Genomic DNA, 72,089 nt, shown 5'->3' on the forward strand with positions numbered 1-72,089 from the left:
TAACAGAATTTTGTCCTCCTGATCAAAGCCCACTGAAATCAAAGGGAGTCTTTCCATTTACTTCAATGAGATTTGGATCAGGAGGAGAAAATTCTCAGTTATTTTGAATTTGATCCTTTAAGGCCTCTGATCTACTAACTCCCACTAATTTCCATGGGAGTTGCACACATGGTCAGTTTTCAGGAACAGCCACTTTGTTTTGAAAATGTACCTGTTGGTAATATGCCATGTGTAAGTCTACTTATTTAGGGCCAGGTGCTGACAGCCCTGTTCACGTTGAGTGGTACTTTCTTCCATGAGCACACCCTCTGACTTCAATGGGACTATTTGCAGAGTAAGATACTATTCAATGGAAGGGAGTTAGAATTGGTTGCTGCATGGTTGGTGAATTAAAGAGCTTGTATGTTTATTAGTAATAGTTATTAAAATTTTATTAATGAAGTATTAATGTGTCATTTCTCTGACATAGATGTTGTCTATCTATCTCTTCCAAAGAGACGTTAACAACCAGATACTTGCTGAAATGCCAATCAGGTTGTTATACTGCATATAAAACACATTCGATAAAATCTATCCCTGGAACTCCAGTCAGTAGTTATTCTGGAATAAATGCTAATGCAAATGAGAACTGCAACTAGCGCCCCTGAGTTATACCTAAGATGAATTTGGTCTGTCATTCTATGGCATTTTTATACATTTTTCAAGTGTCTTGTTATAATGCTCGATACGCATGCAAATATGAATTTGTAGTCAGACCTGTTTAATACCTCTGATGTAGTGTTCTATTTCAGTAATAAGCAATCCACTGTTCTAATGCATTTTATTATATTATAATGCAGTCTAATCTGAGTTAAAAGTAATACATTTTGGAAAATGACATTTTTTAAAGTAGAAGTAGTAGTGGCTTAACATTTCACGCTTATGTAGGGCTTTACATGTTCAAAGCACTGTATAAACAATAAAAAGAATGTACAAACTCCTCGCCTGATTGACAAAATGCTGGACGTTGCCTAAGAGTGTCCCTCAACTCCTGTTCACTTAAGAAAAAGTTGAGATAACTCATCACCTTGCAGGATCAGACTAAACAATCCTGTAAAGCAGGTATTATCCATGTTTTATAGATGGGAAAACTGATATAAAGCAAGGATTAGAAGTCAACTTCCACTCAGGTCATGCACCAACCCCATCTACAATTCTTCAGATCACACATGCATTAGCACATTGCTGATTTCTTACACACACCTCGTCTTCCAACCGCCTAAAAATAGATCTCAGTTGGGTAGGCGCAGCTACCTTTTTAAAAAAAATCCTCGGGCTCAGTTTCTGCCAGTACACTTTGTGCAGTCACTTATACCAACACAATATATGATTTGATAGCATTGTATGGCCACTTTGCACTCATCATGTACTTGCATAAATGACTGCACAAGGTGCAGGTCTGCAGAGAATCTTCCTTCACTACAGACCACCAGCAGAGACACCCTGCTATCATAGATAAGCACTCTTCCTTCCAGCCTCCTGCACATCTGATGGAGAAGGTTGAAATATATCTGAAGAAAACCCTAGTAAATGTTTCTGGAAAGTCAATCTCTGTAGTTATTTCTTAGCATCCTTAACCTATTACCTGCCTTGGGCCAGCTCCTCGGCTTTGGTTCAAGCTTCACTCAGACCAGAGCAGGGGGAAAGAAAGTAGCATTAAGCCATCTTTACACATCCCCTCCCCAATTCTTGTGCATCTGGTCCATGATATAAAGTAAGGCAGCCTCAGGACTGTTCTACAGTATATGGCTACCCAAAGCCCCCAAAGATCTTTCCAACAGGTATTGACCACTGGAGTGCAGAGTTGGCTTGGAGATGCCTTCTTTTCTTCAGGCATGCTCCTTACACCAATGGTCAAGAGGGCGGGGGGTGTAAGAGAAGCTATGGCAGCCCTATGCTACCAGAGACTGGATTTAGTAGGGTTGCAGCAGCTTCACGTCACCGTATCAGCAGCATGGCTAATAATCTGCTTAATAATGATTTTACTTTCAAGATTTAGAGTACTAAGATCTAAGTGGCTTTTGTTTTCCATAAATCACAGCAAGTGCAAATACAAAAGGACAGAAAAAAAATGCCTTACAAATGGCAGATACTGATTTCTTGCACATGGGCCAGCCCCAAAACTGGCAAGCCACAAAGGGGCCACAAAATCCCAACATCTTCTTAGGGCCTGGGCCAAAGGCAGATTAGCCAAACCAGAGAATCAGGGCTACGGTCTTCCTTCTTGTCTGTGAAGGGTCTAAAACTCTGTGAGCTATACAGATACCTAATAAAGTAAAACAGCAATAGTAATAATGAACAATATACACACTCCCCAAAGTCTGGTACTGGATATCAGCAGGAATGAATTGGGGAGAAAATGAAGCCTGCCTAGGAACTCATGGGACTGATCCAAAGTCCCGCAAAGTCAATAGAGCATTTCTATTGACTTCAATGGGATTTAAATCAGGCCCCAGTGGAGTATTGCTCGGTGTATTTACTAGTGCTCTGAGCGCCAGTGGCAACCCGGTCAGCTCCTGTGGAGTTGGGCGAGCAGCATAGAGCTGATGAGGGTGGTGTAGCTTTCTGTACCCTATTCCTCTCCCTCATGCACTCACCCACGACAAAACTGAATGTAACATTTGATATCTGATGCCGCTTCTATGTGGGAATTTTGTCCTGCCTTACTAGGTGGACAAACAATTTAATGGGTGTTTCCAATCTCTATCTACTGTGATCCCAAGAGACAACTGGAGATATGCTCATTTTTACATAGCGTACACGTAACATGGATTCAGTGTTGACCAAGAAGCTCTCTCTTTTATCAGGACCTTGCATGTTTGACTCTCTAAATGTGTGCACAGACTTTAGACAGCCCACATTTTCCTAAGCAGGTCACTTGTTCCCTGAGTTCTCTCTCTAAATCAGGAGTACAATGTTTATGCTTTCAGCACCACAGTGATCACACAGATTGCATAAGACTTTCCTCTGTGTATGAGGCTTTTAATAGTAAGATTCTCCCAGGGCTTTGCCTCTGCCTCCTAAAGCCTCCCTGTCAATTGGAAATGAATGAGATGTACATATTTTAAAATTTCACAGCAATATTGCTTGGTGCCTTTTAGGGCATTCTTTAAAATGAATAACAGAACTAGGTCAGTGTTATATGAAGCATGAATTAAAAAAAACCAACACTGTGCACTAGAGTGAAAAAGGCAGCTGTTCCCTTTGCCATCCCTGTAGTCTTGGTAAATTGAAAAAAAAAGGCTTTAGGATAGGCACTAAGGAGCAAATCCAGCCACTGTGACCACACAGGCTCTCTTTGTAGCTGTGCAGACCTGGTCTTCCCTGTCCACACAAAGGGCATGTGGAGCCTGTCAGACCAGTCCAGCCTGCACCACAAGCTAGAGGAAGAATTCCTACCCTCCACCCTGACGACCAGCTTGTGTGCTGCTGACCAGAATTTAGGTCTGTGACATTTGCTGTAGGACATTTATACTAATGAAGTATTTTTAATTATTATGTGGTAATGTGTGCCTGAGATTCGGAATATTCTTTACAAACGCTGAGCAAGTTCTGCCCTCCTACACACCTCAGCAACCACCCCACTTCCCCCAAACTCAGTGGGACTGCATGAGTATTATTGAGAGCAGAATTTGGCCCATTGTGACTCCTTACTCCCCTACAAGGAACCAATAGATAAATGTTATCACATAGTACACAGGTGTGCACTCACTGCAGGTGTGCCTTCTTGTGCCTGGGTCTGCAAATTAGATTTCACCTCCTACGGTGCCCCCCAGCCATTGGTTCCTCGTGTTGTGGCCCTTCTCTCTGTCCATGAATTGGGACACTCCCTCTTCATGACTTGACCCTCTGGCCAAGTCAATATAGAGTCCCACCCTTCCATGATAATAAAGTCCCATTGGACAAACTGTCCGGGTGCTTCCTCATATGGTCTTCCATTGCATGTCTCCAGGTCCTGTGCCACTTTTGCTGTTGCTGGTAGGACAACCCAGGCCCTCCTGCTATTCCAGGTTCCAGCCCTGGGACCCTATGACTAGCAAGCTAGGTACGCTCAGTCTCCGATCCTGTTGCTGTTGCCTGAGCTCCTTCCTACCCCACCTCTCTCTCTCTCTTTTTGCCTATCACTGGGTTTACCCCCAGAGCTTCTTCTATTCCCCTGGCTACTTCACTGCTCTAGCTCTCCTGTAAGACTCCCTAATCCAAGGCAGGGCCCCAGGGCTTACTCTCCTCCTGAATCTCCTCCTTGACCTAGCCAACTCCGCTTCCCACTACCGCAGAACTGCAGATGTCCTCCTGCAGCCTCTTCTTTTTCCTTTCCTATCATATGATGGCACAGCAGCCACAGCATGCGATGCTATGACCACCACCTGCTGCAGTTTTTGCCTATGTAAAAATCTACATCCTCTCATGCAGTCCTGGATCCTTAAAAAAGCGCCGCAATGCTTTTTAAAGGCTACCCCACTTTCCCAGTACTCTCATCAATACTTTCAGGCTGTACTCTTTCACTGTAAGCACTCTAAATATAGTTACTTCACTTCCTTTCTCACATCTATTAAGTATAGCATTATCCTCCAGTTTAGGACATAATTCATAAAACCTTGGTCCAAAGTTCTTGGCATTTCTTCTTACGTTCTACTTACTCAGAAGAAGGATCTCTATATCAGCACCCCCAATTTTTAAGGTATTGTTTGCATCTGCCATTTCATGGCCCAGTATCCTGACGTGCCGGAATCTACACTGTTACAATATGTACACCTAATTGTACTATCTCCGCAGTTAAGAACAGTATTTCATTGATTAAGTCATTCTGGCTTTCTGAGGGTCCCTTTCTGATTACCACTATACCTAATAAAGAGTCAGATAGGATAGCAGTCACAGCAGTTCGTACCTTATCCGCGTCAGTACCAACAGTATGCCCATCAATTCAGCCATCATAATGACCACAAAATTAGATCTCTTAATTCCAAATTCAGGGATACTTATGTCATCACCTCTAGAGCCGTCACTGTAGTCTTAACAATGCTGACCCCATTTGCCATGTATAAGCTCATAAATCTAAATCATATTTGACAGTCCTGGTCTTCCCTTTGTTTAATCACATAATTTGAAATCCACAACGAGAGAGACAACTGTCTAGCTGTAGTTTGATTTCCCCTTACTGAAGATTTTAATTTCTTCCAGACCTTCATTTTCACCCAAGTATTTTACCCACCTGTTGACTGTGTTAGCATGTGGGAGTTCGTGGCACCCAGTTACTTCTTGTTTATTTAATTCCCACCAGTCCTTGTATATTCATTAGTGCTCTTATCTTCACTATGTCTATTAATCATAGATCAAAAGGTTATATCTAACACTTTCATCCTTCAATTTATAGCCATTTCTCCAGTTGCTACCTGCAGCACACAAAATGGTGTCATAATACTCATTCCATATGTGATTTGCAGAGCTTGGGCTTGGATTGGCTCTGATTTTTTAAGTGTTGATTTAGAAGCTGAATTAAAGGCTTGGCATCCATAATTTATAGCTGGTTTTATTAATGTCTGACACAGCATCAGCAACATGTTCTTATGTGCACTCCAATTCTTTCTGCAATACGTTTAAGCAGATTCGTCCTATCTTTACACTTAGTCTTGATATTATCTATATGACCCTTCCATGGTAGTTTGTTATCAAACAATTCCTAAGAATGTAAAATTTTGAACTACCTGCCTTTTTTCTGTATAAAGATATAGGTTGTTTTCTTTCCCAATCTTCCTTTTTGTGAAGATAATTCCCTTTGTTTTAGCCAGTGAGAATTTCAATCCCTGAGTATTTTCCTATTCTGAATTCCTCCTGAGTGGCTCATTGGCCTGCATACCAAACGTCTGCAAATAGGGTAATACCCGTTCCTGCCCATGTGTTCCCCGGGGCACAATTAATCATGTTAAACAGGATTGGGCTGCTAACACTCCCCCATGGAATGCCACTGGTAAGTTTATAAATATTCGACAAACTTGCCCCCACCCTGTCTTCTATGGTTCTATCACTTCAGAAGTCTCTTACACACCAGAACATTCTTCCTCTTATACAAGTTGCAGCTAGTTTGTACAGCAAGCTTTCCCTCCATACCATGACATATATGCTTTTTCAACATCCAAACAGATAGCTATCATAAACTCTCTGTTCCTCGTGGCTTTTTGTATTTCTGTTCCTACTCTTACAATATGATCAACTGTGCATTTTCCTTTCCTGAAACCATTTTGTACAGTTTATAATTTCATTTTTTCCTACTGTGCTACTTATCTCTCATTTATCACTCTTTCCATAAATTTGCCCACATATTGTGTGAAGGTAATAGGTCTATACACATCCTGTCTTGCACATTCTGTGGGTAGTATGCTTTTCCCTATACATAATTATATAATTTTATTAAAATGCTGGTAGGTGCTTAAACATTGCATTACCTATGCTCTCTTTACCTGGGGCTGTATTTTTACTTTTGTCTATAGCTTTTCTGAGTTCTTGCATGCTGAAATTTTCATTGAGTACATCATCTTATATTCTACCCAGCCTTGTAAGAGCTCACAGGTTTCTTCAGCAAACATACTTTTTTTGTTCACAAAACTTTTTACTTTGATTTGTGTCACTACTATCTTTCTGGAACTTTTGCTAAAATGTCTGCTTTTCCTAAGTTAAGAGTTTTCAACTTTATCATTTACTATAAGACCAGGTATAAATTTGTTTTTACTCCATGTATCATTTCATTCTTTTCACTTCTTTATATATATCTGAAGTGTTGAAAACTTTATTCATTTTCCCACAGTACTTCCTCCAGCTCTCCTTCTTTGCCTTTTTAATAGTTCTTTGTGCCACTTCTTTACCTCTTTTATAGCTCATTAAGTCCTTGCTATTCATTGTACTTTTTGATTGTTTGTATGCCTTATTTCTTTCTTTACTTGCTGCTTTACAATATTCATTCCATGCAGAAACTGGATTTCTGAGTTTGTGGCGATTTGACATCTTGCTTATCGTTAGGTTGACTGCTGCTACAACTCCCTTTATTATATTATCATGAAATTCTTCTAAATTATCACTTATACAATTGGTACTTAGATACTCAGCACACTTACTCTTAAGAGTCCCCAGTTGGCTTTTCTAAGGCCCAAGGTATGAATTCCTTCAGCGTTTTCAACATTACCGTGGTCGTGATATGTAAGTGGCATAGAGAAGTGATCACTTCCCATTCCATTTTCTTTATAGATTTCCCAGCTGTATTTGCTTGCTATATTGCTTGTTGCAATTCTCAGATCTAAACATGAAAAGGTTCCATCCATCCACCTAATTAAAGCTAGTAGGTGCTCCACTATTGAGCATTACCAGCTTATGCATGTCAATGAACTGTTTGCCATTATAATCAGTTTTCCGATTTTCTTACAATTCATTATGGTTATTAAGGTCTCCACAAATAATAGATGGGCCTTTGACATCCTTAACTAACTCCTCCAATTCTGGATTGTCTAGTTTTTCCACATGGGTTGTAAACAATATAGATGGGTATAAAGGTACTGTTATTCTGCAGAAGAATCTCAACAGTGTTGTACTCAACATTTAAATTCTCTACATCTATTTCAACGTAACTAAGACCTTCTCTTTATAAATATACAGCGCCCTCCTCCACTTGTTATTTCTCTATCACATCTGATTACATCATATTCTGGGAGTTTAAACTATATTTTCTTACTAACCATGTTTCTTGTACACATCATGTCAGGTTTGTCTTCCATTTCAAAAACAGTTTTCTTTAGTTCCTGACCATGTCTTATTAAACTATGTGCATTCTAGCAAAAAAATTGTTAGAACTATGATGTTTAAATGACACTATTACTTTCATTTAAAATTGTGATGAATGCGGTCTATTGAGAGATTGCCTATATGCAAATACTTTTCTGCTGCTTTCATTATAATTTTTATTTTTTCAATCTTCTTCCCTGTCTGTAAAGTGCAATTAATCAATTCTTTCATAAATGCTGTAAATTTATTTTTGCCTATAAGCACTACATTTTCATCTATTCCCCTTATATTATCTTTCCTGCCGTAAGCTACATATTGTTTTACCAGTAGCTCTTTCTGCTGTCACTTCCTGGCTTTTATATTCCCTATCCCACTCCTCCCACAGCTGGGTTTCATGTGCAATTAGTGCTTATCAATCCCTGGCTTCCCTCCAAGTACATCATATAAAATTAATTGGCCCCTTCTGGTCGACATTAATACACTCAGGGTTTATGTGGGATGGACACCTTGTCACACATGGTATCCCTTTCAATACAAAGATTAATGGCCCACGTATATACAGGCAAATCTCCTGGTAATTTCAATAGGGATATAGCCTGAGTAAGGATTCCAGGACAAGAACTCATGCATGTCAGTATAGGGACTTATCAATCATCTCCAAAGGAAAAATTAATTTTTTGGGTAGGGGAGAATCACACACATTGACCAAAGGAATATTTTGGACAGGAAATAAATTGAAAAGAATGGGAATCTCAAAAGGACTTTTTCTTAAAAGCAGATGACTCTGATTAAAAAAAAATTCCACTGAAATATAGTTCAACAGTTAAATCTCCAAGCCATGAATGAAGTTTGAATGTGCAAAAAACTCACAGAAAGACATGGCTCATGAAGGGCTTGCTCCTGCTCTTTCTCCCTTTGAAGTGAATGGCCAAATTCTCATTGATTTCAATGACAGCAGGGTCACAATTCAGATATGTAAACTGGAAAATTATTTATTACAGGCTGTGCCTGCATGCCAATACAGAAATAGCCAAGCTGAATCTGGAGAAGTACTTGTACTCTTCTCTGTCTGATTCAAGCATATGGGGCCAAATTCCACTCTCACACTATGGGGGGATTGCACCAGTGGATCTGAGAATCCAAGTTGACTTGCTGTATTACAAAGCTCCTAGAGTATGACACTTAGCTATGGAAGGGTGCTTATTGCTGAGCTGGTTACAATTCTGTAATACCACTGGGGCTCAGAGTCACTATCTCTTGTTGGGAAGCAGGTGGGGTAAGGAGGTAGGAAGTTATCTGTACCAACCCTAGGTGCAGATTGCTTCCTCTAGGCACATTAAAATAGTCATAATCTGGTTAAATTTCTACTGTGACACATACATCTACTGGAAAAACCGTTCATATATGTGTTCAGCTGGTACCCATTAAAATTAATAATGGAGTCATGCTGAAAATAAGCAAAACAAAACCTCATGAAATAAGTGTGTCATTGAATTCCAAACATCAGACCAGCCAGTGCAGCCATGGTGAGTTTACCACTTGCCCCCTTCAGCAGCCATGCAAGGCCTGAAAACTGACCACCTGCAGACCCATTGTGAGGGGCAGACATAGCATAGAAAGGCTGCTCTAGGGTACTTAGCACCACCTGCACCCTGCAGAACCAGTGCTCCATAGCAGCACATTCAGAGGCATCATTCATTGGAGGGATGAGCACAAGGCCAGTTCTTTCAAGACTTCACACGCCTACATATCACAAGCTCTGAATGAAGGGTTGAGGGTAGAAGATACTGGTGCTCCAAGCCCTGCCGCTGAGTTATGGAGTGGTTACTCTCCCCCACCCCCCCAACTGCACAGACAGCCTGTTTTTTTGGTCGCTTTTGCAATGGGTCCTGGGATTTGGCCCTGAACAAAAAACTCTTCTGAATGTTAAAATGGGCATTAGTGTAGAAGAGAAAGGGAGTGACAGCCTTTAGATCAGATTTTCACAACTAATCATGAATATTTACCAGTGCAGGTATAAAATCTATTCATTCATTTTAATATGGTGACTATTCATAAAGAAAAATGAAACTATTTTACTTGTCCCTCCAAAATACCAAAAGCAAACAAGCAAAAAACCTCAGTTGCTTCAGGTGAGTGGAATTTTGTAAGGCTGAGTTAGACCATTAGACCAAAAAATGATTCTTATTTCATTTACAATAAATTATTTTATTTCATTTTTCCAATAAATCTTTGCCAGAAGGGGCCAGTTCCTCACCTGATGTAGATTAGCACAGCTCAAGTGACCTGAGTGGTGCTACACTAATTTACACCAGCTGAGGACAAGTCCAAGCATATCTTGGTGAGCTTTATAAAGCTAAAAGGAAAGTGCTTGCTCCATATTTAGCTACTTAGAGAAAGGGAGATGTGTGTACATAGATGAATACATACAGCAGTCCTAAAATTACAAAATACTAAATGTTTGGAGGACCTAAAATAATTAAATGTAAGACTAATTGTACAAATAACATGGCAGTTGATAAAGTGACCAGAAAATTCCAGCCCTTAAAAACATATATATGTTCCACAGTTACTCAGTAGGTGGCACTTAAAAGCTTAGATGAGCTTTGCAGTCGCCATTTAAGTACCAGCAGCAGCTGAAGCTGAAGTCAGTCCATCTCTGAGAGCAGAGAGTGTGTGTGTCTGGAGGGAGAGTGCAACCAAGCCAACAAAAGCATTAACCACGGCCCAGGCACCCAGAGAGAGAGAGACAGAGACAGACACACACACACTAGAGTAGGACCAGAACAGCAAGAGCACAGGTAACAGAACAAGGATCAGACAGCAGCAACCAACAAGACACAAGAGAGAAGCAGCCGGCTGAGTTACAGCTCCTTTATTTAAAAACAGATAGCTGAGGTTTCTCTCGGAGAAAACCCACAACAGAAAGGCTCTACTGCTGGTACTATGACAGGCAGGAACTGAAGAGCATTTGGCAGAGTTGTGTTCCTTCTCAGGTAATCTTCTTAAATCATTTTTCTACTCAGCATTGTATAAGAAACATTAGCTATGTATTAACAGTAGGTGAATTTTTTTTTCTTAGCCAGATCCAGCAGTCTTTCCTCAGGCAAAAGTCCCACTGAAGTCAATGGGAATTTTGCATGAGTGAAGATTGCAAGATTTGGTCCTAACTGCATATCTCATGCAGATGAAATGTTATGTTTATAAGTAATGGTTGGAAAGAAAGGCTGGAGCTGGTGACAAGAGTACTGGCTATATGTGGAAAAATGTTTCTTAGTTTACTGGGATATCAGTAATAGCTTTGTAACAACATTTGAAAAATATTTTCATTCAAATACGATGGGCTAAATTCTGCCCTCATTTACACCAATGCAACCCATTGGTTAAAAAGATGTTGTTCTAGTTTAAATGAAGATATTTAACCGTATATGATGGAAAATGGGAGGGGGAAATGTTGAGTATGAATCAAATTAAAAAGATTTTCTCCTTTTCTAAAGCAATAGAACTAAATTTTAGACAACTCTTGAGTATTCCTCTTGCAGGCTGACTATTTTTATTTTTACTCAACGTCTCACCTTACTCTTTTTGCTGTTTTCTCTGTAAAATGTGGGCTGTTATATATGCTGAAGTACACAGTCACAATGGTGTGAAAGTTGAGGATAGAGCAACAAGATTTAAGTAATATCCTTAAAAGTATTTTTTTAAAATACACACACAATTATATGCACTAAATATTTATTTGCCTGTATGTACAAACTATATATATATATATATATAGTGCATGTATGCACAATATATATATATATATATATATATATATATATATATATATATATATATATATATACACACACACAAACACACCTCTCAATATAAATGGAACTTTTACGGTTGGTCTTTATCGCTACCTTTGCCAGGCTTTACAGATTCAACTGAATCAAAAGTATTTACAGATCCTACAGTTTTTAGATTTGGGTCAACTGGCCATTTCGGTGTTTCTTCACTGACTGATGGCTTTTTCTGGGGTGTAGGGAACTGCCACCCAGGGTTCCAGTTCCATTTACTGTGCATTTTATTAGTCAGTCCTTGGGGACTGTTAGGTGTCTCATTGCTAAGGTTTGTAAAATGAGTGATACCACAAGATTCCGTCCTATCTCCAATTGTATGTAGTCATTTCTAACCACAGGAGAATTTCAGCTGTTCAGCTGTAAATCTATTGCCCTATAGAATCCTAAAGTCTGGGAAAACATTTGAATGATATGTCCAGCTATTTCGTTCTCAACCCTGGGAAGACAGAAGTCTTACTGTTCAGTAGATGTTTTCAATAGCAGGAGGTCTCTTCTTTGTGTCCCTATTTGTGTAGGCATGTGGCCACAAAGATTAGGAACCTTGGTATCACTTTTGACCATGCCCTCTGCATTGAAAGCCAAGAACCGAAGTGATTTTCCCCCAGTTATGCCACACTTTTGTTTATTCCAAGATAGTCTAATAGCAGAAATGCATGCCTTTATGACCCTGAGGCTCACTGTAATAACCTCTTCTAAGACCTCTCAGCTAAGATGCACCAACATTTGGCACTTGTTCAGTAACATGACTGCTCACCAGTTTGAGTCATAATGATTATATTACATCTGACCAGTATTCTCTTCGTTTCTATTCTTTAAAGTGGTGGATTCAAATATGAATTGGTACTGCTTGTTTTTAAAGCTTTTGTTGGTGTTGGCTGTGGCCATACATTCAAGACCTGTCTGCTCACTGAGCTTTCTGCTGAGAAATATTTGTACTCAGACACATCTGACCATTTGAAGGTCCAACCATTGTGTCCAAAGCTAGCAGATGACCACAATTTTGTTGTGGTATGATGTGAAATGCATCCCCCCACTGAAATCTCTCTCATTTTCCTCCCAGCACCCTTTTAAAAAGCACCTCACTATTTTCTTGTTCAAATGTGATTTTTACAATGACTATTGGAGGGTCTCTATTTATTTGCTCCCCAACAGTCTCTTTCCCTTTTTTAATAAGACTCTTCAGTGTGTGTGTGTTATCATTCAAAAGGGGCATCATTTTATTATACTGTATTTGTTTGTGTTTTGCTGTGCATCTCCATGAATGTTTTTGCAGTAGTGGCGAAACTTCTAAAATCAATGTACACATTTGTGCACTTCACCCCCAATTTGCATATGAGCATCCGAGCATTTCCACACCTTAGCTGGAACTGCACTCACATCAAAAGCTTTGATCCAATAGTTTACTGCCTTTACCGTATATTGACATGCTATTCAGTTCTCCAGATTTTTTTTCTTTTAATACTTTTCATCTTTAATCAAGCAAGCATCAATGTTACAGACTAGATCCACAAGGAAAAACAACCACTGTGCATTTGTGAAGGCTGTTACATGATGTTACAAATATGGATCCCCCCCTCCTTTTTAAACACACATTCTAGTAAAAGGCACCTCGTCCACAGCAAAATGTCACCTTTAAAAAAAAATCAGTCTATTTGGTTATCTTCAGTTTCAGCATAGCAAGAAAAAACATTATATGGGATCATCTGAGCATTGGCCTGCTAAACCCAGGGTTGTGAGTTCAATCCTTGAGGGGGCCATTTAGGGATCTGGGGCAAAAAAAATTTGGGGATTGGTCCTGCTTTGAGCAGGGGGCTGGACTAGATGATCTCCTGAGGTCCCTTCCAACTCTGATATTCTATCTGTTTTCTGGGGTTATATCGAAGTTTCACATGGAACTAGGGACCAATTAAATTATCTTACTCTAATTGCTGGAAAGACAGCAAATAAGAACTTCCAGGTGAGAACATGTCTTTAAATCTAAATTGAACCTCAACCTATTTTCTGTTTGAGATTATTTAAAAAAAAAATTCAAACAATAAGTCCTTTCCCAGATCTTGTACCGCACTTGAATAGGATGTAAAGAAAAAGAGAAGAGCAAAATTTGTCAGCACCTTAAAATGAGGAAGAAGAGACTTATACAAGTGACATGAAGACTCTAATTTTCCTCTCTCACAATGAAAGTCAGCAGTAGCTTCTCTGGAGCAAATGAATTTAATGCCAGAGGAAAACTGATGTAACAGAGATCAATCTCCCAGATTTCCTAAAGGGTGGGAGTGCTGCCAAACCCTGTAGCAGTGAAATGCAGCCTACCTAATAGTTATTGCAGCTAATGGGATAGTTTCTGGTTGAGACTGGATTGGTGGCACTGAAGTGCTTGCATCCTTTCGTATTCCTGCTTTAAGATGGATGTGCAGTGCAGCAAGGCAACAGCATACAAAAGGCAAATCCATTTCTGGGTTGTACAAGGTGCTTCAATTTAATGTCCAGTAACTCTGACTTAAAATCAATGTCATGCACAGTTGAGATAAAAATAAAATAATGTAATTGTATGTTTTTCTTCTCCAAACAAGTCTAACTAGGTTTTTATCTTATTTGAAAAAGTCGGTAATTTCAACAGTCAAATATCAGCTACAGCTGATAACTGAAATATTGAGTATTAAAAATAAGCCCCAATGGAGAAAGATGGTCTCCTTAAAATCTGCCAAATTCCTTCAACCAAACATTGCAAACTTCAATAGAGAATAACTGGGAAAAGATTTTTTTATATATAAGTATGTTTCATTGTATTTAATTTACTTATTTATATTTACTTATCATTTAGTCTTAATGATACTATTTTGTTCTTAATTCATGTGTCTTCTTTCTTGGTAACATTGGCTCAAACGAGAAATGAGGGAATATAATGAAACATAGGTATATTTACCTCAAACACAGAGAAACTACTCAAAGTCTAAACTAACAAACAAGTTTGTATTATTCTTTTCTTTTTAGTAAACAGTCTTCAGTCTTCTGAAATTCAGGAGATTCCAAAAGGAAGAGATGTGGGTTTTGAAAATAAACGTTGAAATTGTTTACTTTAAAGTAAATCAAAATATAAACTTATAAAACAAATTCAACTTTGCCTGTTCACTCCTGCAGTTTGGCAGCGAATAGATTCGTATGAACAATTAGAAACCCCTTCAGAAACCCATTATTGCTATACAACAGTATACAAATTATATCCAGATCTTATCTTAAATCTTTGTTTTACAAACAGCTTCAAAATATTAGTTTAAATCACTGCATTGATTGTTTGGTATTTTGCCTAGGGGTTTTATCTTGTGAAATTGAGATATTAAGACAACGGGCCAGGTTCCAATACCTTTACTCAGGCTGAGTAATGCTTTATGCCACAGATAATATAATTGACTTTAATGGGACTATTCTGAAGTAAGGTTCTATTCAACATGAGTAAAGGTATCAGAATCTGGCCCAGTGTTCATGATAGTCATCACGATCTTCCTAGCAATAGAAAATAAAATTTGTTATGGTTTTTCATAAGAAAGGACTACAGGATTTGGCTCAATCTCTAACTGTTCTGCTTCCATTGAAGATCTGGACCAATAGCTTTTTGTCATAACAGTAAAATTAAGCTTTTCAGGACTAAAGGACTGTGTGGTTAGAATAAACAAAACATTTGTAGTTTTTCTGTTATTCCCTCTAGCGAAAAGAAAGTAGTCTGAAGTATGTATATATCTTTATATACGTAGTGTATTAGTACATAGTTGCCAATTCTTGTGCTTTTTATCATGAGTTTCACAATATTTGGTGTTTATCCCACTCTAATCAATTTGTCTAAATGCATAAAGTTACACATATTCATAAGTGTTTGCAGGATCGAGGCCTAAAATCTGATCCTGCAGTCCTTACGCTGACAAAATTTCCACTGAATAAGGATTCTAGGATTTGACAGACTAGCATAGAATAAATAAATTTAACAGCATTGTATTTTATTTTGTGAGGGCCAAATCCTGCTCACTTACCTCAACTTCAGTGTAATTGGAACTACTCCTGAGAGAAAGGCAAGCAGGATTTGGCCCTAAGTATTTAATGGACTAAAGTGCTGATTCAGTATGGTACTTAAATATGTGTGTAACTTTAAGAATAGGAGTAGTTCCATTAAATCAATAGGACTTCTCATGTGCTTAAAGTTAAGCCTGATTTTAACTACCTTGCTAAATTAGAGCCAAAACTATTAAAGATTTTTTTTAATTTACGAGCATCAGAAACTAAAAATTAACATGGGGTTTGTTAAACAGATATTGGACTGGTACTCATTATACTGGATAATAGTTTGCCTTTTGGTTTTGTCATTTTATGAAATCCGTTCATATTTACATATGCATTTCTCTAGTGCTCAATCCTCCAATGCATGATGCACTCTGGTCACAATCTAACAAAGCACTTAAACATGTCCTTATCTTTAAGTCTCATGCTCATAATATGGGTATCATCTTTGACTTGGACGTTTCTCTTGGTCCTTACATCCAGACTATGTCTAAATCTTAACAATTCTTTCAGCATAAGATCTGTAAGATATGGCCTTTCGTATCCATCCACTCAGCTTAAACTCTTGTCCAGGCTATAATCATGTCTCAGTTACTGATACATGTTTCTCTCTGGCCTTGACAAACATAATCTTGCCCCACTCACAGTCATCCAGAATGTTGGAGCAAAAATCATTTCCCTACCCTGTTGCTTTGACCATGTCACACCTCTCTTTGAATCCCTCCATTAGCTCTCCTTTTTCCATCACATAAACCAAAAGCTGCTTGTCTTCACTTTCAAGACCCTGCATGGCCTCACCCCATCCTACCTATCATCTCCGATTCACCATCAAGATGTTGACTCCCACCTGTGGTCAGCCCACAAGACCAGCCTCTATTGCCCACCTTCAAACAATCACCTTCAGACTTTCTCTCATGCTACCCCTCATGCTTAAGAGGCGCTCCCCATAAACATCCATAAAGCTACCTCATTATCCTCCCTCAAAACTCTCCTCTGCCTTAATGCCTGTAAAAAATTGACAACAAATAGGGTGCTGGTATGCTGAGACCACAGCCTATCATGCTGACCATCGTCATCTTTGTTTCTTGTATTTCCATCTCTCTCCATCTGTTGTCTCTTGTCTTACACTTAGATTGTAAGCTCTTTGGGGAAGGGACTTTCTTTTCATTCTGCGGTTTTACAGCTCCTAGCGCAGTGAGGTCCTGGTCCATGACTACGGCTCCTAGGTGCTATGGTAATACAAATAACATTGTCCTGGGTTAAAAACTAGTCAAGATTTTATTATTAATATGATATCAATATAGAATACTTTTTTCACTTTACTGAGGGAAACGTCTTCCTAGAAAATGTCTTCTGTACAATATTTCATAGTGTCCTTTAAAACTGTTTGAACACCTCATTTGGAATATTATTTGAACCTCTTTTAACCATACAGGTGCAAACTTTGTTTCTACACAATTAAACTAACCTCAGGAGAAATGGCATGCATTATTGTTCTATGGATATTTTATCTTTGAAAAAACATAGAAATTAATGACTGCTCATTGAAAATATGCCAGTTACTTTGCAAAATCAGAGCATAGCTTCTGTAATCAATGAATGATATAGCTGCTGGGTTCTGCCTCCTTTAAATGCTCATTTGTCTTTGAGACAGAAGTGTAGGGCTTTTGTTCTTAAAAAAAATACTTTCAATATTAAAGTCACTGTTTTATTTGCATATTTTGGGACAGATTCTCCATTGCAGTATAACCACTGTATTTTGCATTGTGGATAAAATCTGCTATGAAGCCAGTGTATCCAGCCTGAAAAGAGCATCCCAGTTCAAGAGAGATGCTCTGGTGGCTTGGACAGGCTTTATGCTCTCCCCTTCGTTGCTGGTATCAGAGAAAGGAAGATGGGTGGTAGCTGAACAAGAGTGTGTGTGGCCACTCCAATTCATAGGTTTTATTTAAAGCGATTATGCTCATCTAGTCCAATCTCCTGCAAAATACACACATTCCTACCTGTGGTTTTGACCCCATAGTGCTGTTATCAACCCTTTGGCTGCTCTAACTTAATACAGGGGGACCAATCCCGCATAAATCAGTGAAGTTCACAAGTGAGCTTTAAGCAACTTTTGTACCCCCTTCCAGTCAATTTGCATTGTGTACAGTTCGGAACATAGGTAACCCTTCTGAGTAGTTTGAGTTTGTGCATCTTACAAAATACGTGGAGTAGAAGACATCCTTATTCTCAAAAAACAAGCAAAAATTATTGAAGAGAGCATCCCAGACAGAAGATGGAGTGTGAGGGCCCAGAGCCTTATTTTGATTTCCCTGTACAGAAACTAATGCTGTCCACTGTGAAACCACATTATTCTACTACCTCCTGACTGGATTCACTCGCCAGCCAATTAGTCAGTATTGCCTCTCCCATTTACCGCAATTTGATTGTGACTATCTTTCATCATGAACCCTGACCAACGCTGTCAAGGTTCCTCCCCCACTCTGAACTCTAGGGTACAGATGTGGGGACCTGCATGAAAAACCTCCTAAGCTTATCTTTACCAGCTTAGGTCAAAACTTCCCCAAGGTACAAAATATTCCACCCTTTTGTCCTTGGATTGGCCGCTACCACCACCAAACAAATACTGGTTACTGGGGAAGAGCTGTTTGGACACGTCTTTCCCCCCAAAATACTTCCCAAAAACCTTGCACCCTACTTCCTGGACAAGGTTTGGTAAAAAGCCTCACCAATTTGCCTAGGTGACTACAGACCCAGACCCTTGGATCTTAAGAACAATGAACAATCCTCCCAACACTTGCACCCTCCCTTTCCTGGGAAATGTTGGATAAAAAGCCTCACCAATTTGCATAGGTGACCACAGACCCAAACCCCTGGATCTGAGAACAATGAAAAAGCATTCAGTTTTCTTACAAGAAGACTTCTAATAAAAATAGAATTAGAAATAAGAAATCCCCCCTGTAAAATCAGGATGGTAAATACCTTACAGGGTAATTAGATTCAAAACATAGAGAACCCCTCTAGGCAAAAACCTTAAGTTACAAAAAAGATACACAGACAGAAATAGTTATTCTATTCAGCACAATTCTTTTCTCAGCCATTTAAAGAAATCATAATCTAACACATACCTAGCTAGATTACTTACTAAAAGTTCTAAGGCTTCATTCCTGGTCTATCCCCGGCAAAGACAAAATGTAGACAGACCCACATACCCTTTGTTTCTCTCCCTCCTCCCAGCTTTTGAAAGTATCTTGTCTCCTCATTGGTCATTTTGGTCAGGTGTCAGCGAGGTTACCTTTAGCTTCTTAACCCTTTACAGGTGAGAGGAGATTTCCTCTGGCCAGGAGGGATTTTAAAGGGGTTTACCCTTCACTTTATATTTATGACAAACGCTAATCCCGCTTTTGCTCATGGTCCCTGAACAAAACTCTTGAAGTTTACAAGCCTCCACTGAATCACTGATCCAGTTAGTAACTCCCTTCCTCATCCCACACACAGTAACTTTTCCAGTGACTACTTCAAAGCAATTCTAAACCCAAATAAATAATCATCTTTCCAGTGTCCAATAATAGAACGTCATTCGGTCAACATGACCCAGCATATTCAGAAATAATCACATAATTTCTAATCGCTGCACCCAATGACCTAGACAAAAATCACTGATTTCCTTTTTAATTATATTTTTTTCACTGTCAAGAGCTTTTTTGCTACATGCATGCCTTATACCCAGTATTCACAATGTTCAATCGGACTAAGTTATAGCTCTGATTTCACAAAGTACTTGTAAACACATACTCACCTCCATCTCTGTGCAGCAAAGCACTTTTGCAACTGCTTAAATGCTTTGCTGAACGGGGACCTAAATCACTTGAACAGACTCCCTTTATTTCTATAACCCAATACTTTGTGGGCACCAACCATCTGACCATTATCCCCTCTCCGTTATACACCAACAAGCATATCAAAGGCTATTAAATTCTGGGACACACAAAGAAGATTTAGTATTAATTGATCATACAACATGCGCATTATTCTTATAGAGAATTCTACATTATTATCTGGCTTTAATTTAGCTGAACGCTAGCACTGGGCGGGATTCCTAGCTCATTGAAAAATACATAGGCGTGCCTGCATACACAAGTGTGCTTGGGAGATCTCTTATCACTTGTTCTAATAAAAATTAACAAATATTGACCAATGGCAAAACTCTAAAGCCAAATGCATTTTTTAAAGATACTAATCCTCCCATTCCCAGGTTGCCTAACCACATGCTCTTTTCACCCAAACTTCAGCACTACTGCGGTGGTTGTCCCAATCATGCATTAATATATCTCAAAAGAATGTAATTACTCAAGCTGGAATTGGTGAGAATACAGGGGTTGACAACTGTACTTATGAAAAGTACCAGGGGATCTTTAATCACCAGGGTCTTTGTTTTACATCTCATCTGAAAGATGACATCTCCAAAAATTGTGTCCCTTTCACCACATTGTCATTCTCTACTGACTCAAAGGACACCTAACAAGTCACCGGCTCCCTTTCCTGCTTCATCTAGGTGTTCCTTAGAGGTTTTCAATCCTCTTGCTGATCCTGCTTACTAGCTTGTGAGATCTGACAGCATAAGGTAGAATAGCTGCGGGCAAAGGGAATGCACAGCAATACTGTTAAGAGGTTCCTGGAATATACTTCATTCTAAATTCTATATTGCATAGCAGGCATTAAGAAAACCGAAAGAGATCACAGGTCAATTGGCTTAATGACTTTTTGCACCACTTAAATGATCTGACCAAAGCACAATCGTACCATAGCTTTGAAGTCCCTCTTCACATCACGACATGAAGGATTTTGTTACATTTAATGTCAGACACCAGGAGATTCCCCTCCTTTACTACAGAGAAGGTTAGATCCAAAACAGTTGAAATACATACGAAACCTACACTTTGCAAAGGTATATTAATAATAAATAAAAGACCTTTTTAAAAACCTTAACATCCATTGTCCAATAGCCTCCTGGAGAGCATGGAGTTGCCATCGTGCAGAAAAACTTTAAAACACGGTAGTTATCAATATATGGATTAACTAAAAACAAGGCAATTTGCTATAGTAGCTTATCAAAGCAGAGGCTGAATATGACAAAACACTCAGACAACAATTTTGTTTTCTGTCTTTTCAGACAAACTGAATGCATGAGATAATTTTAATTACTTTCATTAGGTCTTGCACTCTGTACACCATGTCTCAACCTATGTGACTTGCCTAGTAGCTTTGTATTATACTTAAATGCTCTGAAGAAAGACAGAAGTTATTTTGAGTTAATATTTTCTCCTGGGTGAGTTTCTGCTCTAACCTACAACTACATTGCAATTAGCACTGTGAAAATATTCTTTCTGCTGATAAAAATGGCATGAACAATCCCTCTGTCAGACCCTCAGCTGGTGTGACCTGGCAGTGGAGCTGTGATTTGACTTCAGTGGCGCTATGACGATTTACACCCACTGAGGATCAGGCCCGTATATTTACAACGTATTTTTTTTATTCACCACTAGAATTAAAGACGCTTTTGACAGGCACAATCTTCGGGTTGCAAGAAAAAAAAAAACTTTTAGCTGTTACATTTTCCCTTTAAAAGTGTCATGTTTCCACCTGGGGCAAAAAAAATTTTAAAAATTCACTATTTTGCCATGAAAACAGGAACAAAAAATATCATTTTTGTCATGAAAATTTTTGTTCACTAATAAATATGATGAAATTTTGCCTATTATTTAACAACCAAATGGTCATGAAAACCTCTGCTTATGACTGCTCACAAGTGAGGTCCACTTTAAAATAATTTTGGCCATTTGCTCTATCTTTTCTTTACCTGTCTGCCTTAACCGGTCAGCTAGACTTTTTTTCTAATGAATTTTAATGCAGCAAAAAGACACTATCCAGATATGGCTATATTAAATAAATGTACAGTTAGGCGCAATGAAGCAGATAATTACATGCACAAATATGTAGATCTATTTTCTCTAGTACGAAAAACGCCATACTCTTCAGATCCACCCATATGTTAGTGCTCCAAGGTAGGTGTTTAGTTTTGTTTAGATTCTTAGGCACTAAAAGGGAGTCAATAGTACCTTTGCCTTCATTGACTATGGGATGACTCATGTGAGTGCAGACTGCAGAACTGGAGAAGACAATAGGAATTCCATTTGCAGAGTGCTTTCAGAATCTGGTTACTTATTTACATCTACTGAAGTGCCACCTTCTGAAAATATTCAGGTGCTAGAAAGCAGAAGTGCCTGCCCGATTAGTGACGTATGTGCTTGTTTTAGGCATGCAACTCAATATGACAGGTGTATACCCAGAATGGGCTTTGCTCTCTCTCTCAGCTACCTGCATTTGTATCTCAGCAAGTGTATCTGCATGTCTGACTAGTGTGTTATTTACACTTTATTTCATGGTCAAGAACAGTCCTTGTAATCATCTTGTACTTTCTGGGCTGCCTATTCCTCAAAAATGCAACCACTCCATGACTGTCCTACCACTGAGGCATGGTCTTCCATGTCTTCTCTAGTCTCCATCTAGATCAGAAAGACTATGAAAGCATAGTTATTCACTAAGCACACCTTTTATATAATTCCATCTCTAAAATTCTGTTTGGAAACTGATGAATAGGGCTAAACTCATTATGACAGAAGTAAGTGAATTAATCACTGCACTGAAAGTTTATGGTTGCCTAGGACCCAGTGATCATCATCTGATTACATTCAATATGGACAAACAGAGGACATTTCCAACCAGTAATACACACACACATACGCATTTATATATATTGTATACACACACACAAAGCTCTAAAGGGGCTAATTTCCCAAAGCTGACAAAAAAAGATGACGAAAACTGACTAGGAGGAAAATATGAATGAAAATTGAAAACATGAGTTCTAGATGGCCCAAAATGCACAATTCCACAATCAAGAAAGAAGACAACATTGACTGAAAGCCCATCCTGATTCAGTGGCAATGTGAATGAAGGCAGTAATTAGAAATAAAAAAATAATATATAACAAAGAGAAAAAAGGGAAACGAATAGCAATCAATGTAAATGAGAAGTTATAAAGTATAGATAATTGATAAAATAGGATGAAGACATAGAATCATAGGACTGGAAGGGATTTGGAGAGCTCATCTAGTCTAGTATCCTGCACTCAGGGCAGGACTAAGTATTATCTAGACCATTCCTGGCAGGTGTTTGTCCAACCTGCTCTTAAAAATCTCCAATGATGAAGATTCCACAACCTCCCTAGGCAATTTATTCCAGTGCTTAACCACTCTGACAGTTAGGAAGTTTTTCCTAATGTCCAACCTAAACCTTCCTTGCTGAAATTGAAGCCCATTGCTTCTTGTCCTATCCTCAGTGGTTAAGAAGAATAATTTTTCTCCCTCCTCCTTGTAACAACCTTTTATGTATTTGAAAACTGTTATCATGTCCCCTCTCAGTCTTCTCTTTTCCAGACTAAACAAACCCAATTTTTTTAATCAGGGAAAAATCCATGGCTAACAGGAGTAAGAACATAAGGAGATTTTTAAAGTATATTAGGAACACAAGAAATCTTAGAAATAGTATAGGTCCATTACTAAATGGAGATTGTATAATTGTTGTTAATGATCCAGAGACAGAAGAAGTGTTCAATAAATATTTCTGTTCTGTATTTGGAAAGCAGGAGGAGGATAAGCTTGTTAGTCTAACATCAGTAGAAAAGCTGATGTGGGATTTTGACTAATAAAGAATTAAAGGAGAGGAATATAATTAATGCCAGTCAACCTGGTTTTATAAAAATAGGTCTTTTTAAACAAACCTGGTTTCATTCTTTGAGATTACACATTTGATTGATAAAGGTAACTGTAGATGTAATAAGCATACTTTTTAAAATACATTCGACTTAGGACCACGCAACATTCTGATTTTAAAATTCAAATGATAAAATATCAATAAAGCACATGTTAAATGGATTAAGAACTGGATAGCTGACAGATATCAAAAAAATAGTTGCCAATGGAGAATCCTCATCTAATGGGGGTGGAGGTTCTAGTGTTCCAGAGAGACACTAATAGGCTCAGTGATCTAGGAACAAAGAATGCAGGCCAGACCTACAAAACGGGGGACTGTATCTGGGAAAGCCATGACTCTGAAAAGGAGTTATAGGTCATAGTGGGCAAGCAATTCAACATGAGCTCCCAGTGCAATGCTGTGGCAAACAGGACTAATGCAATCTTTGGATGTATAGACAGGGGAGTAGTGAGTAGGAATAGGGAGGCGATTTTACTTCTGTGTGTGAAATTGGTGAGATCAATACTAGAATACTGGGGATACCAAAACAGCATATATTTTTTAAAATGATGTTGAAAAATTGGAGAGGGTGAAAAAAAACTCTCCAACATGATTTGAGAGCTGGAGAAAGTACCTGACAGTGAGAGGCTTAAGGAGCTCCATCTGTTTAGTTTATCAAATAGGGTGACCCGATGTCCCAATTTTATAGGGACAATTCTGATTTTTGGGTCTTTTTCTTATATAGGCTTCTATTACCCCCCACGATTTTTCACATTTGCTGTCCGGTCACCCTATTATCAAAGAGAAGACCAAGAGGTGACTTAACTACAGTGTGTAAGTACTTTCATGGGAGAAAATACCAAGTAACAAAGAGCTCTTCAATTTTTTGATCAAAGGAATAACAAAAACAAATGATGGAAACTGAAGCCAGACATTCAAATTGGAAATAAGGAGTAGCTTCTCCATCTCTTGATGTTTTAGAGACATGCCTTTCTGGATGATATGCTTTAGTCAAACAAGTTATTGGGCTCCACACAGAGGTAACTGGGTGAAATTTAATGGCCTGTGATACACAGGATGTCAGACTACATGATCTAAGGCTCCCTTTCTGGCCTTAAACTCAATTAAACTATGAACTATCCTTCCTTTATTCTCTGCTTCCCCTTTTAAGGTCCAATTTGCCCGCCCTTATGCCTGCATAAGTCTCACTGAAATTCAGAGAAGTTTTGTATCATTCAGGGCCTGACAAACACCCACTGAAGTGAATGGGAATTTTTCCATTTTTTATAAATGGGTACTGTGTCAGTCCCAAAGTCAGCAGGATTTAGCCCTTAGATAAACCCATGGTTATAGCCAAAGTTTCTCTAATTCTGGAACTACCATAGTTAACAGAACCTTGGATACCTTTTTACACATGGAATACATTTATTGTTATTATGACCAGATTTATAGTTAGTTGCTTAGGGAGAGATTTTTGGTGACAGGTAATCTTGCTGAACCTACTGAACTTCAAGGTTGACAGAGAACTCGCTACCAAGTATGCCATGCAGTATCATTCCTTTGATAGAGTTGACAGTATGATTCTTTTCAAAGTCCTATGAAGATGCAGATATCTCTTTTCTGGTAAATATAGACCAATATTAGCATGCAAAAATTATAATGTGCAATAAATAAAATCAGAATCAAAAGCTATAGTTTCCCTCTTGAATTATAAATGAGCATGCTCATTTAGGAAATAAAACAATATTTTTGAGGTAAAGCCAAAGTGGTGAAAACCCCCAAAGGCAGACTATGAAACACTTAGTGCTACCAATGAAATATTAGCACTTATCCATTAGTTTTAAGTTTTGCTTCTGAAAGGTATGAATTGTACAACACTGGAGACAAATTCTCTATTCACAGAAGAGGTGTAACATGGGCAGAAGGATAAGTTCACACACACTGGTCTCCCCATCAATATGCTTCAACAATGACCTGTAGTGAGTCTTCTATCGGTGAGAGTGTAACTCCATCTCCATAGCAAATTCAGTCTCTTGGTAGACAGACTGTCAATAAGGATGTTAAATGGATGGGTATGTTTTGGGCTATGTACCTTTGCCCACTAGTAACTGGACTTAAAGTTACACATTCAATTTACAAAGGCCACCAGATAAGCACAAAAGAGCAGAAATTTTCATCCATTATCAACCTGCACTGGGTTGGAATCCAGAAACAGTGCTGAAATGAATTGCTCTATAGCCCTTGATCAGTCCTTTTGAGTCATTATGTATTATTAATGTGCCATTACTTCAGTCATTTTCTCAAGTCTTTTTTACCATAGAAGTTATAAAGCATTTTCCCCATGGAAAGCTGAATTAATATTTTGTTGCATTTTCCTTTCTAGGTTTCCCCCCTATTGAGCATCAGATACAGTGAAAAGCATGCCTGAGCAAAGCAATGATTACAGGGTGGTGGTGTTTGGAGCTGGAGGAGTTGGCAAAAGTTCCTTGGTCTTGAGGTTCGTCAAAGGCACTTTCAAAGAGAGCTACATTCCCACCATTGAAGATACCTACAGGCAGGTGATCAGCTGTGATAAGAGCATATGCACTTTGCAGATTACCGACACTACTGGGAGCCATCAGTTTCCAGCCATGCAACGTCTGTCTATTTCCAAAGGACATGCTTTCATATTGGTTTTTTCAATCACCAGCCGACAGTCCTTGGAGGAACTCAAACCCATCTATGAACAAATCTGTCAGATTAAAGGGGATGTGGAAAGCATTCCAATTATGTTAGTGGGGAATAAAAGTGATGAAAACCAAAACCGAGAGGTGGAGAGCAGTGACGGAGAAGCCATGGCCAAGAAGTGGAAGTGTGCCTTTATGGAGACTTCTGCCAAGTTGAACCACAATGTGAAAGAGCTGTTCCAAGAGCTGCTAAACCTAGAGAAACGCAGGACTGTGAGTTTACAAATTGATGGTAAAAAAAGCAAACAGCAGAAAAGGAAAGAGAAGCTGAAAGGCAAATGTGTGCTCATGTGAAACTTGCACAGTTATAAAGCAACCATGTAGTCTCATTCTTTCTGACAGAACCCAACGTGAAACCTATAGACAATGAGGAACCATGTAAAATCCTATTTATTAGTAGCTGTTATGAAAGAAATATACTAGATTTTTTTAAAAGAGGAGTTTATTTGCTATGAAAAAAACCTCCCAGCAACTCAAATCATAGTTAGAAAATAAAATCAAGAATGAAAAAAGTAGGAAAGGATTTCTAATTTTAAAGCAAATAGAAGAAAAATTAATTCCTTATTAACAATATACTGCACTATGGAAGGACTGGAAGTCAATTACTTATGTTTATTATGCTGTTTGCGTAGAACTGTAATGGAAGGTGATATATCTACATAATGCGGATTTAGAAGAGAAGGAAATGCCAATGAAGAAATCTAGAATGTATAAATGCATGTTGGATTAATTTATCATAGCCTTCAAGAATGCTGGAGATAACACAAATATTTTTCTGTACAAGTCTTGGTGCTGACTGTTCATGGTTGAAGGGTGTGGGGAAGAAAATAACCCTGGAGCTACCAATTTATAAACTATTGTACATTTGAGGGAAATAAAGGGGTTATGCAGCGAAATGTGATATTGATTCTCCACTTACCATATTATGTCCCTCCTTAGTATTATGCTGATGAGCAGTGTTTGAACTGAATGATGGGGAGGGGAGAAAATCTCCTTGGGTCAGCGGGGATCATTCCCTGCTCTCTGGACCCAGCTAAACCATCATTTCCAGGGATGACCTGAACTTCTGGCCCAAGATATTTCCGAAGATCAAATATTTGCCTTTGGAGCATGTCAGTTTATATCATATGGTGTGCAGATGGGGGGAAATTTTCCCCCAGGAGGACATACTCTGGACTCCCTCTACAAAGGCCTCTGGAAATTATTCAGTTCAAACATTTCTGATAAGAGCACAATATGATTGGTTAATGAACAGATTGTCTATAGAATTGCAGGCAGGTGTGTGCATGTGTGAGAGAGAGAGAGAGAATGATTTTGCTCATATTGCCAGATTTGCCAAATCAAACTTCTGTATAATTACTGCATCTGAATTAGGATTTTGCCTGCATCTTATGATAAACATACACTAAACTATTAGATTTATTGTCTTTAAATTGGCAAATGGGAGATATATTTATTATTTAAATTTGTGGTCTGAACAACTGAGACTATTCAGGGAACCATAGCTGGCTGTCTTTACTTAGAGAGAACTTTTATTGGCCCCATCTCTAGTGGCATTAATAGAAGACTTGCCTAAGTAAAGACTACAGGATTTGGCACATTAACAGTTCAGTCAAAAAGTGAGTTACAATGCAATACTAGGTTCACAATAGAAAAAACAGGTTAAGACTTTTTTTTTTTAAGGAAAACTGCTTTTTTGCAGTCCGAGATGGAGAATAAGTATATTTAATGTGAGTTATTTTGAAATCTCTCCAAAGTTTTTGTTTTTTTTATTAAAAATACACAACATGAATGGTTTGCTCTATATTCTACAACTAACAGCAAAGTGAAGGCCATCAAAGGTGAAAAAAGCACATTAATTTTTTTAACGGCTATGAAATTGTATATTCTACAGTTTGCACCTTTCTGCTTTAAAACAAAAGGTAGTTTTCGCAAACGTGCATGTTAAAAGCATATTATTGTAAAATGCAGTCAGATACGAGGAAAATTTGCATGCATGTTACATTATAAATGTCTTATAAGAGCAGTTTAAATGCAGTATTCACTTTAGAAATAATTACCTTGTTCTTAAAGTGATTTCTTGTTTACCTTCCAACTTTCAAACAGAAATGCAACCAGTTAGTTACTGGATAGCATGGTAGAAAAGGATTGTAGCAGGCCAGCTGCCAGCACTGCTGTTCTCAAAAGAGAGAAGAACTTAACTGTTGTAATTCTCTCTGGGCAAAATCCTGGCTCCACTGAAGTCAATGGCAAAACTCTCACCGACATTAGTGGGGCCAGGATTTCACCCTCTGACCTAATTATAGTAGATCTAGAGAATTGTAACTCTGCTGCTAATTCCCAGCTGCAAGAGCTACTGAGCCAGTTTTTCCTTTTAATCCTTAAAATAATCACATACGACTGAATAAGGAAAAGAAATGAGAAAATTGGAGTGAGTATAACAAACAGGCTTAAACTCTTCCTTCACCTTTTGATATTCACATTAAAATGAAATTCAGGATTTCTCTAGTCAATTGACCGTCTAAAACAATTCTTAAATGTATGAAGGATTCTGGAATTGTTTTATATTGCTGAGTGATTTTCTCTCAGACAGGCTATTGAAAAAACAAACAGTATTGGAAGAACAGTGATGTAACACATTTATCAGTGGTATATTTAGTGGGAATTACATAGATGTTTACTCTGTTTGTAAGCTAATGGTTAAAGTGGTTAAAGATCCTCATCTTCCTAATTTTGGACTCCATTAACAAAATGGAAAATAAAAGAATGACTATGTTTAAGAAATATTGGTGCAGCCAGCAACAAATTAAAAAAATGAGCCACAGACAGAGCTCAACTGTATGGCAATTGAACTCCAATTGATGCTAGTAGTCATTGTGAATATGTGTCAAAGGCACGATTGTGTTTGACTTGTGTCTGAGAACTTTTTTTGGTATGCTACATTTATATGATAGCTGTATAGAAACAAACTAAAAAGTCACCTTAAAGACAAAGAGCCTTATTACAATATTACTTACTTGCTTTTACTTTGATGAAGTTATTCATGATTTACACTTGTAAATGAGATCTCAATCAGGCTCAAAGTGCATGACTATATCAATATTATTGGACCAAATACCATCCTGGACTTCAGTGGCAGACAGAGATTAGCAGTTCTGCAGTGAGAGTAGAAATAAAACAAGTAAAACCTGTTTCTGTTAGGGTTAAGGACCATTTCCTTTGACTCCCAGTGGATTCCTCTCCAACAATATAATAAGCCATGATTTATTTCATGCACTTGCATGTATTAAAGCAAGGTCAGTATAGAAGCAATATTATTCATGGACCACTGACTCTAATGTATTTTATACCCTTGCCTTGCCATTGCAGTTTATAATACTAAAATGTTCATATCTGTGAGCTGGTCAAAAATATTTGTTTTGCTATTACTGATACAGATGTTCTTTTTCTTTATAGAACAACCAACAACAAAAAAAACAGGGGAAATAAAGAGAAAATAAAGTTTTGTTATATTTTGTGTTTTCCTTTGAAATGTGATACCAATATACATAAGTTCTCTGAAAATGTACATAAACAACATTGCATACTGAATGCAGTATTGTAGCTGTGTTGGTCCCAGGATATGAGAGAGACAAGGTGGGTGAGGTAATATCTTTGACTGGACCAATTTCTGTTGGTGAGAGAGACAAACTTTCAAGCTTATACAGAGCTCTTCTTCAGGTCTGGGACATATAACCCAGCTATATACAAGGTGGAACAGATTATTTAGCATAAGTAGTAAACATACATTTCAAGGGACCATTCAAGGTGAAATGGCCTCTTAACACCTCTCCAGTCTTAGGTGGGAAAGAAAAAAAGCTGTGGGAGTGAGGGGGGGGGGATTAAGTGGGTTATAGATTGTTGTAATAAGCCATGAAGTCAGTGTCTCATACTTAGTTCATGATTTTTGGTATCTAGCAAGCTTATGAATTTATGAATTCCCAGGCTCATCTTTTGAAGGAGTTGTGCAGGTTTCGTTTGAGGATGAGGACTGAGAGGTCAGATATACAGTGATCGCTTTGTGAAAAGTGTTCGCTCACAGTTGCTATGGTGTTTTTGTCTTATTTTTCTGTGTGAGTTAATTCTACAGCATAGTGATTGTCGTAGTGCACTGGATTAGGTACACCGCATATTGTGATAAGCATGTGTAGGACCCATGGATTTTGAAAGGTGTGTTGTGTGAGAGTGTTGATCATCATCAGTGGAGAGAGGTCTATAGGTTTTGCATATGTTCTGTCAGGATCTGGTGCTGCTTTGACTTGGTGTGTCCTGGTCTTTGGGGAGTTTGCTTCTGATGATGAGCTTGGAGAGGTTGCAGGGTTGTTTGAAGGCCAGAAGAGTGTGTTCAGGAAAGATTTCTTTCAGGATGTGATCCCCATAGATTATGGGATGTAACTGTCTGATGATACTCCATATGAGTTCCATATAACCCATTTAACCCTCTGCCCTATGACTGGAGAGGTATTAATGGGCCATTTCACCTCGAATGGTCCCTTTAAATGTGTGTTGTTTACTTATGCTAAACAATCTGTTCCATCTTCTATTTAGCTGTGACACTCTGAGTACCTTTCCCAGACCTGAAGAAGAGCTCTGTGTAATCTCAAACTTGTCTCTCACTCTAACAGAAGCTGGTCCAATAAGAGATATTATCTCACCCACCCTGAGAATATTGAAGACCTGTAAGATCTACAGTGAATTTCAGCACCATGCAAACATGATATGGACAAGTCAACTATTCACAAAGCATGAATTTTATATATGTATGTGAGATATTAAGATATATAGTTATCATCCAAATGTATTTATTGCCATTTCATTATCTAATATATTTTATTCAAAACTACCAATATAAAGTCATTTGAACCTACAAGTTTCTATGTTTCCAGTGATGTTCTGAATATTAAACCAGACAAAATAAAGTTTTAAATTACAAATACATGCTTGGAAAATAGCCTTCTTTATTAACTGTAATAGATTTGGTTCATTTGTAGTTTGAATGAATTTTTCTTGAGACTGGGCAGTGGTGAAATTCCCTAAGGCAAAATTCATTTATACAAATATTTGGCAATTTCCCCACATCTGTAGCTGTACAAATCAGACTCCTGGAAAATGTCTGACTAAGAGGAATTATTTTATGTGCATTATGTGCCAATGACCATGTGACTGCTGTCTTACCTCCCTCCCTGATCTCTTCCCTAACATCCCCTGCTTCTCTGGTATTTGCCCCAAAGTTTTCCCTCTTACAATGACAGTAAGACAAACAGATCTATAATTTCTAAGCAACTTACTTCCTTCATATACTCCAACCAGGTTGTGTGGACTTCAGTGAGCCACTCTCCAGGTCATCTAAAAGCAGAGCAATTCTGTAAACTTCTTTACGTTCAATCATCTCAAAAGGCTCTCCTGCATAATATCAGTCATGTGTCCAGTGACTGTAAAATTTTGAGACATAAAATATGGATGTTACTATTACTTCTCCCCTCCTATGTAAAGGTGCTCCCCACCTGTGCCAAGAAATGTGGCATGGCAAAGAAAATATAACCACATCACTTTTTACTGGCATGAATTGCAGTACAGTGCATTTGCAGCATTTTCTTATTTTATTAGAGTAATATGCTTGCTTTGAAGTCTAACACTTAAGTTACCTCATGAGAGATATTTATTATTTACATAAGCAAATGTTGTTTCTAAACAGGTGTTCATTAGTACACAAAAGAATTAAAGTATAGGTGTCAATTTTGAAACAGTAAACAAAAATGCACAGTTGATGTGTTGTTCAACTGCTGAGTTTTGAAGGCAAAAATCACACCACTGTGCATTAATTTTGAAAGGAAACTAAGATGATTTTATCCTTAGGAAAGGATCATCCCTAAAATTCTTACTTATTAACATTTGCTTCTGATACGCACAATGTTGTAGGCTTGTTCCACAGTGTTTCCATGCACAATCATATTTCATATACCTACCAATCTCTCCTTTCTATCACCATTTATCACTCTAATTTCCTGTCAAGTCATATACTCCTTGTGTGCATAAACACTGCCCCAGGATGGATAAAATCCAATTCTAAAAAAATCAATTTTAAAATTTCAATTAAATACAAGTTCATTTAAAAAAATCTATTTAAAATTAAATTTGAAATTTTCAACTTAAGGGCTAAATGTATGAAAATCGTCTACATTAAATATAAAACAATAAGCAGCAAGCAGTACATGTTTGCTGCCACATTTTAAAGAAAGTCAAACGGCTGAACTGGTAGAAGTCACTGGCTAACCACCTGGAACCAGAGTTTTTTGAAGAACTACACCAGCTTTTGACAGCAGTAACCTCTTCTGCAGAAGCAGAGAGAATATTTTATTCATTTCATTTGATTCAACTAATTTGGTTCACTGACTAGCTCAAAGTTAAGAAACTGATTGGGAGTTGAAAAATCAAGAAAGCTTATTTTCCTCTTCCAATCTATGACTAAAACTAGGTGTGAGAGGATGAGATCTATTAGTTCTAAAATCTTGAATGACATACTGACTGGGAACAATCTGTTCAATTCACTAACTACAGTTAATACTTCCTTTGTAAATTAGTTAGCTTTAGATACCAAATATGTTTTGCTAAACTTTTGTTCTTATGTATCAAGCACATTTATTGTAATTTTATTTAATAACATTAAAATGCTGGTTTGTGCATTTCTAATTGATTTTGAATTTCCATCCAAACAGAGCTTGACCCCAATCACAAGTAAAACATTAATGACCATCTATACACGAGTCACCGTTTGCTAATACAAAAAATGTAAACATTTAAGAATCTCGATAAATGTGAGTTAAGCTATATAATTGCTTAAATAAATGTGTGTAGATGTAGTGTGTCTTTCTGGTTAGCAAAAAGCAGCACCAAATTTAGGGTAAAGGCTATATTTAATTGCAAAATTAACATGTTTTAAATTGTTACCAACCAATGAGAAGCAACCTCTTTTTAGGAAAATACTAAAAAGTACAAATACAAAACACATTTAAAATCAATTATTTAAATCAAGATTTCCTGCTTGTTGATTTAAATCATGATTAAAATTGGTGACTTAAATTGCTTTGTTTTAAATCAATCCACCATGCTCTATCCTCATTGAAACGGGCATGAACATTTATATTTAAATGTCTCATTTAATTAATTGCTGTCGTAACTGAGTCCCACTGACATTCCATATACATAAGCATGCTATTTTCTAATCTGTCAAGTGCATTTATTTAATACATGGTTTTCTATTTTTTCTTGTCATTATCTATCATTATTAACATTAGATATTTGTCAGCAGCACCTTATTAGCTATGTATCTATCCAATCCATCAACACAATATCTAAATGCCAAGCTGTTAAGGGTGCAGCTAGATATCTACAACAGCCTATGTACAAAAGGGTTTTCTGAAAGACCACCGTGCCCCTGCTGTATTAAGTAGTGTTTGCACTGGTCTGTCACCACATATAATGAACAAATGAAGAACTCATAGTAGAAGTGGAAGTAAAAAGATTTCTTGCCTTCCAGTAAGATATATTTAGGCCTCATTCAGATGCTGCAGGACAGGTCTAACACGCCCCTCACCAGCACAGCTTTTGCTTCACAACCTGGCACTTCATAGAATGAAAGATTACAGAAAACTGCTACACAAAAAATTCCATCTAATTTTCACAGTTTGACTGGAAAAAACAGGAAGTCATGAACTGAAGGTGCCATTTTGAGTGCAGAGGATGTGGCAAATGTTCTTCTGCATACATAGGAGGATCTAGAGGAGAGAGCTTCCTCTACAGATGACTCACAGCTAGATTATCCTGACAAAGACTAAGATCATACCACAGTACCACTCACTACAACATACACATGAGCTCCAGCTGCACCTGGTCTTCTCTCTCTAGCTTTTACATGAGCTCCCAAGTACCTCACAGCTCAGCATTTTACTCCCCTGGTCTTTAAAGCACCCCATCCAGTACTATAATTAGATTGACAACAGCAGCACAGGCAACCTGCAAGTTTTCTGTCATTATTACTGGCCACCACTGTCGCTTCCCTTCCTCATTTGGGGCGATGCCTTCTGCTAGTCACCCGAAGTGAGATTTTCAAAGGTATTTAAGTATATAGTTGCCTAGCTCAGTGGTGCTTAACCTGCTTAGGGGCTTTTGTAAATTGCACTAGGCACCCATCTGTATCTTTAGGCACCTTTTAAAATCCAGCCCCTAGTAGCCCTCTGGTTCCCAACCACCAGCCCATAATATGACAGGGACTGGGGTAGCAGAAGGATATAAATAAGTAGAAAAGGTCAGTGCCCTCAGTTAAAGATTTTTACTTTCAATGACTATTTCCTCAGGAAGCACCGAGAACAGATCAAGATGGTGACTTTATTTACAAGGGGGGGAAATCAATAGTCAGTCATCAGACCAAACTGCACTAATGTTTGCTGTTGATAAGAACATATCATATGTGATATTATAGGTAAAAGGAAGGGTTATTTACTCAGGGAGTTATAGTCAGCAAACAAAAATGATTACAAAGCGGGACTGTAAGCCATTGGGCCAATTCACCAGCCCATGCACAAAACCCACACTCTACAGCCACAGGATTTAGTCCCTTTCTTTTCAGAAAAAAGTTGATGGGCTAGTTAATTAATTCTCACCACTCAGCTGATTTACTTGCTGTATTTTATGAGGACCAGGCAATCTTCAAGCTCTCACCCCATGACAGATTTATGTTACCAACCTGCCTGAGGCACCAGTGATCAGGCTGAGGCCGCAGGATTGTTAGGGGAGGAGATGATGGTGCACACCAAGTAACTGAGTTTAAAGCTTTAATAATAAAATAAAATAAAATAAATAAATAACAGCGGAGAGTGCTGGGGGTTCCCCACATCACTCAGAGGAAGGAAGAAAGCATTAGTGCCCCAAGCCCTAACCCACTTTCATACTCACACACTTACTACCCAAGGCTGGCCAAGCCTGGGTTTAATGTAAGAAGAAGAGGGGGAAGGGTAGATGGGACTGGGGTCATCCAGGGGTCCGCTGTTGATCTCCTACCTGCCTTGGCTCTTGGGAGGATTTTTAAGCCCTTGGTTCTTCTGGGGGCATTCCGTTCAGGGACCTCTGTCCCCCGTGCTCTTTGTACCAGTCTGAACCGGCTTTCCGTGGCTTCCTCAGCTTTCCCAAAACACACCGGCTTCAAGGACGTGAGTTATTTTTCACTCGCTGACCTTCGCCATCTCACTCGTTTTCGCAGCCCCTGCAATTTTGTTCAGCAACGCTCCTTTCTCACGGCTGGTCGGGGTTAGAATCTCGGCCCCCGTCTTTCTTGGGAGGTAGCAGAGTGTGCAGTGGCCTTGGGCAGGAGTCAACTTCTTATCTTTGGGTTTATCTGGATCATCGAGTTAACCCATTCCTTTCTCCTTTCCTCCCCCTTCAGCCTCTTGCAGCCTGCAAAGAAATCTTTCACTCCACACTCATACCTTCACCCCTCCTGAGATCCTTTCCTCTACATATAACAGCATTAGCAATATATAACGCTGGTGCTTCCCCAAGGGACCCCCTGGGGGGGGCAGTTATATTGTGACAACCTGACCCTGGGCCTCAGCTGGGATGCAGCTGATGAGTCACAGCTAGACCCAACATCTCTTAAAGGGCCAGCCACCCAATTTATTTATTGCTATTTCTGTAAAGCACTCATCCACATGAAGCCATTTATATAGAATCTATTTAATTTTGAAAAGATAAAAGTAATATGCATGTGGTCTGACAGCAACAAAACTTTGGCAAAATTCAACATGAAAACTGCCTACCTTCCAATTATAATTGGAGGCATCAATTATCAACTAGTTAGAAATTATAGAAGAGAGAAGAATGGAATTGGAACCCCCCTCACATCCCCACCATAACTGACTGATTATCATTAAGGGACCAGTCTTAGTCTGATTCAAATCAGTAACTTAAATAGGAGCAAGGTAGAGAAAAATAAGATAGAGAATGTAGCTGAAAATACTAAGTCTTTTGAAAGTATTGATATTTATTTCCTGGGAAGCTGATTAACTAAGCGGCAGGTGATTTGGGGGGGTGCTAAAAATTTGGCTTTATTTCCCACACTGACAGAACTTGATTTTGTACCGGTTCCCAGGATCACTCTGTGGCTGTCACTATACCAGCAAGGAACTGGTCATCCATTGTAGCTTGCTCAGATTTCATGGTGGTACCAGTAGCCATTGTTGAGCTGTCGGGAGATTTTCAGAAAAGAAACAACTGTACACCCACGCCTGTTTTTTTAGATTTACGCAACCCCAGCTCGGTTCCTACCTCATTACACCTCATTCTCGACTGTCACTTCTTAATCATTCATTTACTTAAGCAACATCTTTTCTGTTCACCTTGTCTGCCGGTGACTCCCACGAGCTGCAGTCTCCTTCCTCCTCCAGGGGGTGGATGACAAGAGGCCATCATGCTCATCGGTCTTCCTTATAAGTGGTTGGGTTTCAGGGTCGGGTTCTGGCGTATCCATCAATGCCTGAGCCAAAGGGCTCCCCTTGGCCACTCCCTCTTCCTCTGTACTGATTTCCCTGCAGGCAGTCGAAGGCCCTCAGAGCTAAAACAAATTCTGAAGTTCCCATGGAGGTGGTGAAGAAGTCCATGCTTCCTCTGAGCATTTCCACAATTTCTAAAACACGTGTTCTTGGAATGAGATGGCCTCTTTCACATGGCACTGGGACTTATGGGCGGGGGGAGGGGTGTTGTGCTCTAATTGGTAGAGGGTGTGGGGGGGGAATTCTTAGACTGGTCACATGACCCCAGAACTTCTCCCAATTGGTCAAATCTCCCCTTGGGGTGGTCCTACTGGGGAAAAATCCACCCCGATTGGTAGAGGATGGTGGGAGGAGTTCTTAGAGGGGTCACATGCCAACCCTTGCTTCCGGTCATGTGTCCATCTTGACCCTGTACGTAATACCCCAGAGGAGCAGGTCTTAGGGTGACAGGTGGGCAGAGCCTGACAGGTCAGGGGAGGGGCCAATGTTTGATTAATGGTAGGCCCCTTGCACTACTGGCACCATTTCCCTGGGATGTCCTTCCCCAACACTAGCTGACTTAGGAATGAGGGATAGGGGATGCTGAGTGGATGCATAGATGTTATGAGTTGAATGCTTGGAGGCGCCTCTGCAAATTGATGAGGTCATCAGTGGAGCCCTTTGACGCAATAGAACAATTGTTGATTCTGCACTGGCTCATTAAGGGTTAAATTCTGATACAATTGTTAAGGGCTAAGTTATGGCCACCATGTACAGATCTGCCAAATGAGAAGGGGCTATAGAAAGCGTCTGTCCCCACTATGCACCCATGGAGAAAAAAGGAATTATTTGGTTGCTCTGAGAACAATGCGTGGAAGTGGGAAGCCAGCTAGCAACTCTGCATGCTGGAGTGAGGCAGTGGCATAGCTGTACCTTTCAATTGACATAAGCTATTGAAATGTGTAACAGATGGCAGAATGAGGAACATCTGAGTTCTCTTACCCACTGCATCATAACTGCAGCGCTCCGGTACTACTACCCAATGGAGATCGTTGGTGATGCTCTTCTTCCCTCTTCAGTAGCTCTAGGACACCTTCTTCTTCTGTAAGAAGCAAGAGAAGCTAGTAAGGGAGCTCAGCAGCCCAGGAGCTGAAGGTTGTTTTCCAAGAGGAGGGGAGTTGGAGAGAGGTAGCAGATTAAGCTGCTACTTTTTTTTATTGACAGGAGGGGTTTGTGGTGAGAGGGAATACAACCTCCCAGCCCATGAAGAGTGCGACAGCTCTCTCCCATCTCCCCACTGCCCTCTTGTGAACAATGTAGTAGCTGAGCCTGCTGCTTTCCTTCTCACTTGTCCCCTAACTAAAAACTACTCTAAATTCCTGGGATCACTTCCTCAGAGGCCTCTCTGCTTCTTGGAGGGGAAAGAGAGAGAGGAGCAGGAAGGCCAAGAGCTGCCAGTGGAGCAGAACAGGGAGGCAGAAGGAGAGACTGGGTAGTCCCGGATGACTGGAAAAAGGCTAATGTAGTGCCAATCTTTAAAAAAGGGAAGAAGGAGGATCCTGGGAACTACAGGCCAGTCAGCCTCACCTCAGTCCCTGGAAAAATCATGGAGCAGGTCCTCAAAGAATCAATCCTGAAGCACTTACATGAGAGGAAAGTGATCAGGAACAGTCAGCATGGGTTCACCAAGGGAAGGTCATGCCTGACTAATCTAATCGCCTTTTATGATGAGATTACTGGTTCTGTGGATGAAGGGAAAGCAGTGGATGTATTGTTTCTTGACTTTAGCAAAGCTTTTGACATGGTCTCCATGCCCTGCACAGAGCGGCACTGGAAGGGTGCAGACTACACCTACAGAACAGCTTTAGCAATTGTTCTCCCTCAGCACTCTCCCCAACCCCCATCCCTCCGTTATTGCCTGCTCTGCCACAAAACAATTATAAATCGCTGCTGGGAGCCCTATTCAGGTGGTGCTATTTAAGGAGGGGGGATAAGAAGCACCCCTCGACCAGAGAGTCATAATAGAACCCTAATGACTGAGAAAAGAAAGCATATGGTACACCGGTGAAATACTCTGAGGATACAACCATAATCTGAGAGAAGCTGGGAATACACTGGGACAGAGAAATAATACAGATCTAGAGATATTCAAAACATTAGCGGAGTACAACAGAATGAAATTCCTCTCTTCTTCATTCAATCCAGTGCTAGCTATTAAATGGGAGGGAGAAACCTGGAGAGATGTAATGCTCAATGAGCTGTAGGAGCGATAGAGACAGTAATTTGCACTGTGACATGATAGCAAAAGAGACCAAGCCGTTTTGGGCTGGATAAGTAGAAGCATCACTCATTGAGACTGGAACTGCAGCATGGAGTGTGATAGCAGCTCCTGTAGACATACCTGAAATAGCTTGGGTAACAGAGCAGTGGAGCCACAGCAGCAGCAGTGTAATGGAGCCATCTAAGTAATTACCCATGGTTTTGGGTGGGCTTGTACAACCCAGGCTGAAATCTGCATTGCCACAGCTTCACTACTCTGAAACCTGAGCTGGCTAGATTAAAGATAGCTTGGGTATATCTACACGAACTGCAGTGTAGATAGAAAAGGAGGACTTGTGGCGCCTTAGAGACTAACAAATTTATTTGAGCATAAGCTTTCGTGAGCATCCGATGAAGTGAGCTGTAGCTCACGAAAGCTTATGCTCAAATAAATTTGTTAGTCTCTAAGGTGCCACAAGTACTCCTTTTCTCTTTGCGAATACAGACTAACATGGCTGCTACTCTGAAACCTGCAGTGTAGATATATCCTTAGTGGCAAAATAGTAATGCCTTTCTGTATGACTCACATTAGGCTGTACTGGAAGCTGCATTCAGTTCTGGGCACCTTTCTACCAAAAAAGTGTTGACAAACTGGAGAAAAAATGGATTTAGGAGGAAAGATTCAAAGAGTTACACGATGGCAAGATAGCAGTCTGCAACTACTGGAAGGATGTTCACCAGGGAGAAGGGAGATTAATTATTTAGTGTAGTGCAAGGGGGAATAACTTGTAATAAAGGGATGAAATAAAAAAAGGAGAAACAATTGAACAGAACACCATGATTTTTTGTTGTCTTGAAAAAAAAAATATTAGGTTATGAAAGACACCCAAGGGAAGTGGTGAAATCCCATCATTGGCACCTTCAAAACTAGATTGAGGCAAGCACTAGTAAATATGCAATAGAGAACAATCCTGCAAAGAGAGGGAGGTGGGGTAAATAATTTTAGAGTCCTTCCAATTCTATAACTGTCTTTCGCATCAATTGCTTTCCAAATTTCTTTCTTTAAAATTCAAATCTGATTTTGGTTTTGGTCTTGTTTTGAAGGTATAAGTGGGACTTCACTGGTGCAGATGCTTGGTCTGTGCACCTACAAGGATGGGTGTACAATAAGATGTAGCCTATAGAAAAAAATAATTGTGTTGTATTTTTCCAGTGTAGAAAGAAACAAAAACAATTACTTTCTTGGTATTTATAGTATAGTATCTGGTTTGCATTATCTTCAAAAATTCATCAGCTCTTAAGTAACAAAAAGATGCTTACTTTGAAAACAAGTACGTAACTTTCCTCTCAGGCAGATTCTGTATGTCATGATGTTAATAAGAGGAACAGCAATAAGAATTTAAGCCTGCAGTGAATTTTCACAGCTCAGTCATAAAAGAAAACCATGAAAAATATAGTTTGTAATGGAAACTGACAGTTTCAAATAAAATTGTCAGTGATGGCAGTGATGTAGTAGCTATTAGTAAGAACAAATTACATGAAGAACAAGAATCTATCAGGTAAACAATCAACAGGGACAGAGGGAACATATCTTAGATGAAATGTTGGTTTTCTTCATACATAAGTCACATTTAGCCCTATTACAAACAGAATTACAATGACTTTTAAGGAGACATAACTCCACTAATCAGTGATGGATTTAGCCTAGGGATGCACAGAATGGGTCAAAATCTGATAGCAAATGAAGATGTAAATGATATATATTAGTAAAGTGAGATAAAATGCGTGTGGGGGAAAACAGGTAAACTTTACTAGACTGGAAAGCTGGAGTGAAAAGCAACCAACATAAGAGTGCAAGCTTTACCTTTTACCCTGGGCTGGCTCCTTTTTCTCCTACAATCCTGCAGTTCCATCCCCTTAATGTATAAGCTACTGCAGCCCTAGACAAATAAGGTGCTCCAATTATACAATGCTGCCTAAAGCTTTTCATCAAAGTTAGACTATTTAATAAAAAGAGAACTGCACATTCCATTACCGTCAAGAAAGTATGAAATAAACAGATTTAAGAGGTGTATATATATGGTTACAACTGTCTTTTATCAGTGTAATTTCTTTAGATTCAATTATGATTCCTTAGAACCTAGAAATCAGTGTTGTTTTATTGCATCTTACAAGTTGAATTAGCTTAAGAGAGAAAACTTTAACATTAAAATCTCTTCTGAAAATAGTTCTAAAGCACATTCAATGGCAATTAAAATTGGAAGTTGAACAGAAAATATGCAACTCAGTCATTTGATAAATAGATAGTATTACTCATCCATTTCCCTCGTGAATATATTTTATGCTTTGAAATATAATTAAAATATGTATTTAATAGCACACAAAGTGTGCATTTGAATAGGAACATCCTGAGCTGCTTATATTTTAACTTTTTAAATATTTTTTTAAAATCCCATAGACAAAATTCATCCAAGGGGTAACTCCAAATAAATTTGTCCCTAAGTTTCTTGCTTTGGCTTAGAGAAATGATGCATATATATTCCTTTACTTGGTTTTATAATAAATAATAGTCTTTTGATTTTAAAATACATTATTTCTCCAAAACAAGTACTTAACTTCTCAAGAATGGATACATATGCTTAAGAGTAGGTACATCAAACTAAACCAGAGGAAGGATGACCTTGTGTTTAAGTCACTGGACTGGCACTCTATGAACAAGGTTAATTTCTGAGTTCTGCCACCACCTGTGTGTGACCTTGAGCAAATCACAATCTCTCTGTTCCTCATGTGAAAAACTGAGATAAAAATAATACTCCTTTTGTCTTGTCTATTTAAAATGAATGCTCCTTGAACAGTTACCAGAATAACTGGTGGTGCTGCAGGTAACCCACCCAAATTCCTACTCTCTCCTGCAAGGTGAACTTATTTTCAAAGTGGAAAACCTGGAACACTGTTCAGACAATTATTTGGGTGGGAGGTAAAGGAGCTTGTTGGCCAAGTAGGAAAAGGAGGGTACCCCCCACCCATGCCATCCCCACTCACTGGGTTGCATAATGCAGGACAAGGCTGGAGATGACTGTATTTATCTCTCTGTAGCACCCTTATTGTTGTCTCATAGTCTACCCCAGGGATCAGCAACCTTTGGCACGTGGCCCATCAGGGAAATCTGCTGGCGTGCCGGGACGGTTTGTTTACCTGCAGCGTCTGCAGGTTCGGCCGATCGCAGCTCCCACTGGCTGTGGTTTGCCTCTCCAGGACAATGGGGGCTGCGGGAAGCAGTGAGGGCCAAGGGATGTGCTGGCCACCGCTTCCCGCAGCCCCCATTGGCCTGGAATGGCGAACCGTGGCCAGTGGGAGCTGCGATTGGCCGAATCTGCGGACGCTGCAGGTAAACAAACCGTCCCGGCCCACCAGCGGATTTCCCTGATGGGCCACGTGCCAAAGGTTGCCGATCCCTGGTCTACCCACTCAATCTAGCACTAACCCTGCCATCCCCTGTCCAATGCCACCATTTCAGCCACACCCTTGTTCAGTAATTGACTCCATTCTGCCTGCACTCAACCCTGCTGGTACAAAGCTCTCCCCTTCCAGCCTAGAACCTCCCCAACCCCCAAATTCTCAGAAATCTCTCCCCACCCTCACCATATAACTATATGCCAGGCTGAGTATCCACACTCTTCCTAGGTAACCTCTCCACACCTCAGAAACCAACACCCTCCCTTTTGAATCCTTTTGTATCAGACACATCCAGGCTCAAAATAGCACCCCCCATCCTCACACTGTGACACAAATTGAACCCTTTCCACTCCTGCCTGACATCCACCATCACCACACCAAGATCGGAGCCCCCATCCCCTTACTTATTGTTGGGCCTGAAGAAGCAGGAGGAGAAGCAGCAGGGAGCACTATGGCAACAGAACCCTACATTCTGATGTTACCCAACAGAAACGGGCATTCCCCACTCCATGCCTCTTTCTTTTGCTTTTTGTAGCTCACATGCTGCAAGGATTCTAGGACCTGGGCAGGAAGCATGTGCAGACAGCCATGTAACTCTGCCTCAGATCTCAATTAGTTCCATGAAAGCTTGTATTGCTTGCTGTATGCCCCCTTCCTCATCTGCAATAGGCTTTATGTGCTCCATCCTCAGCAAGACTCCCCGGTGACAGCTAGATGCACTGCATTCTGCTGGGGTAAAGCAGTTTCAGCCTGGCCCAGAGTTTCTGGTGACTACAGGTGGTACTGGCTTACCTGTACATCAGCCACACTACACAGCAGTGGCATTATTGGGGGGGCTTAGCCCCATTAACTCTAAAACCAGCTGCCCCTATATTTGGGGAAGGGACAGTCTGTTGCTATGTGAACTACAGCACCGAGCAAAATGTAGCCCCAACCTTGGTTGAGGCCTCTAGGATCTACTGTAAACAAACAACAGCACAGGGACAAGGAGTTTGGGCCTCCTCACTACACATATATATTGTTATAGAACCTCTTTCAAGAAATCTCTTTTCTGGGGGATTTGTAGGTTTTTTATCATGTGTAAGATGTGACAAAGATGGTTGATTATTATTTGCAGTGTAAAAAGAACTCAGTTTTACAGGGGATTCTTTCTATTTCACAAAAATCTGCAGTTGTTGGTTTTATATTATGACTTTCACACAGGAGGTCCTTGATAGATGAAAGCTGGAGTGTTAGTTTAGGACCAGCTTTTCTTGCATGACTGCAAAGTAAATTTGGCAGTTTCATCTCAGTCTCTAGAGAAGCAGTAATTCAACACCATAAAAATACACCCCTTACTTTCACTGACTTGTTCAACTTCGCTCAGTGGGAACAGCACTAAGCTGACAAAAGTACTCAATTGCATCTCAGCATGAGAAAAGTAGGATCCAAGTCAGGTCTAAAGGGTAGCTGCAGGGAATGGTGGCATTTCTATTGATTTTGCCTTTATCTTCAAGCAGCAGGTAAAAAGAAAAATGTTCATATTTGTCTTTTTGCATTCAGGAGTATAAATGTTAATTCCATAAGAGAATTTAGGGAAAAAATCCATAATTAATTAGAGTGACTGTAGCAGATCGCTGACTCACTGCCGCAACGCCTCCTGTTGGTCACTCCGGGAATTAGCTTGATACCAGCACTTGGAGTGCCTCCTGCTGGCTAGTGTCTCTCCTGCCTCAGGCCCCCATGTCCCTCCCAGACCCTGGTGCCCTTTACCCTTGGGTTCTGCCCCGCAGCAGTTCCCACACTCTGGGTCTCCCCTCCCAGTGGAACCCCCAACTCTTTAAACCCACCTTGCCTCAGTGGCTATTGCCAGTCATCATCTAGTCCCCTTCTTCTGGGACAGACTGCAGTCTGTAATGGCCACGCATCATTGGCAAGAGGATTGGACCTGCTTCCTTTTTTGGCCCAGCTGTCTCCCTGAAGCCCCAGTACCTCCTTAGGCCTTTGCCATAAGGCCTCAGCCTGGGGACTCACCAGGCTAGAGCTCCCCAACCCTGCCAGCCCTTCCCCAGCACTGCTCTGCTTCAGGTACCCTGTGCTCCTTCAGGCAGCTAGGTCCTTCCCACTCCAAGGCTGGAGTGAGACTCTCCCAGCTCCTCCCTTAGCCCTGATTGCATGTGGCCACAGCTGTGGCTGCTCTTAACCCCTTTTCTAATTGGGTCCCAGCCACAGCCTTCTCCAAGGGCTGCTTTTAACCCCTGCTTTCCTGGAGTGTGGCAGCCGCCCCACTACAGTGACGTTGTAAATCAGAGTGATACCAGAGAGAGATAAGCAGGCTGGTTTGGATGAAATAGGGTCCAAGCCAATGCCAACTGAAATAAACGAAAAGACTTCCACTGAGTTCAGTGGGCTTTTGATCAGGCTCACATTGATTAGGACCTTCACCTCAAATATGAATATGAGCTCTTCTGAGCTTTGACAAAGGCTAAAAAACTTTTTTTTAAGTTTCTCCACTCCTCTGTATTTCTTGGTTTTGGTCAAGATCAATAATGGAAATAGAGAAATGCAGTGGGAACAACTGGTTTCTTGGGTGTTTGCTCATTTGTTTTGCAGTACCATATTTCCAACTGTGATGAAAAGAACAATGCCTAGAAATCTAATGAGAAAGATGTCAGTGTTCTTTGAGACTTCCAGCCAGCATAAAGAGAAATTTTAGGGACCTTAAGTGAACCAATGATCTATTTGACATTTACCCATCACTAGCAAAACATTTAATATACTAGTCCCTTCAGTTCAAAAGTCTGTATTATTCTGCACAAATACTACCAGGTGCACGTGTTCATATGGCTAGAGAGGAATCCCTTTATTACTATATATAGTATGTTGCATTTAATATCTATGCAGAAAAGGAGTTAAAATGAACTTATGCCCAAAATTGTGCTGCTGCATAATCGATAATTAAGCATCCCAGGTAATGTCAGAGTCTGTACGTTATTAATTTGAAAGTATTTGAGGAAGGCTTAACATCTACCTTATACTAAATAATTAGGGTTAGGCCAAGTAGTTGGTTAAAACAAGAACTGACCGAACTCTTTGCCTACCCATTGAACTGAACTCCAAACCAAAATCTAAGGTCAAAAAAGTTTGGATAAGAACACTCCATCTAGGAAGGGAGATGTGGGATGTTATAACTTGGTCCCTGCTCTTTCCTATGATCCCCATGAGCCACTAACAGTCCCACTGATTTCGCCATCATCATGCACTTCCCATACCCTAAGTAGAAAAGAAGCCTGCTGGCAAAGAGACAACAGATTGTCTGTGCAAGCAGACAAAGGGACTGATTCTGTACCGTTATGCACTTGGTGGATCATTTACATATTTGCCTAAGGAGTGCAAAGTGAGCTGAAAACTTCAAGATTCTCATTTAACAATATTTTACCAGCACAATGCATCGCTGTATGTATATGTCAGGTACAAGATAGTGGTGAATCAAGCCCAACACAGGCTGTGGAACCAGACTTACTGGAGATGACCATAGATAGTTTGCATACCTAACAAGAATCCAGATATGTGAATCTTTGTCCAAACAAACCTAGGCCTCTGAATCTTGTGGCATTCATACAGCTGTTGGCGGGGGGGGGGGGGGGGGGGATTGTTTGGTTTTTATTTTTTAACACGTTCACTGTTAAGTAATCAAAACACATGTCACAGGAACTGCCATAAGTAGAACAGAAATAAAAAGGCAACAGGAGAATAGTCAAACATTCTGCTGATTAACTGAAGACAATTTCTTTCCTATAATTGCTGAGTCAAATGTGATATAAGGTGAAAGGAAACAAAAGGATATCAGCAGATCACAGTGATGGGAATTGGTCCTCCCATGAGAGAAGTGGAGCACAAACTATGGTGATCATGTTGACCCAGTAACATTGACAAATACTTACCGTTTGCCAGAAGCTGGGAATCTGCGACAGGATGGATCACTTGATGATTATCTGTTCTGTTCATTCCCTCTGTAGCACCTGACATTGGCCACAGTTGGAAGACAGGACACTGGGCTAGATGGCCCTTTTGTCTGACCCAGTATGGCCGATCTTATGTTCCTATATTCTTAAGAAGGAGCAAAAATGCTCAAAAGCTCTAATTAAAAAATAAAAGTTGATAATGAACTTCATGTAAAAATTCTACAGAGCTCAACAATATACAGCACTTTTCCCTTTGCCCTTTACTTTCCTATTTTCTTTTTTGAAAGAAAAGAGAATCAGAAACAGGAAATTTGCAATCTTTTTTGACACAAATATCCTAAGCCTTTTGATCCTGAAGATCGACAAACATAATCACTGCTTTTTAAAAGCAACAAAACATGGAATTGCAACTCTAAAACAATTGAATTGCTAATGAACATTCTTTGGTACATATTGACCTGGTTTAAGAGTTATGTAAACACGGCACATTTTGGAAAACAAGACAAGGCCAAGACAGGGAGGATTGTTCTTCTGAATTAGACATTGCACTGGAACTCAGGAGATGTTGGTTATTCCCAGCTCTGCTGCAGACTCCCACTGTGAACTTGTACATATCATTTACATGTCTGTACCTCAGGTCCTCATCTGTAAAAAAAGGGATAACAATACTCCCTTTTCCCACCCAAGGCCTTTCTTGTGTACTAAACTGTAATCTGTTTAGGAACTATGTGTATGCTCAGCACCTAGCCCAAATGGTCTCCAGTTTCTGTCGGGGTCTCTAGATCCTATTATAATAAAAATAGCAAGATTGGTGTTAATGGATTCCTTTAATAGATTTAAAAATACTTTTTTAAAAAAACTTTCTTTATAGCTGAACTGGCTTCTACTGAACTACTTCTACCCACATAACACAAATATTTGGAACAAAATTTGTAAAGATCGAAGCCTGAGATTCTTATTGCCAAACTAGATACAGTATTTGGGCAGCAGTTTCCCAATTTGCTCCTGCTCTCATGGTAACTCTAATCACAATCGTGATGTACATTTGTGAACATATTTTTTATGTATGGACTTGCTCTACTTTTTCAAAAAGTGTAGGTGTTGGGGTCTGTACGTGGAAAGTGTTCACATAAAAAGCAGTTAAGGATTTCCAGCTGCAGGCTTTTGAAGATTTTCCACATGGTACATGTGGACAGAGTTGCAAGTTTCCCCCCCTTAATATCAGGAATCACATGGCTGCATCCCATGCTCAGGTGCTTACTTTTTACTCAAATGGCATATCAAGTATCAAACACCAAGTATTAATATTCTGTAGGTAGTAAGAAAATCTAAACTTCTAAAAAGTTTTTAATGTTTCTCCAGAATGTCCTGCCAGCCTTTGTGGTCTTTGACCTTTTTGCGACACTGCTATTTCATGAACATTTTGTCCAGATATTTGGGTTAATTACTCTCCATCTTTTCAATTGAAACAGGAACATGGCTTGTTTGGTTTTAAGAAAGTTTTAATTCATTATTTTAAAGGAGTCCATGTACAACAGTGTGACTCCACAACTTGCTCTAAAGATTTCCTGCATTATACTGCTTGAATATAATGAAATACGCTCATGTTAACATTGTGATTGCTGAGCTTCTAGACACCTCACAGGGAACGATGGACCTGATTCTCCTCTCATCCACATTAATAAATCAGTGCATCTTCACAGAAGTCAATTGAGCTACAACTATACACAATCCATGCGAGAGGAGTATTAGGCTCAGTATGTGTACACACAAGGCTATCACAAAGCACTTAAGCACATGCTTAAATCCCATTGACTTAAAATTAAAATGAAGAATGTACTTGAATGCCCTGCTATCTCAGTGCCTAAACAGATAAAGCCACATCAAGTGTCTGGTTAGATCTCCTATACCTTTTATAGAACAAAACAGCCAAAGAAATGTAAAAAGACTGTTTTTCTTTGAAAATACCTTGATATTTAAAAATCTACTTTGCAATATTTATTATAGATATTCACCCACACGAGAATGGGGTTAGGTTGGAAGGATGTGCAGCAGAAAAATACTGTACCTCAATCATTCAGATAATTCTGATCAAACAATGAGCACTTTTGATTTTCATGACTACATGTTCATCTTAGACATCTTGCCCAAAAGGGAGTTTATCATTCAAAATTTCAGCTCCAAATGCTTGTATTCATGTTCATTTCCATTAGGTGGAAAACACATAAAGATACACATATGGAATCTCACCATGAGGCAAGACTTTGCAACAGAGCGTATTTACATAGTGTAAGAAATGCCAGTGAGACAAAGTGCACTGTCAGAGGGATTGTTTTACACACACAAAGGAATACAGAAACATGCAGAGACTGAAACAGTGATTAATAAACACCTGAAGTTTGATGAATGTGAGGAGAAGTTGTTGTTCTCTGTAAAGTCAATGGGGTTACAGTGGCTAAATGAATTTACAGTGGCTAAATGAAACCAGAATCTGGCCCAGGGAGTACCAGAGATAGAAACACATTCGGTATTAAGCAAAGATGTTTGTGTTTCTTGTTACTTTGAGAAAAATTTTGAACAGACCCAAAAATGCTTCGTGAAATTTGGATTAAAATGTACCGTAATGTCTTCTGAATATGAAATCTTACAGTGAATTCAGTGAAAGTGAACTAATAAAGCAGATCAGGCTGGCTAAAGGGATTAGATATGGAACAAAGTGCCTTTCATCTCCAAGTCACCTTGCCCTGGAGGCTAAAAACATATACTGTCTGATGGCTATTCAGTAACTTAGATGAACTGAGTTAGTGGTCTCAGTTAAGTTCATAGTGGATGGATGTCCACATCTCCAGAACTATTACAACCTCTAGTTTTTGATAGTCAGCAACATTCTTGTCCAGTTTTGAACACCAGGGGAAGCTATATATATCCCACCTAGCAAAAAATACAACTGTCTGCAGAGCAGATATTAATAGTTTTATCTGACATGCGAGCTCATTTTACTATGGATAATTTAAGGAAATCAAACTGAGTTCGTCTGAAGTTTAGGAGAAGAGATGCATAGTAAATATTATATTTTGTTGCAAAAGTAGCATGATTAGAAAACCCAAATTATTACTATTATTTATTTTTATCGAGTGCATAAGTGTGTTGGACACCTCAAAGCTGTATGATAAAGATAAGTCCCTTCTATAACATTTACGATCTAAATAGATATAGATCAAAGGATGTGAGGAAAGGACTGAATTCCTTTGTTGGTCCTTTGTTTAACTTCTTGTCTATATTTTATTGATCCTAAAGCCTACATTTACAGTGATCACCTCAAAAACTAGCCATTTCCCCCCTTTCAACTCCTTCCCCTCCCAAACATAAAATTATAGGGTCCTCCCTGCTTCTCCCATGCAATGGATTGGGCCCTACACATCTCCCATGCCATGTACTGTTTGCAAAATGTCTCTCCCTTTGCAATGAAATATTTTAGTAGAGATTTTGAATAATAGATTTCAAATCACTTCCTATAACATTTATCCCATGAGCTTTAAGATGTGTTGATTTACAATAGAATTAAAGCTTGTCCTCATGCCAGAATTATTGTAACAGGCAGTGTTTTGAAAGTGAACAAGTGTTAATTTTTTATCGAAGCAGTAACATCTTTAAAAGACCATCAATACACATAAAAAAGTTATTGCTTTTGGAAAAGACACCTATTATTTAAACTGTAAAGTGATAGGACTGCAGTATACTCCATAGGCATCACTGATGACTCATGGCACTTCAGGATCTGCCTGGCACAGCCATAATCAGAAAGTACTGGACCATTAGCGTACAACTTTTCCCACAAGGCATATATAACTCTGATACTCTAATCTCCAGAAAAAAAATGCATTTCACCACTATGATTAAACTATGGTAATTTATTATATATGTACAATACTTGCAATGCAATATGGTTTCCAGTAGAGTTCAGATCCAGAACAGGAGAGACACTGGCTGAGGACCAGCAGTTGGAGTAGAGGGACCAGAGGATCCAGAGCCTTCAGGGGAATATAGCTTTGTAACTGGTGGACGAGTAAGTGGCAGGTGTTGTTTGCAGTGATCATTGGTTACATTAGGTAAAGTTTTATTAATGAAATTTTTGTATTAAAGAGTGGTGGTGAGTTATCTCAATTGTTGGTGGCATATATGAGATAAATTATATTGATTGTTGTAATAAAGAGGAAGACTATAATTATTATGCTTGAGCAGATGAGTTGGGTTTATTATTTACATAATCCTATAATGCAAGCTCATTTCAACTTCCAAGGACATCCTCTTCTAGTAGAATTTGGGCTTTGCTAAAGGTAAGATAGCAACAGGCAGAAAGCCAGTGTTAGGGGGCTTATTCCTTCACTCTCCCACTTCCCTGGTCCTTCTCGCATGAACAGAGAGCAACAATACCCGAAGTCCAAAGGTGCAAACAATTCGATGTTTATTGGGGTGAACTTCCAGCAAGCATGATTCCAGTTTCCTTCCTTAGTGTCCCCCTTCCCAGCTCCGACACCACAGAGGCTTACCTATGTCCCTGTTCCCATTTCCCCCTTTAGCTAAACATGATTCCAATTTCCCCACCCCCATTCCCTGTTCCCATTTCCCACCCACTTCCTGATTGACTGCAGACTATATAGTAAAACTTGAGGTCTGCTTAGCTATACCTTAACCAGTCATTTTCCTGAAATTTAACTAACCAATCCTAACATATTGTAACATGATTATGTAACAATTATATCCCACCACTTTAATTAGTTTACACCCAGCAAAATTAATTATACAGTAGACAGGAACAATCACAGAACCAGACAGAGATTATACAGCCAAACAATAGCAAAGTGGGAACTATAATGACAAAACAATACAGATGTGAGGATTTCACATCCCAGCTATTGATAAATGAGTTCTTGCTGGACAGGATGCTATCAAACGAAGTTTCCATTTACATCTTCTAGGCACTTCCCTTTCTCTGGAGGTGATAGGCATTATCAGGACAGGATTGTATTCCTAACAGCCCAATAGCACCTTCTTTCAATGTGACTAGTTTGGAATGTGAGGAGGTGACCGGTCGCTTCCCAGTTTATGGCTGCCTCTGCTGCTTAGCCAAAGGCCTTAGCCTAAGAACAGGGCCTCAGACTGTCACAGTAAGAGAAGGACCTTACACCGGCAGACAGTGATTTTGATTCTTTCTTTTATACCTCTATAACTAGCGAAGTGATAAGAATACACCTAAATTCTTAGAGGATAGGCCTTTACATACAGGCCTGTATATCTATATCCTAACAACCAGGTCTACCAGCAAGCACAAGACCAGTATTTTTAATGCTCTCGTCTGTAGATTAACCTGGGTTGTTGTTGTTTATTTTTGCCTTTGGGATTTCTCTCCACTAAAGAGAAGTTTTTATATATTCCTTCCCTGGGAGGTGGTTTATGATGGTTCTTAACTTATCTGCATTGATTCACCCATTCCTATAATCAGCATTTTGGAAAAAATACAGAAAATGTGTCACTTTCATAAAGTTTTATGGCTTCTACCATTTGCCTGATTTTACCAGTGTATTGGTACTTGTGCTGTTATGTGCACTGCAGCTTAGATGAGCCGAAACTCCTAGATCCATATTGATTCTTGCATTTCTGAGCAATAGCTGGCATTTAAAATTGTACTTGATAATCTGTGATGCCAAACATACATTTCTGTGTCTCTCTTTCAAAAACTTAAGACTTATTTCAGTTATTTCAGTATCTCCTAGGAGTTTAAATAAAAAGTGTATGATATTTTTTTAAAAAACCTTTCTTCTTCTCTCTCCGACTTACACTTTGGAAACCTTACTTCCACAGATCAGGTAGGCAAATTCATCTGGAATACGTGGGAGAACGTACGTTTGTATGGCATTGAGAATTGACTTTTTATTTCAAGGAGCTGAATTTCATAATCAGACCTCTTTCTCACTGATCAGAAAATTCATCCAAGAACATTAGTTTTAAAATAATTCTGTAAAATCCATTTGAGGCCAGAATTATGAATCCAACAGAATCCAGAACAAACAATGCTATAGAATGGCCCACTTAGTGTAGAACCAGATGATGATAGTAAATACATTTACCATTGATCAATGCCAACTGATAAGTGACAAAGCAGATGCAAATTTACAGATTACAAAGGGAAGCAGTTGCAAATTTAAAACAGATTATGATGGCATAACTGAGAGTGGGGGGAAAATATTTTCTTAACCACGGTGCTATAAACCTACACCCTAATATGTTAATGATAATTGATCTATTGCAATGGAACAAAACATACTGTGCATTGAACTTTTTTTTTTCAGTCATTGATTTCAAGGGATGGTGCTTGTCAAAGCAAGATAACACAGTGTGTCAATCTATTTTAAAAGGAGAAATGCTAACAATGAACAGTAAGGAATATGACTGAGAAATGAGTGATCCTAAGATACATCATAAAAAGTAACTGAAAAAAAATCAATTTCTGCGTGTAAAAGTGATATAAGTACATTCTGAAAAATCGGTTCATTGATTTCTTTTTTATTCCCCTTTATTTTGATGTAGTTCTTTGAGATGTATTTTGTTGCTTGTCTTAACTTGAACTGGAGTGAAATCAGTGGTGATAATTATGCTTAATTTCCTTTGCTAAATGCACTGCAAAATGCATTGCAATGAATTTTTTTCCCCCCGTCAGTTTCTTGCTCAGTTAGTTACTGAGCTTAGGTCTTAAATTTGCCCTCCAGCATACAGCAAAATGTAAAGAAATTTTACACTTGAAGAATAGTCAGAACAAATTAAAAATCATGCTCATAACTTAAAATTTTCTATTTATTATTTAAATAACACTTAAGATTGTTATAACAATGTGATTAGAGGAAAATTCTATTTTCTCCCACTTCATTGTCATTTGTATGTTTAACAGTAGTGCCTAATGGCCAGGGCTCCATTGTGCTAGACAGAAGATAGACCTAGAACAAAGAGACAGTCTCTCTCCCAGTGGCAGCTCATTACTTTTTTGACAGGTGAGATGCAAAGCACAAATTAGTTATTTCTGCCCCAGCCCACTGAATAATTGAATAGCTATTAAAAGCTAATCTTATTTACAGCGAAGAAACAGCAGACAGACCTGGGAGCTGGGGCTGCCACGACTGCCACTGCTACCCAGGTCGGCACCAGTAGTGGGGTGGAAGGCAGAACCCCTGTGTCCCCTGTAATCCCTCTGCAGTGTAGGCTTTGCTAAAATCCTGCCATGGCCTCACCAAGCAGGGGTTACCACAGCAACGCCTTTATAAAGTGGCTCTTGGGTGTGGTAAATTGCCATAGTAACAAAGCAGGGTCTTGAGGCACTCTTAGCTGTACCAAGATTTGAGCCTCACGCAGCACTATATTCTTCAAATTTCCTGGTGTTGTGTTTCACTAGTGGAGAGAGTGAATTGTGACATTCAAATCAAATCCCAGTTTTCCCTAAATCTGTATATATTTAGCAAGGAAATAACAAAGAATATGCAAAATGTAGTTTGTGGCTTTTGGGAATTCTTGGTTAGGCCATGCCTCACTCACCTGGGCTAACACGCTGCCCCTGCCCTGTTTTGAAGAGGTTACACTCGAAGTGTAAGGCTATAGACAACAGATGGATAAAACAGTGATTTCTGGAGACTGCGAAACAGTGAGGGATTATACCAATAACAGTACTCAAAAACTGTACATACAAAATTATAAGGACATACTGGAAGCCAACCTTTGAAAATTTGATCCTAAGAAATGAATACGAGACAAATTTCAAGTACAATAGACTTGGCCAGCTTCACTTATCTTGTACCTGAGATTGCGCACAGTCAATAGTTATTTTCTATCATACCGTTCTACCAAATTTCCTGAGATTTTCCTAAAAAGATTAACACCTTATAACTAAAGCTGGGTGAAATTTTTCAAGATGAAATTTTTTCACCAAACAAATGCAAGTTAAAGTCAACTCAAATTCACTGAATTCTTCCAGCTGAAAAGACAACAAAATATTCCAAAAAATAGAAATGTTTCATTGGGACATAATGAAAATATTTCAGTTTGAAATTCCTTTTTGTTTCACAATTACCCTGATTTTATTAAAGATTTTTTAATAAAATAAAATAAAATGTTTAGTTTTGGGTGAACAAAACATTTAATTCAACCTGAAACAATTTTTTCAACTTTTGTTTCACCAAAAAATAAGTTATTTGCACAGTTCTATCTAGGAAACCCTGCATATTATTTTTTTTAAGTACCATAGCATCCTACAGCATTAGCCCTTAACACTGCAGTATCATTATTGGAAGATGTAGTGTATTGAACCATTGCTATAGCACTTCTTATTATAAAGGTTACCTTCCAAAATATGGTCTTAAAAAGGCAAAAGCTTCATATATATATGGTAATCTACAGGATGTGATCTCTTTTTTTATATAAAACAATGATAGCATATTATATAATTAACACTAGAAGTCGTTTCTGGAAAAAAAATAGTTCAGACTTTCATTAGGGACATATTTCTGACCTACTTAAACTGGACATAGTGACTATGATGTATGAGAAAAATCCCCACCTGGCAACACTAGTTGCCATGGCAATAACAGTGTGGGCAGGAGGAACTGTGATTCATTGTATGTTTAATGCTTGAGTTCATCATCTCCACAGAGGAACTGCATCTGGCCTAGGATTACCTTTCAGGCCTTTTTGTTATCTCCCGTACTGCCATTTACAGGGCAAATAAGCTGGCTTTGGACATCTTATTTAATACAAATCTGTTACACAATTAAATGGATAGAAGAGCTGTTTTTCCTGAAACACAGTGCATGATCAAATAAAGGAATACCTCAGCATTCTATACATTACATGAATGTCATACTGACAATATAATTATTATAGGTAGGATTCAGAGGGAAGAGTAAGCGCTGTGCCTTGCCTGATAAAAAAGAAAAACTCATGTCTTTCATTCCAGAGGTCTGCTGCTTCAATTGAAAAAGGTAATTTATATTGACAGTTGATAAATTGCACCACTGTTCCTTGCCAGTAGTTTAACATTTTTTAAAACGTAGCTATATCTATGGGAAACACACCAGGAAAGCTGGAGGGCATCAAGATTTAATATTTTTGTTTGTTAATTGGAAAATTAAGGATTTGAGTCAAATAGTTGGTTTTATTAATTCTAGCACAAACCAAGCTTTAAAAGGAAACCTCTTAAAAAAGCAAGGTTGAAGTGGAAAACAGTTTGGTGTGAAGGAAGGGGTTGCATTCTGATACAGTCTTACTCTTCTGATTATCATGGGTACTCACTTTCTAAATATACCCTATTCCACAGAAGTTGTAGCTGTTGGGCAAATATCTTCAGGTGGACAATGCTCAAATATCACCAAAGCAGGTACAGTAGATAGGTTTTTTTTAACCCCTCGTAATTAGTACAATACATAAATTCTTGCCCATGCCTACATTTATTGTGCATGCCCCTTACTTTTAATTATTGTGCATGATTAAATATAAATTGCCAGTGTCTTTTACAACTGTAAAAAGCATATAGCCTGAAATTATATGGTTAATTATATAATGATCCATCGTCTAGAAACAGATTAAATATATTGTATCAGTTCTTTATAAGAAAGCATAGACTAATATCATTCTGTTAACTTGTAATGAAGAGACAGTAAAATGAGTTTTATAATTGATGACCACCCTGCAGGTTTCTCAGTGTTAACTATTATCATTGCTATTGCTTTTAATATCCATAATTTTAGCTCTTGTGAGTTTCACAAGGAGTTAGTGTCAGTGTTCTTTTATATTGCCTGAACACTTTCTAATTTTGTATGCCACCACAAAGCTGATGAGATACTCTGGATTCAAGGTCAAAAAGATGAATGTAAAGAGTTCTTACAGATAGTTCAAAGGTTCTAGTTTTCATATGCACTGTTATCAGAGTGCTTAGGAAAACAGAAATTACTTTTTTTCTTGCTTTATAATTGTGACGTTGCACCCCATAAGACTTTATGGAAATATGCTTATGAACGTATATGTGACATAACTGGAATATGTTTTATGCAACATATGCCATGTAACATATCTATGTAAAGATTGTGATCTACTGAATATATTCATCCTATTTGTATGCATGTGTCATTGTTGTATTAGAAATTATGACTATTGGCTGTATACTTGTTTGATTTTAAATAGCCTTAGTAAGGCATTTGGTCAGCTTCTTTAGAAAGTAATTTGCAAGTTAAGTGCCCAATCAAGAAGCAGTTAATGGACAATGGATCTTGGAAGCCTCCAATCCACATAAGAAGTCTGCATGAGGATGTTCAAGGTAGCATGTGCACCATGGCTGCTACCTGTAATTTCTGAGTCATTCATGGACATGTGACTTACCCATGGGACTCCAAAACTCCATCTTGTAGCTGGAATGCTATCCAGGGGGAGGGAATCTATTTAAATCTCAGAAGAGAAAGTCTATTTAAACCCCTGGGAGACCCCTCCATTTTGTCTTCAGGTGGCTCAAGAGATACCCTCTCTGCCCCCAAAGGATACCTGAAAGAAATTGGAACAAAGGACAGTAAACACAGGAGATGTGAGTGATTGCTGGACCCAGGCTGGAAGGAGACTAGTCTGTAAAAGAAAGCTTACTGGAATACCTCTGAGGGTGAGGTTTTATCTGTATTCAGTTTTCGTACTGTATTAGACATAGACTTGCGTGTTCTATTTTATTTTGCTTGGTAATTCACTTTGTTCTATCTGTTACTACTTGGAACCACTTAAATCCTACTTTCTGTATTTAATAAAGTCACTTTTTACTTATAAATTAACCAAGAGTATGTATTAATACTTGGGTGGGGAAACAGCTCTGCATATCTCTCTATCAGTGTTATAGAGGGCGAACAATTTATGAGTTTACCCTGTGTAAACTTTATACAGGGTAAAACGGATTTATTTGGGGTTTGGGTCCCATTGGGAGTTGAGCATATGAGTGTTAAAGACAGGAACACTTCTTAAGCTGCTTTCAATTAAGCCTACAGCTGTTAGGGGACATGGGTCAGACCTGGGTCTGGGTTTGCAGCAGGCTAGCGGGTCTGACTCAAACCAGGCAGGGCACTGAAGTCTCAAGCTGCCAGGGCAGGAAAGCAGGGGCAGAAGTAGTCTCGGCACATCAGTTGGCAGTTCCCAAGGGGTTTTCTGTGATCCAACCCATCACAATAATATCTGACTTTCTTGGAATACCTCATATAAATCAGACCTGTGCTTTTAATTCAGTGGTTTTGGTTAGTGAGAGTCAGACAGCAGAGCAATATTTTGTAAAATACCATTTAAATACCAAATATCACATACAGCACTCTGAGAACAGTACTGGTCTTAAAGAAAGACAACTGTAAATATTGATCAACATTCCACTATCAGATGCTGTTTCATTAATATGTTTCTAAAGACTTAAAAATCAAGGCACAATGTCGATGATGCATTAGGTGGCCATTTAATTAGTATGGAACCAATGCTTCAGCACTGGTGTTAAATAGTGCTGCTGCTAGCAGTGCCTTCTTCTACAGATGGAGTAAGCATACAGCGTACTTTGGCATTGAAAAGCCTATGGGACTTTTTGTAAGAGTAGCCCTGGCATTCTAGACAAATTGCAGCTGGAGTAATTATGTCTGTCTGTCTAAATTCACTTCTGCTCTGCAGTTGCTCTGCACAGTAAGTAGCTGACTTTTAGACTCCAGAGAAGGAATTTCAATAGCAGGTATAGTGAACCATCTGCATAAAGTGATAGTCTTTGGAATCATTCTAGATGAAAGATGATCTACAAATACACATTATTAATTATCATCATTACTGAAAGAATTGTGAGTTAACAACATCTTTTAAAGTGCCAGTTTGAACATTTATTCTCACACAGAAAACACTGAGAGCTTGAGTTAGGATTGCTACACTGCATAGTCCACCAACGCAAACTGTAAAAAGCAAGGAAATAAATAGTTACATTATTCAATTGCTCAGCTATGCGTCAATCATCAGCTCCCCTTCCCAATCTCAGCTACCTCTCTGCCACTACCCACAGCCCACATACATCCACCTTCCTAGTCATAATGGCTTCTGTCTGAACTGCTTTGTCTTTTTTGGCAACATAAATCAGAAGACACAGACCACATTAAAAGGCATAAGAATTCTCTTCTTCTATCCCCATTCTGCTCTTCCTCTCTCATTGTTGCCAAGATTCAGTTTTGGTATCCAACTGCTCACAACAACTGGGCTATTCTCTGTTACTGTACTGATCTGACACACACGCACACACACAAAACAAAACACAACCTTATTATCTCAGCATATGAACAGTGATTTTAAATCTTGAAAATGATGTTGCTTTCTGAAGTGCTGATACAGTGCAACAGGGGCTGGTATTTTAGTAGAAACCAGAACACAGACACGGAATAAGTTAGAGAGGCAGCGTGGCCTTCTAAAGCACTAGACATGGACTCAGGAGATTCAATTCAATTCCCAGATCTACCACAGATTCTGTATGACACCTTGGGCAAGTCACTTGGGGCATGTCTACATGTACAGCGCTGCAGTGGTGCAGCTGTACCGATGCAGCTGCACCACTGCAGGGTGTCTGGTGAAGATACTCTATGCCAGCAAGAGAGAGCTCCCCGTCAGCATAATAAAACCGCCACGAACAACAGACGCTATGTCAACAGGAGAAACTCTCCCACCAACATAGTGCTGTGCACACAAGTGCCTATGTCGGTGTAACTTATGTTGCTCAGGGTGGTGGTTTTTTCACACCCGAGTGACACAAATTATGCCGACATAGGCTGTAGTGTAGACATGGCCTTAGTCTCTGTGGGCTGGATTAACAAAGGGATTTAGGTGCCTAACTTCCACTCTAAGTGGCCAAATGCAAAATTTAGATCTTCAAAACCCCACCTAAAACTGTAGGTGCCTAAATTCCCTCAGTGCCTACATTCCCACTGATAAAATCCATTAGGTGCTTACCACTGGGCATATACTCAGCCCCTTAAATTCTGGCACCTAGGCAACTAGCTCATACCTAAGCCTGGTGGGATCCTCAAACTACACATTGCCCTATCTATCTCACTTGCAGGGCCCAGTCTAGCAGGCATTCTCAGAGGCTACCTGACAGATTGGGCCCAGCACAACGTACAGCTGAAAGAGGTTGTGGTGGTGCTGCCCAGTGAGCAGAGCACTCACTCTGAATTAGAAGATCTCAGTTCAAATCCACCCTCTGCCTAATATGAGCGGGGACTTAAATGTCTCTTCCCAGATTGCAGATGAGTGCCTTGACCACTGGGCAATAAGGTATTCTGGGGTGGTGCTCTCTCAGTCTCTTCCTATTGAAGCTGCATCTCTCTCCCCGTGGTGAAGAGATGTTGGTGGCCAGTAGCCTACCTGAGCCCCTTCCAGTCAGCCCCTAGCTCAGGTGAAACACATTTCCCTTCCTAACCTAAGGGGGGAACCTTTAAAGGACAGGCCATGACCCCTTTCTTCCCACTTGCCAAACAAAGGATCCTTGCCTTCAAGGCTGTGTGAAGCACATTAGCATAGGGACTATCTCTTATTCTAATTATGTACAGCACCTAGAACAATGGGACCATTATCTAAATTGTAATCTCTCATTGCTAGTGTAATACAAATAATACTAAATTAAAGTAAGGTTTGAAAATCATGTAATCCATGACTCGATATCACTTGTGATTTTCCATGAGCCTGTTGCTGACAGATGAGGGAATACATTTTTTCAAATGTTGGCTGAAAAATAACATCACTTTAAGACATGCCATACTCAATTATATGGCATCCTGTGATGGGCAAATCTGATCCAATCTGACGTATGCAGAGGGTTGTGCGCAACAACATATAATGCTAAATGTCAGTCAAAATATGTGATCCATCAGAGATTTGTTGTATCACAAAGAAATCCAATATTGCATCAAAAATTAGCCAATCAACTATTTTTAAAGGATTATCAAGTATATCACAAGGACATAACTATTACCGATATATTTTTAGTTTGGTTTCTCCAAAACATTTTTAGATGCATTATGGTGATCTGACAGAGTAAAACTACTAGTAATAATACCTCTCCTATAATTTGATTTGTCGTGTCAAAATCAAAACAGCTGATGGCACCCGGACACAGAAGCCAAAAACCAGACTGTCTGGGTAAAACCTGGATGGGGGGCAACCCTATGTTTGTGTAGTTCTTTAAAGAAAACCAAGAGCCACACTACACAGCAAATCAAGCATGCATTTCTAAATGTTTCATTTGCCACAAACTCACTATGAATGGAAACACAGATGATGATGATGATGAGACAAAATATAGTAGTCTACAACTTTCATATCCACTGTTCTGCTGTTGACCATTAAAGTACACCACCACTGCATCAGGGAGGGTGACACAATATTACAGAAAACAGGTATACAGATTTGGACATTTGGGTCTAAATTTTCAAAAACTTGAACTTATTTATACACAAAATGTGTTGTTGCACCTGAAAATGGAATAAAGAGTGTATGTTTGTTTGGTTGTAATTATTGTTTTGTTCTGAAAGGCACAACCAACTTCTGATGCACCCCAATGGGTAAATCTATTTAATCATTCAACATATATCACCAAGGTGCAATATTTGCTCCTAGTTTTGGCCCATAAATTTACATATTCAAAAGAGTTGGGGGACTGTAAATGCAAACATTTAAAACTATTTTCAGAAACAATAATGTACAAGCTTTCCATGTACAAATTTCCATGACCTGAGAACCCTATGTAAGCTCAAAAACTTGTGTCTCTCACCAACAGAAGTTAGTCCAATAAAAGATATTACCTCACCCACCTTGTCATCTGACTCATTTGACATGCACTGAAAAAGTATGTCCTGATCTACTGCTCATTAAAGTCAATAGCTATCTTTTCACCGATTTCAGTGGACACTGGATTGGGCCCTTATTTCTTAATAAGTTAGCTCAGCTGGAGATGACTAATTTAACTCATTTCCATGACTTTCTCCCAATTTTTTTTCCCTTTTAACTGGAACAGCCAGCAACGTGCTAATAGGACTCCTTTTGCAAACATGGTTATGGAAAAAGAAGGTTTGATTTATTTTCTAAAGGGTGGAATATGTTGGTATGATGCCTTTCCTTTGAAATCTTGACTTTTGTTCCATCTGGTGTAATTTTTAGAAGCATAAACACACCCAAAAGTTGATGAAATGCAAAAGTCAATGAATATTTTCTTCCATATTATTCATCTTATGGTTACTAAGAGAATTTTTATACAAAAAAGGAGCGAATGAGTGGGCTGACCCAGAGGTGTATGTTCTTTTTTAAAAATGTCTTCCCACCCATTTCTCAATTTATGAAAGAAAAAGAAAAAAAGAATCCATAGTCAATAAAAATTCAGTCAGATATGCACTGCTCTTGTCCTCTTGAATGCATTTGACTTCAGGCTTTCAATTTTTAACCATGCAGTAGTGTTCATTCACAGGCAAATGCAGCTTCCATTCATTCTGTGATGGTAATCAACCTAAGTGCTCCCCTTTAAAGCTGTTACGCAGCCTCATTGTAAATGAGAAAACAAATATTTCATAGCAGAATTCATTACCATCACCAATTAACCTATTAATCAAACATCCATATAATCCCAGAGAGTTAGAGATGTTAGATTGCAGGATTGTGCATGAAAGGAGGCACACAGGAGAGAAATGGTGGAGTAATAGTGTCATTCTCTAATGCTGATAAAGCTGTAAAAAAGTGCTTATTACACCGAAGACTAAGAGATACCAAGTTCATGTGTTTTTAACCAATTTATGACTCTCCCAATAAATTGTTAGCATTACACTTGCAAAAAGCATCTTAGTAATTCATTTAACAAGTTTCTTTATCAAAATTATCAACCTAGCTGAGAATTCACAGATTCTAAGATAAGCTTAGGTGAGATTTTCACTACATTTCAAAATAACTTCACTTCCACATGCATAAGATTACTGGAGAGATCTTGCTATTTTCTAAAATAAGCCAATGAATTAAAGATTCAGTAGGGAGTTTTTTTACATAGATAAAAGTTGGGTCAATATTTCTCTTTAGAATTGCCTGAAGACTGGACACTAAGATGTTGGTATATGTGCTGGAGCAACTCATCAGCAAATTGTACGCTGGTGACTGGCGGTGGGGGATGGGGGGTGAGGTAGAAGGGGGGGACAGGGTCTTTGATAACCCCTTACTAAAACATTGCAATTCTAATATTATATTTGGAAGTATTCCATTAAATCTTGCCAATGGCAATCTGACATTTAGTCACTCACTATATACTAGGCGTCATGCTAAAGTTATATAAGCAACCAAATAAATTTTTTTAAAAGTATTGTAGAAACAGGATGCCACAAGGGGATGATTTTTAGGGCTTTTTTCCCTACCTTATGGGGAAGATTGCATGTCTACCGATCAGTAGATGTTGATGTTACATACTGTAAAATTTTATTTTAAATGTCTGTTAGACCAGGCATCAAAGAGTTAACCTGGGGGAAAAATGTCCAGGCTTCCAGTTAAGATCTGAAGGGAGTAAATAAGGAAGAAGAATAAAAATTTATACAAATGTTATCAGAAAACAGAGAGAGAGAGAGAGAGAGAGAGAGAGTGACGGGGCGGGGTGGGGCGAGTGCAAAATGTTCCAGGAAAAGAAACTAAAACAAACAAACTAGCAGACCATTTCAGCATACTGAGCATCTTTCTCATGAGCATCAGTTCTAATGATACAATAAATATACCACCCATTCCCATAGCATATGAATGCCTGGAGAGATGAAAGGACGTTTCAACCTCTAACAAGAGGTAGTATAGGAAGGGTTGCCTGGAGTCTGCTACGTTTGCAAATTTCAGTCAAAAGGGCAGTTGAAGGAGTCCTCTCCCATAAATTGTATTGCCTACAGAACTGTGAGCCATTATTAATTATATTCATTAACACATTAGCACATAGAAGCCACCAATCAGGAATCAGGACACAACTGTGCTAGGTATTGAACAAGCATACAACTAAAAAGTCTCTGCTCAAAAGAGCTTAGATGCTAAGTAATGCCTAATGGCTACTGATAAGGACAGAGATTTAGGGGCACAAAGCAACATCTGCCATCTAGAGGAAGAAACACAAGTGATTTGTAAGGAATTAACCCTTTGTCAGACCTTCTCATGATCTAACAAGTAGCAGCTGTGTGAGGTGGGCTGAGTTGTGATGGGGCTGGAGGCTCCACTAGTTCTTTTCCTAATCCCGTTGTGAAGGGGATGCTAGGGCCACAGTGGCTACTAGAACCACTAACCTACAAGGAAGAATTTGTTCCTTTTATCGGATGGACTCACCCAGCCAAGTTACTTCATCTGGATGATGCAAATGGATTTGGGCCATATTATGGAAGCTGCTTGGGCTTTTAGTTTAATCTTTCCCTTTAAATGTGGCAAACTACATGCATTCGTCTTTCATTATAATGTACAGAAGTTTGCTCTGAGATGCTCACATCTTGTGTCATATCAATTGCTTTGTATTGTACATTATTTTTATGCTACTCATATCTATGTGGATCACAACTAAAGTGATCACACATCCTGTAAGTGTTACTTTTTAGGCCCCCTGACTGCTGTGTGGTTTATTTTCAGCACAGAATTCAGAACAAGATACCCAGTATAGATTAAAGCAATATCCACAAAGCATATAAACATTCTGAGACTTTTTTAAAGTACAATTGGATCCCTGCCCATAGCCAGAAAGTATGGATTTTTCCAAGATCACATTTCAAAACACAGCCTCTTTTGACTGTCTCAGTAATGCTAGCTTTCACTCACTTACTGAGAGCTGAATAGCTTCCCCTAACATTTTATTATTTTAAATGTGGGCTATTACTGCCCGCAGTTCAATTACAGAATTATTTACAAGGGTAGATTTTACCGGATTGGACTGTGCTGTAGGCACTTACATATAAGGTGTTACTTATTTGAATAATTAGGCAAAAATGTTATTCAGGATTAATGGCTGTCATTGTTAAACAGAGGATGATTCTTTCTACTTAGAATGTGTTACAGCTCACTGGAAAGAGAAAAGTGGAAACTTAATTTTATCTAGGGATGGGACAGCCCATCCAAGAAAATAGTGGCATGAAAACAGAAAATAAAGATCTCAGACTGTTGCTCTTACAGCTAAATATCTCTCCCACATTTTTAGTCCATTTTGTGTTACTCTGAACCAGACTGTCCCCAATGTGAAGGCTGCTTCATACAACTCCCTGAATGCATACTGGCCCCAAAGCCAGTGTAGCTAGCCGCAGAAATTGCTCCTGTGTAGGGGAATCCTTTGGTGGCATAGAGATGGTGCACTGGCTCCTCTTGGCCAGGCTCTCTGCATCCTGTTGATCCCCAGATACCATTGGGGGCCACTGGCAGCCAGTGTAAGTGAAAACAGCAGCATTACATAAGGGGGTTGGCCTGATGCACACCCAGCCCAGGACTGAAGGAGTTCAAAGATGGTTTAAAACAACTTTTCCAAACTCTAAGTTGTGGTGTATGCTTCTCAGGCCCAGCCAAGAATTTCTCTCTCTCCCTCACCACACCCAGGACCCCTTTCCCTCTCTTTATCAACTATGAGTGTCTGTCCCCCAGTGGTTGTCTTCTTTCTCTGTGCCTAGTTCCTTGCCTTCTCTTGCAGGATTCAAGACAGTTCCGTACAGTAAGCTCTATAATTCTCCATGAGGGTCCCTCTCCACTACCATCAACCAACACCCATCTTTCAGATCACTGCTGCTAGAGGCCATTTTTATTTTCTTGTTCACATAATTGCACTTCCTGGTTTCAGCCAGGACTGTAGCAGTGAAACAAAATCCCACAAAAGGGGTTATTCTTGGGGTGTTTCCAACGCAGCTGAAACCAGGTAGTACTAGAAAAATCACCGGGAAGCCACGTTTTACAAGATTTCCAGCTTCATCTCCAGAAAAGACAGGTTTAAAAGTGTTCAGAGAAGTTTTGGATAAACAGCTGAACTTTACAGAGATTTTTAAACAGAACTTCCAAATCTTCTCAATGTAGCATTACAAATGACACTGTGCTTGTGCACACCACGCACGTAAACACAGAGAATCCAACTTACAAACATGGGTTATTTATTAGGACCGTGCTTAGTTCCCAAGACGTTGGGTACCACAGAGGGCTCTCTCGGAGCTAAAGTAATACACATAGTGAAAAATAATAAAAATCTAAGACAGACAGATCTCATATTTGTATGTTCAGATTAACAGATAACTAATGCACTTTTTGTTTATTATGACAATTTAACTTGTGTCTACCTCAGTGTCTACCGATTACATGCTTAAGTGCTTATTTGAGCATCCAAATATGGGCCCCGGCCATCCTCTTAAGGTGTCTTTTGAGAATGGGGCACACAGTAAAATAGTAAACTGAAACAAACAGAATATGTAAAGGCAGGATGATTTTTTAAAAAAGAAAATAATGATGAGACACAAGAAAGCATTCCTTTTATAAAATGAAAGTTGTAAAATATTTGCATTTTATAGGGAATATGACTAGTGCCTTATTTTTCCACTTAGGTTTTTCTTTTGTATGTAGTCATCAAAATATATGATATTTTAAAGTGTGCATCAGCAATGAAGCAAGAGTCAGCAACTCTGTCTGCAATAGCTTAATAGCCATGACTGGATCTGCCAAAAAACCACACCCCTTACTGGAGACAAGAACAGGAAGACAAGCTGATACTGGAAAAAATTTCAATGAATGGTATAATGAGCACTGGCATCTATACTGCGAACCTCGCAAATAAGTGACCACAACCAGCCAAATCCAAAGCAGGAACAGATTAAGAAGAAAGGCGAATGGGTGTAACTGAATACTACAATCAATCAGAAGATGTAGTGCCAAATTACAGTTGTAGCTCCATATATCTGTCACTATGCAGACAAATGCTGCTATTTTTATAGATCCCAGTTCTTTCAAGAGATGCCAGTCTCTTGGCCTAAACTGTACATAAATGAATGCAAATACAATGGGATAAGACTATTAAAGTCTGTGAGAACCATACCATATATCTCCATAAAAAAAGGAAGAAATATTGAATAGGTAGAAATATTAATGCTGGTTAAATAGTATTCAAATTGTTTGATGAAATTTTCAAATAAAATGTCATATACTGCTGTTATTCACCCAGCTCCTACAAATGTATATTTTTTTTAAAAAGTCACAATGGTTTCAACAGCTGCATTATCAAAAGGAACGAGGAAGAAAAAGAGCTATTGAAGAGCAGTACACCACCAGGCCACATCTTATTTTAAGTCATATTGTTATTATAAAAACATTAACTCCGTAAAGCTGGCCAAATTCCAGTCTGGGTAATTACATCTGCCTCCTTCAGTTGTCCCTGTATTTCATTTGAACATGGTATGCTTCATTTCCTGTCCTCAGCTGCTGACGTGTGCTATTAAAGAGACACTACATTCCACCTCAATAACTTTCCCATTCCCATGATGGGCAAAGTAACATAGGGAATAATATTCTGACTACAGAATTGGAGCTGCATGAATATACCAATGACTGATCTGACCCAAAGCTGGTAAAGTGTTTTGCACTATGGAGGGCCGAAGTGGAGAGGGGTTATGCAGGAATCAGTAGTAGGGGGTGTGGAGCCATCAGGTGTACTATGGCAATCTCTCCAGCCACCCTCTAAAAGGAACTCTTATGTATCATTTGGGTCCAGAGAGAGTACATGGTTTATCTTAGAACAGGGACCTTTCTCTTGGGACAATGTAGCATGGGAGGCTGAAGGGCTGTGGTTGTGGAATGTATCTTCCCCCATGGCAGACTGAAAGGGACATACATAGAAAGTCTCCCTTGAAAGGGACATAATGTTGGCTTAGAATGACAGAAATTGATTTAAGACTCACTGGGGCATATGTCATGTCATCACACCTGCTTTATTCAATACACCCTCTGCTCCTGTGCTTGGTTTATACATGCACCTGAGAATCTGGCCCATTCTTTTCCATTTTTTGTTGCTAGTCTTATGCTTCTTCAGTTCTGTGCTGCTTCCCCTCTTGCTCCATTTCTGAAATGGCAACAGTTACTGCTTGGCCTCTGACATACAGAATGGAGCAGAGCAGTCATGGTATCTTGCCAGTATATCATTACTAACTGCCTTTGAGTGAGGCGAAGAACACCTAGCTGCAAAACTAAGCTTGTACCGCAATGTAGAATAGCCTTGCCTATACATCTAAAAAAAGACATCATCCAGTCATCATCCACTAAAATAAACCCCAGTTTGTGCTGTGATTGCTGACACTGCAAGAAACACTGAATGTGCCACTTTGCTGAAATCAAAGCAAAAACTAGCAAATTCCTTAAAGTGATGAGCATCAAATAAATAAGTAAAAGAAGAAAAAGAACAACCCCACTCTAAAAACAAATTATATACTTATATATGAACCTACTAAATACAGAGAATTCCATAGGCTTTTCTTCCCATATAAAATCTGAGTTTCAGATTTGTTTTTAAACTAAGGCCAATCTTGTGCTTATTTTTTCCCAATAAATCTTGCCTTCAGTATTGATAAAATTTTTTTTGCATGCAATATAAAAATCTGCCTTGGGCCTCCATGTTAAATGGTATCATCAAGATTCTGTTTTAATACACTCTTCTATTTTTCTTCCTAAAAATCTTTTACTTTATTCCAAAGGAGAAAAAGGACAAGTGTCTCAGATGATACACTGACCACATAATACTTAATGTGTGTGACTTCTGCAGTATGGTGGCACTACACTTTTTACTAAGTCTAATTATATTAACTGAATTCATTTTGATATTACGACCACACACACAAAAACAAAACACAACAAAAAATCCATGGTTTTCCATGTCACTTTCAGGTCTGTTGAAAATGATGGTAGTATAGCTGGTACCAAAATATCCAAGGTTTCCATTCCTTCTCCAAAATATTTAGACAGCATGGCAAGGTTTTATTCTTTCCTTTCAGATAGCATTAAAGCTGATTAAAGGAGATGTTTTGGTGCAGTGGCAGCCACATAGGTGACTGAAATCTCTAATGTGATGAATTGGTTCTGCCATGGCTACTATGGCAAGGCAAAGTCATTTAAATAGCCTCAATTGTAGGTCAACTGATAATTTTTAACTGGAGTGGCTGAGAAACCTTGCAACCATAGCAATAAGGGTCATCAGCTAATTAACGATTTCCTTCAGATAAAACCAAAAATAAACTCTTTTGGTAAATTTTGGCTTGACCAAATCAACACTTACTAGGAGTATTCTTAGGGCTCTTATGTTTGCCATTTGATGAATAAGGTGGGATCTGTCTCTGTGTATGTGGGTATACCAATGGGGTAATAATCCATTTCCCACTTGAGTTGAAGTGTTCCAATTTGAGTTCACTTCTTTTTACTTCACTATCAATTCATAATTAGGTGAATGATAAGCCTCATTGTTAAGGGATTTGTCTAGAATCAGATTCTCAAATGAATTGTCAAACCTTGAACCAAAGAGATCTATCTTGTGAGAAGAGAAGAGTAGGGTAAAAAGTCTTATTGGACCTCTCCATTACAGAATTAAAACAGTAAATTTTGGTTGGTGGGGGCTTTATTATTTTTAAAGAGACTTCCTTTTTTCTTTAACCTCAGCAACTACATCATAAACATTATTTAACATTTAGTAAACAAACAAGGAAATGAAACCAAACAGAAATGATAAAATATCTGAACTTCAAAACCAAGTAAAATCAAAAAATGTGTCCAAGTTCACACAGTAAGTCAGTAGCAGAGCTGAGACTAGAAGGCCAAGTCTTCTGGCTACAGCAGGCTGTATTTTTTTTTTAACATTTATTTTCTCTGTTGAAAAATGGCCTTTTCCTTACTTCAGAAATGTGCACAATTTCTGCCCCCACCCAATTGTTTTTTTTTTTAATAAAATTGGAAAAACAAAATGCAGTCATTTTTTCAAGGAAAAATGGAAAATGGAAAAAAGAGGTGGAAAGAGAAGGAAATAGGTGGATAAACATAAATAGAACTGAAAATATAAACAAAAAAATTAAACATTTATAAAAAAACATTTCAGATATAATTTTATGCAAAAATGTTGGCGAAACTAAAACAATCATTCCTTTCTGAAACCTACTGAATTAAAATGACTGCAAATTTTTAAAAATTGGTCATGATTTTCCTCTGATTTTTTACCCTTCCCCTTTTTAACTTTGCCTATATCTATAAACGGATATTTAGGTTTTAATATGGTGCCAATCACTGTAGCTCAATTAATGATTCATAGATTTCAGTGAACTTTGAATAACAGGCAAATCTCATGATAACCATGTTTTGCATTTTGGATACGCTTTATGAAAAAGTTGCCCGAATCCTTACGATAGAGGATATAGCCCTGAGAGCATTCATTTAAAGTAAATAAAACAGCTCCTGCTGAGTGGATGCATTGCTTTTAGAGCAGAATTAGATGAAAGGTAATCATTCCACCTCATTAATTTCAATCTTTTTCTCTTATCTTGGGGGGACTTTCACAAAGTAATATAGCATTGTAGCTGAAGCTTTGATCATTCCATGTTCCTTCCTTATGCTGCAAACCTACCCTACACTATGAATCATAATTATACTTTGTTTTAGAAAGAACAAACACTGTTCTATCAACATGCAATATCCTCACACATGCCTGAGTCTGAATGAACTTATCTGCAGTCACTCTGATGCAAATTTTCATTTTAACTTGAGTAACAATGGTGTTTTATTATTTAAAATTTTCATTTTCATAGCATGATCATCATATGAAATATACTGTTAGGAGTTATGACTGTTTAAAGTTAATTAGGGCATGGATCATTTTTCCAGAAGTATTGGAGTGAAATATAACTAATTCATTTACTATGCTGACATATACCATAATTCTATGCAACATATATATCAGACAGACTGTACGGTACCCAGAATGTAGGAAAGAAGCACTGTGAGAAATGGAATAGTTTACCTGTGACCTAGTAGATACAGCTGACCAACTATCTCAGGGAACTCGAATAATTCAATACATTTCTGTTTCAACTTACATAATGTTTAAAGATGCACATAGCTCCATTAAACCATTGCATCTGTATTTGAAGTTAAAGGGAATAAGTAACTGGTTTTCTTTATTAGAAAAAGAAAAAAGGGCCCTCTCCTAAAGCGTTTTCTATTGTGGACATATAGTTATTTGATAACAGACTGTCTTAACTGAGAAAACTAATTTAGACCCATCCACCATTAATATAATATCAGTCTTAATTCTGTTACTCTTTATATCTACTTGTCAATTAACGGAAGCTCAGAAATGGTATCTGAATGTACCGAAATATCTATATCTGTTGATATCTTCAAGTAGAGTTTAAATTAATAACAGAAGGTTTGAACTGGAAATCCTTTAGAAGTTTGGCTCCATAGGAGTTCTGTTTACTACTTAAAATATGTTGAGTGGATGTAGCTAAAACAAGACCTTGGTAGGAAGGGTTTTTATATCAAGTAAAATGATAAGGTTACAGCTTCTTTATGGGTCACGTAAATCTGACTTAAGGTGGTCTTGGGATTTTGTGGTTCCCAATAATAACCAAATGAGTCAGATGCCGGGCAGAATCAAGGGTCTTCAATACTTTATTCAATTCAATAAGACTTTATTCAATGTACACAAAGGGAGAGCCCCTGGTACAAAAATCAGCCAGAGTCCCTCCAGCAAGGAGCCCCTCCCATTGCTATTTTATAGCACATGGCAGTTACATAACAAGTTACATAACACAAACCTCTAGCCAACCATATTTAACCTTTCCATATATGGATTTGTTCATCACATGCTTATACTTCTCCACTCCACATGTTGAGCTCACCCCCCCTCCACTTGGCCTTTTCTAGAATGTTCCTAGGGTGGTGAGCCACAGCATGCTTCTTTATGCATACATACCTTCTAAATCACATTTTGTTTAAAATGAACACAAGCATACCCTTCAACTCCCCCATTCGGTTCTGGGGCTAAGAACAATTCTTTGACCCTACTAACACCACTTCCTTGTATTTATTAGGAGCAATAATTGACCTTATCAACACTTAATTAACTGAAATTTTGGTAACAAAATTAAATAATACATAATGATATCTACAATAAAAATAAATAATAATAATAAGTCTGCATACCCATTGTGAGAACACAACCCAAATCCATCCCCATGGATTCTCTGTTCCCACAATAGCAAACCCTTCTATCCACTGAATCACTGTAATTGCCCTACCACTTCTTTCGTAATATCTCTGAAACCTGTAATATCTTCTAATAGGCTTAACACAATAGGAAGAACGAGATAGTTAAGCAAGGCCTGCCTGCCAAAGTTAATCACCCAAATCCACACCAGGTAGTGGAGTCCTTCCTCACTGTTATATCATCCATTAAATTAAACATTACATGCACCATTAAGTCAGGTCCCAACATTTGAGATAAGTCTTGTCCTGACTCCAGGTTTCCCATACACAAAACCCGTCCTCCCAGGATGGAACATT

General features: G+C 38.8%; 1 protein-coding gene across 1 annotated transcript; it reads left to right on the forward strand.

Annotated features, from left to right (window-relative positions):
• The first annotated feature begins 10,376 nt into the window (after positions 1-10,376).
• Positions 10,377-29,705, forward strand: DIRAS2 (DIRAS family GTPase 2). Its single transcript, XM_074953094.1, has 2 exons — positions 10,377-10,805; positions 25,906-29,705. Exon 2 carries the CDS (start codon positions 25,943-25,945, stop codon positions 26,540-26,542), a length of 600 nt encoding a protein of 199 aa, XP_074809195.1. The 5' UTR covers positions 10,377-10,805; positions 25,906-25,942; the 3' UTR covers positions 26,543-29,705.
• Positions 29,706-72,089: the final 42,384 nt, after the last annotated feature.

This window comes from Natator depressus, chromosome 5 (genome assembly GCF_965152275.1).
Source record: "Natator depressus isolate rNatDep1 chromosome 5, rNatDep2.hap1, whole genome shotgun sequence".
NCBI lineage: Eukaryota > Metazoa > Chordata > Testudines > Cheloniidae > Natator > Natator depressus.

Excerpts from the sequence above, each read along its gene's own strand:
- DIRAS2 (XM_074953094.1), top strand. The coding sequence starts at position 25,943 with ATGCCTGAGCAAAGCAATGATTACAGGGTGGTGGTGTTTGGAGCTGGA.